The following is a 72089-nucleotide window of genomic DNA, read 5'->3' as shown; positions in this document are numbered from 1 at the left end:
TTTTTATTTGGGTGTTAGTGTGGTCCAAGAAGCTCCAAAGCTTCTACTTTAAAAGACTGATTGATTGATTTAAAAAAGAGCAATGAGAGAGAGAGGGAACATGAGGGGCAGAGGGAGAGGAAGTAGCAGATTCTCTGTTGAGCCAGCAGCCCGATGTAGGACTTGATACCAAGACCCTAGGATCATGACCTGAGCCAAGGCAGACACTTCACCGACTGAGCCACCCAGGCACCCCTAGGGACTGAAGTCTTAACCATGGGCTAATACTCTCCAAACAACATGAGCTGCTAATTATCAACTAGGTGTCCTTTGACCCACCAGTCATAATGCTGAGTGTTCCCAGCAGTACTCCATTATCAAAGAAAAGTGGTATATGTGAGATCAGCCTCATGCTTTCAGGGTTACCTTAAGAATAACACAGATTATTTCCATGGCCCTCACTCCTTTATTACTTTCCCTCTCCTAATCTGTATCTGTGAACTCATGGGGAGTCCCTTACAACTAGTTGATGAAGAAAGGGAAACCTCTGGCCCCTCTTGCCCATCTTATAAATGTTTCTGCACAACATATAGGCACCACCTGATATAATACAACTGGAGCACTATAGCTCCTCTCTGGGATAGCTCTGAAGGAAAGTGATAAAAACCTCTTACTAGGCAAAACTTCAAATGGTAAACCTGGATGTTCATTTACCCTGGAAAGATAAGTGGCTAGAGTAGTGGTCTGTATGGGCTGTAATTTGGCTGGATAGCCAGAGACTGGGAAGAAACATAAGTGAGAGATTGCTATCAAGTAGATCTGGGGAAGGTGTATTTGGATAGTTCTTTCTGAACGGAAAACAATGTGAATTGTCACCAAAGTGTGACCTTAGCAAGGGCAAGTTTTAGTGAGTGTTTAAGGTGATTCCTCCTGAGTAAGTCCAGTCATGCTCTAGCCACTGTTGAATGACTACCAGCAGCAAAGAACAACAAGTCTCCAATAGGACCATCATTTCCAGGGGTGGTCAGCCAGCTACCTGGTGGCTAGTTAATTACACTGGACTGTTTTTATCATAGAAAGGGTAGCTCTTTGTAGTTTTGAGAATAGATACTCTGGATATGTGTTTTCCTTCCCTGAATGTAAGACTTCTGCCAAAATGCATTTGTAGGTTTATACAATGCCTAATCTGCCTTCATGATATTCCACATAGCATTTCTCATGATCAAATAAGTCATTTTGAAACAAAGTATGACAGTTGGCTCATGCTAATGGATTTCACTGGTTTTATCATGTTTTCCATGTTTCTGAAGCACTTGTCTAGATAGAAGAGTGGAATGGCTCTTTGGTGACTCAGTCACAGCACCAACTGTGTGGCAATCCCTTGTGGGGCTGGGAAATGATTTCCAGGATGCTGTATATGCTCCCAGTCAGTCTCCCATTGCCCCACTGTTGTTATTCCCATTACCAAGAACTGCAGCTCCAGGAATCAGTGTGTGGAAATGGGATAGTCTTCACTTATTACTGACCCACTAGTAAAATTATTTACTTCATATTTCCACATTAGGCTCTGTATAGAAGTATGTCGGAGGGAGAGCTGTTTCCACCTTGAGGGACATCAATGATTCCATTGAAGTTGAAGTTCATTTGTCATTTGGCCATTTTATGTTCCTCATGTCTCCAAACCAATAGTCAAAAGAAGTTATTTTACTGAGTGGGGTGACTCCCCCCCATGATTATCAAAGGGAAATTGTGTTTTTACTATAAAATAGAAACAAGGAAAGGTATACCTGGATTAGAGAAGAGTCCTTAAGGATCACTTACATCCTGGGACTAAACTCAATGAAAAACTTCAGCAATCTAATTGCTAATGATCCATACTTTTTGGTTTTAAGGTTTAGTTCACCACCATCCCTCACTGCCACCAAGGCAATGATCCATAAGCAACTAAAATTCTTTTTTTTTTTTTAAGATCTTATTTATTTATTTGACAGAGAGAGATCACAAGTAGGCAGAGAGGCAGGCAGAGACAGAGAGGGGGAAGCAGGCTCTCTGCTGAACAGAGAGCCCGATGTGGGGCTCTATCCCAGGACCCCGGGATCATGACCTGAGCTGAAGGCAAAGGCTTTATTATTTTTTTTTAAGATTTTTTTTTTTTTTATTTATCTATTTGGCAGAGAGAAATCACAAGTAGATGGAGAGGCAGGCAGAGAGAAAGAGAGGGAAGCAGACTCCCTGCTGAGCAGAGAGCCCGATGCGGGACTCGATCCCAGGACCCCAAGATCACCACCTGAGCCGAAGGCAGCGGCTTAACCCACTGAGCCACCCAGGCACCCCCTAAAATTCTTGCTTAGGGAAAAGGAAATATGGAATGGTAATGAAAGAAGTTAGTTCTAAATACCAGCTATAACCATATGACCAGCTGCTGAAATGAGGACTGTAATAGTCATTTGTTCTTAATTTTGTTATGGTGTTTAATATTAATAAAATATTTTAATTTAATTTTACTTTATTGTGATCCAACATAAGATATATTTATGATTTAATTTTGTTGTAATATTTAAGTTACAGGATATCAAAAGAGGAGAGTAAACATCAGCCAAAGACTGCATCCTTTTCTGAGGAAAGTTCTGTGTAGGATAGTTTGTATCTTATTGAGTGCAGATATCATATTGTTGGTATCCTTATTTGGAGATTAAGTATGGATCAAGGAGATGATTATGGGTGCCAACTTGTGAAGTAGATTATGATAGTGAATTTTATGTGTCTGCTTGGCAAGGCTAAAGTCCCCAGTTCTTAAATCAAAAATTAACCTAGGTGGTGCTGTGAAGGTATTTCATAAAGGTGAATAAAGTCTAAGTGAATTAACTTTAAGTTATATTATTTTAGATAATCCACAGAGGTCTGACTTCATCATTGAAAGGCTTTAAGAATTGAACTAAGGCCTCCTTGAAAACGAAGGAATTGTGCCCATGGCCTGCAGCTATACCTGATCCATGAACATTCCCTACAAATTTCAGACATGCGTAGCCACTCCTAATGTTCACATTTGACAAACCTTTGCGATAAATCTCAATATAAATCTCCTAATGGTTATGTGCTCCTGGTTGATCCCTGTATGATCTGTATTTTGGTACCAGTATTGATATGGTATCGAAGTAATATGCAGAAGGAAGGTAATCAACTTTATTCTGTTTTAGCACATAGGCTGATTAGAAATGCAAACTGAGAATTTTAGATCATGATTTCCCTTCACACACTGAAATTTAAAACAACACATTAAACAGCTTCCTTAAAGACATTGCACAGAGCATGATCTAAGAAAAAGGAGTAGGAAATGAAATATATTTTATTCTTGTTAATATATTTACTGTCATTAAGTGAATGAAGCTAATATTTCTGTTTTCAAAGCAAGTTTTCCCTTTGGTGTTCAGGTATATAATAATCTATTAAACAAATTAGCAAGATCTTTGTAAATAAGTTTTGTCTATATTTTCTAATAGACTCCATTTTAAAGAAAGTTTTACCTATTTGTGCATTGAAATTTCAATGATATAAAATTCATGAAAGAAATTTAGAAGCAGGCTTTTATCATGTTAGATGTGTTGGAACTGTTGGGAAATATATTTATAATAGTTTAATAAATTGTTATGCATTCATTTCACTGTCTTTAGTTACATTTGGTTATAGAATTGATAATGACAATGAATAATAATAACCTCTGGTAGGAACATTTTTAAATGTTTAATTATATGCTGTGCTGTTTAATATATAATATTTATAAAATATTCTCCTTCCCCTAAGTAAAGAAGGAAATCTATCAATGTTCTTTTCTATAATAAATTCAGTGATTAAATATTTAATACAAATATACGTATATTCAGTATGGTTTTGCTTCTTAAATGAACTCTTTATCTTTCCTGCTAAAAAAATGTTGGGAGGCTCATTTCATTGATTACTAAGGAAACATTATAAAATGATATATATGGAAGATATTTAGTTTATAACCTGTTTATCACCATATTTAGATGACATTTTCTTTGTCCATCTTGTAGTTCATGGTAAGATTCATCTTTTTGCAGTATGATGTGAACGACACTTTGCTCTGATTCACACAATATTAAAGAAACAAAGGGTGAACATTCTCCTTTACAATGAATGATCTTTACTAAAGGTTTACAGATTGGTTTTGGTCTGCTGTTTTGTACTGTATTCTCACATAAATCTCACGTGCCAACTACATTTTGATTCCATTAGTTTGGTCCCAAATTTGCTTAGATAAACATTTTTTTTTTTTTTACAATGCATTTCATTAAAAGGTTGACACATTGACTTTCTAGAAATGAGGTTGCTCTTGACCAGGGAATTTAGAATCTTTAATATTTAATCCAGTGTCATCTTATCATACTCAAACTTCTAGATGTCTTTGCCCAGGGGCAAAGGTAAAACTTAAAAAAAAAAAAAAAAAAAAAAGATTTTATCTGTTGGTTGAAGCTATCAAATGAAACAAGTACCTGTTCTGTAATGTATTGCTGTGTTTCAATATACATATTAATTATAAAAACGTGTATTAAATACAATTAATTTTTTATGCAGATTGCTTTTTAAAACATTTTTATGTAAATCTAGGAATTTAATATTTTTACATTAGTATGGAGGAAAAATTATCTTAATTTTTGAATGATACAGCTTTAAAACAATTTCCAGTAAATATAAAAAGTAAAACTCTTCTTAGTTTTATGTGTCTAGTTCTCTGCCAGATCCTTTACAAAGGTGTATAAAGGTTATAACAGGTTAACATTAGAAATAGAACTTGGTAGATGTAGATTATGGAGTTGAGTTTTAGAGAAAATGTTTTACTTTCTTAAGGCCTCAGAGCTAATAAATGGTAGAAACAGAATTAATATATTTTTTCTTGACACCAGGAACACATTCTTATGTATATTATTGGATTTGTTTTCAATATGAATAAAAAAGTTTACAAACTGATTTCTCAAATATTAAACATTTAAACAATGTAACTGTTCATAGGGAATGATAAAGGGAAAGGAGAGGAAAGGGTCCAGCTGCTCCCATCTTCCCTGACTCAATGGCGTTGTGAAAAGTGAATATCCACATGAAAAATAATGAAGTTTGGGGCACCTGTGTGGCACAGTTGACCTGATCTTTGACTCTTGGTTTTGGCTCAGGTCTGATATCAGGGTCCTGAGATCCAGCCCTGCTTCGGGCTCTGCACTAGATGTGGAGTCTGCTTGAGTTTCTCTCTCTCCCTCTGCCCCTCCCCTCCTCTCTAAAATAAATAAATCTTAAAAAAAAAAAAAAAAGAATGAAGTTTTACTCTTATACCCATTCCCTTCCCACCAACACACACACATTTTCAAAATCAAAGATCTAAATGTAAGATCTGAAATCTTACAAAAAAATATAAGGGAAAATCCTGATGACATTGGACTTGATAGTGATTCCCTGAACGTGATACCAGAAGCATAGGTAAGAAAAGAAAAGTAGATATATTGGACTATAGCAAAATTAAAGACTTTAGTGCCTCAAAAGATACTATTAACAGAGTAAAAGGGAAAAAAGTTTGCAAGTCTTATATCTGATTGAGGGGTTAATATCTAGAACATGCATAAAACTCCAACAGCTTAACAGCAGCAAAAATAAAAACCTAATTAAAAAATGTGCAAAAGGCTTGAATAGACATTTCTCCAAGGGTGATATGCAAATGGACAGTAGCATATGAAAAGATACTTAGCATTACTTATTATAAATGCAAATTTCTCTAAATCATAATGACCTGCCACTTCACACTCATTAAGGAAGTTAAGGGGGGTGGAGTGAGAGAGGGGGAAGAATGAATAGTAAAATATAATTTTCTATCTCCATAGTTATTTTTCTAGAACATTATTTAGTTGGAATCAAACAGGATGCAGTCTTTTTAAACTGGGTTATTTTACTTAATAGTATGCATTTAAGTTTCCTTCATGTCTTTCCATGACTTGAATGTTTATTTCTTTTTAGCACTGAGTAATATTTCATAGTCTGGACGCAATACAGTTTATTTATCCATTAATCTACTAATGGACATCTTGGTTCTTCCAAATTCTGGCGGTTATGAATAAAGCTGTTGTAAATATTTGTGTTTAGGTTTTTGAAAGCCTAAGTTTTCAGCACATTTGGGCAAATACTAAGGAGCAAAACTGCTGGATAAATATAGTAAGAGTATGTCTGGTTTTTTAAGAAACTGTCTTTTAATGTGATTTTACCATTTTGAATTCTCATTAATGAATAAGAGTTCCAGTTGCTATGCATGAGCCATAACTAATTTGTAATCTTCTCATTGTTTTATAGCATTCCCCTGAAGAATTGAAGTTACATGTAGAAGCATCAAATTGGTGGCTAAGCATCGTTTTTATTTCCTTCTTTTCATTTTCTGGGGCAGTGAAAAGAAGTATCTTCTTCATATTCTGTATTAATCCATGAAACACCATGTTTCATTAAGAAATGCAAAAATAGGAAGAATTTTAGGGTATTATTCAGTGAAAAGTAAATGATAGAAGCATAAATAAATATAAATAAAGCACCCAAACATTATAATCTGATAGTATTAAATGACATGTTTATCTCTCTTTTCTTAACTTACAAATGGTGTCTCTGCAAAGGGCTATTATGCAACCAATGACGCACTGACCATTTTTGTGTTTTATAAATGTCACAATTATTATGTACTATTTCAAAAAATAAATTTAGACTAATTTTGCAAGATAGATATAATTCTGTTTAGAGATAAAGAATCTGAGGTTGAGGCAAGTCAGTGTTTTCCCAAGATTTCATTACTAGAAAATAACAGAAATTGATTTTTTTCCCCCTGGAGAAACCAGAGGTAGTACAGCATTCTGTGAGTTTTCAGAAATGTTAAAATTTAAAAAAGATGGTAGAGGTGGGTGCATGATATAAATTCAAATACATGCTCTATTCAGTCATAAATCTTTATAATACTATACTATAAAGCTGTGTTGTTAGATATTAATTATTAATGTACTTGTCCATCTTCCCTACTAAATTTTGAGCACCTACAGGTTTAAAACAAAGTATACTTCAGTTACTTGTTAAATCTTAAAGTCCTTAGCATGGAGCTCAATTTATAGTGTTCAATATATTTTTTTTATTAAGAGAGTCAGGGAAGGGACTTATAAATTCACAGTACTATAGAATAGTAACAAAAGGTAATATGTTAACTGAATATTGGGCATTTAACTTGTTCAGTTAGAGAAAAGTGTCTGCTTCAGTATATTCATTGTCATGATAAATTACAAATACAAATGAACACATGATATATAATGTGTATCTTATACCACATGTGTATGTGTGTGTGTGTGTGTGTGTCTGTGTATAATATATGTCTATACATTCTATATAAGTACTCCAGTCTAAAAATATAGAATGAAAATTGTTACATGGAGACAAGAAAGAAATGTTCGTAACAACAGAGTCTGTTCTGGAGCTTCTATCTCATGATCCTGCTGAGTCTGTAGTTTCTGTCCTGCTGAGAGCAGGCCTTGGCTCACGCATGACTGAGCTTTTTGAAAACGTGTAGCACCCTGGAGCAGTGAGTCATGGAGGTGCTGAGGGGCCTCGATCCTCACGGATTCAAGTGGCATATGTGGGAAAATCGCCTCAATTTATTACTTTACCATTATTTATCCAGTCCCAGATTGTCACTAAAAACAAGTAAATAAAAATTATTATTATGGCATTAAAATTAGGAGTATTTTAATGTATACTGTAGGCAATAGTTTCAGTGATTATTTTAGAAAAACAAAAGCTAAAAATAGTTTTTGTTTTTTAATCCCCATGGCCTTTGAAAAATGACCGTTTCCCTTATTTTTATCTTTTAAATCTCATAAAATATCTCTAATGGCCCACAATAATTTGGAACAATGAGAAAAAGGGAGTGTCAAGAAATGCAGTTCTGACTTAATTAGTTGATGCTATACAAAACTCTCCAGAACCAAATATCAATTTGGTATCCATGCATACTTCTTTAAATGAAATTATACATATAATGCACATAAATATATTCACAAAATCATGCTTCTCCCTAACAAAATAGCTATTTCTGGAGTTGAGAACACAGCAACCCTTCTCTCCAAATGAGATGAAGAGCACTTTTTTCCCATCTTTAGTGAGTTTTTTCCCTCTTCTGGTTGAGTGCAATTCCTCCTTTAATATCTTATAACTTAATAATGAAACATATGGTTAATAGCTCTTAAAAAGAATTAAGAATGTGATAACAAAGAAGGAGAGAAAAAGAATTAATATATAGACAAATTATTTACTTCAAAACAATTAGGAAAAACACATACCTGTTATAGTCCTTAATTCAAGATTGGGTTACGTAGTTGTTACTAGCTGTAAATCTGTATTGAGTGAGCTCATGTTAATAAGCTCCATGTGACCCAGTTTACCTTCTTCTCTGTCTAATGAACCCCAGTGTTAAAATACATCCCTGCAAGTTTCCTAGGTTTCTTTTGACGGCATTTGGCAAAATCATGAAATTACATCTTAGTGTATCATATATTCTGGTGATGTTACACTTTGTCGCTCATCCTCAAAGTTCTTTTTTGACTGGAGTCTGGGTTTTTTGATTGGATATACATGGGATCAGTGAGAAGTGAAGGAATGTAATAAGGCAAAGTGCAATAAGCCAAATTACTACCCTTTGTGCCCTAATGTTTGTGTCCTAATCCTAGAACCTGTGAATATGTTGTCTGATATGGCAAAAGGGCACTTATAAATATGATACAGTTAAGGGCATTGAGATAGAACTTTATCCTGTATTTTGTGGGGTGGGCCTCAGAAAAAAATAGCCTAAAATCAGATAAGGAGATATGATGATGAAAACAGAGTCAGAGACTGAAAGATACTGCACTGCTGTCTCTGTAAATAGAGAAAGGATCCTGGAATGTGAGCACCCTCTAGGGGTGGAAAAGATAAGGGACCAGATTCTCCCCTAGAGCTTCTAGAAGGAATGTAGACCTGTCAACGTTAGTTGTAATTTGTGTGCAGAAATAATAGGAAAGTAATGCAAGGGGATCCATCTTGTAGAGGATCATTTTACAAATTTTTCAAAGAAAGTTATAGTTTTTTTCAGGCAAGGGAAGATTGATCTCACTGAAGGTATAAAGAGATGCTTCTACTAGCAAAGGAGGATCAGAACAATGTAGAATTTAAGTCCCTTGGTTTTATTAGAATCTGTCTACAGACCCATTCTGATTTTCAGAGTTGTTCTCCTACAAAACTGATCCCCTAATATAACATAAAATACATCTAAAATTCTGGAATATCTTTTGTGTTATAACTCAGTCAAAGCAAGGCTTTGTTTTCAGAAATCTTAACCTTGGAACTGTGAGTTTTGGAGGAGTTATAGAAGTAAGATCTCAGCTTGGTAGTTAAAGTTCTGAGCTCCTCTTTTCACTCTAAATTCTCTAGTGTATTTGGAAGCAATTGCCTAACTCTATTATATCCTCTATTTCCACTATATTTTTTTATGGCAGGAAATAATTTGTCACCTAATTCTCTTCATAGACACTTGATTACAAGTGTCCTCAGGTGATACTTAAGTCATTGTTTTGTCCTTTTTTCCTGTCTATCCACATTTCATGAACTACTAGCACTGTCTTTACCACTGGAAATACTGTCATTAATGCCTTGAAATATAGTCATATAAGAGAAATCATTACAGATGAAGTATACCCAACTCAGATAATCCATTCTTTCGATTTTGTTCCACTAGAAACTCTCCCTATATAAAATTGTATTTTCAGAAAATTAGAGAAGAATTCACTCGAGAAATGGATGAAAAGCATTTATTATAGATAGCAGAGGGGATAGTTAAAAAGTCAAGGTGAGATGGGTATTTCTATATCTGCAACTAGATGGTTAAAGTCAGTAGAGCCATCAGCAGGAAAGATAACCAGGAAGTAAGGAAAGCAAGGAAAACCTTGAGCCGGTGTGGGTGTGCTAGTGCTTACTAGGAAAACTTCGGACCCTCCTCAGTCTCTGATTACCTGTGTCTTCACTTTCAGTGACAGTGTTCCACAGGAGAGAATGATGCAATTTATCATGAAACAAAACATACATTTGGTTCAGGCATTGGACAGTAGTGAGGGAGAAATCCGCTAGGAACTAGAGATGATTTGGGCCTACTTGCTGCCTTATATCAACAGCAGATGAGACAATTATGTGATAAACAATCTCTCACACCCTGCACTGACTTTTTGAGTATAAAAATGTTGTACCTGCTGCTTCATTTCCTTTTATTTCATTTAGGTCACAAACAAAATATCTGTATTTCATAATAACATTGGACTAAACAGGGAAGACAGTTATGGGAAATGTAGTTTCAATCTCGTTGAGTTGTCCCAACACAAATCCACAATACTATACAAAATCTTTAAAACCAGTGTGCTGGTGTTGGCTGTTCACTGTAGATAAAAATCATAGAGTTGAAGTAGTGTCCAGGATACTACCTGGTTTACCTGGATTTGAGCCTTTCATTGTGAGGAGTTTGGAGCCCTGGGGTGTTGGAGAACACTCATGGAAGCGTTGGGACAGTGGCTATTAACCTATAACTAAGTATTTCAAATTTTAATCATTTGCATGACTGTACTGTTAGCCCATGTAACCGTTCAACCAACATTTGAAGGATGAGTGAACATTCACATGGTCCTGGTGTTTAGTGTCCTTGTATTTTACAAGTTCCTTTCTCTTTAAACTCTTAGCTTAATGTACTATTTCTAATCTCATTTAACATTTATTTTAAATTAATTTATATCTGGTTATGGTGAATGTACATTTCAAAGATTGTTCAGGTCCCAAATTTAATAAGAACTTAATTATTTGATCGTATTATTTAGTTAGTATGTATTTTAAATATAGGCAACTGTCAGTAAGATGTAAAGTGTCTTAATTTGTATGTATATATATGAAATTAATATATTAAAGGGGTTTTCCATTTTCTGCTAATAACTATTGTGAAAGCTTAAAAAATCAGTATTCTTTATTATATGTTAGAATAAATTATTCCATTCTCAAGATTTATATTATGATTAAAAGTTAAATTTTCATCATTTATATATGAGTATTTTGCATTTATAATCTCATAAAATATTTACATAACTCAATATATTTTCCTTATTCAAAAATATTCTAATCCAGTCTTTATATAATTCAGTATTTTATAATAGTAGCTTACATATTGTTTTTTTCTAAATTCTGAGTTCAATATTTATACTATATAAAATTGAAAGATATAAAACTTTCTCGGGGGAAACTAAAGACTATTTGACCCTTAAATCTCATTTTCTTCCTAAAACTCTGGAGAACCAGTCCATTATTTCTTCAATTTTAATACTAATAGTATTTTTCTGCATGTATAAAATCTCCATTAAAAATAAACTTGATTTCCATTTTTATAATATATTTTGGCTTTAGCCAATCTGCTGTTAATATATGCAGTAAACCTAAATGACAGAAAAAAAATTAAGTGCCATCCATTATGTTATTTATAATTAGTATTCTTGATCACTTTAATAGGCTATATTTTAAATAATTCAGCATTTTATAAAAATAAAATTGATTTATTCATAAGTATTTTTTGGCAATACCAAAGATGTGTGTGTTGGGTGAGGACTATGTATGGAAACCCACCTAGGAACCCAATGACTATGATTTGAAGTGAGCAAAATTGGGGTTGATATGTTTGGTTTTTGTCCTGATATGTATCACTTTTCTATGTTCTCTGATAATGTTGATGTAACAGAAATAATAGAATGCTTCATATTTCCCAATTTCTATGGATTTTACGTACTTGCATATTTACTCATTTTTATTGTGGACCTTGGGTATTTTCATCCATTCAGTCACTGAACACTTGCTGCCTGATGGTGGATAATATCCCAGGCAAGGTAGCTCTTATTTGGAGTTATTTATTTTGGAAAAGGGAGAAATTCTGCAATCATGTACCATCAGTGTCTAATACTTGAAGTAGTTCTAAGATTGGTGTCCCAGCCCTGTGAAGGGATCTGGGCATGGCCATTTTAGCATTCATCCTTGGCATTGCTCATATTCATTTACTTTTACCATCAAGTTTACTCCATTTGAGCAGAGCTTTAATTGGGTTATTTTCAGTCATGACTTGTAGAAAAAAATTATGAAAGGTGGGTTAGTGAGACAGTCTGGTCTGCTCTGCCGCAACGGAACTTGAGGTCAAGATAGTAGTCATCATGTCACTTCTGTGTCATTCACCCAAGATCACCTCCCTCTCAGCTATAATTCTCTGGTTGAAGAAGCTTGCCTGGAGGGGTGATCCAGAATCATTTCCTGATGGTTCTATGCTTATTACTTTTAAAAATGTGAATAGAAGTAACAAGAGATACACAAGTTCATCCACCTGAATCTCAAATCTATTTATGACTATCTCTTTTAATTTACAACCAGTCTCCTTTTTCATGATAATCAGATTCACTTACTCTTGCTAATATGGGAACCCTTTTCTGTGCCTTTTGCTAGACTGGCATTGTAAATCAACCTGAGAAGGTAAAGCCACACCATTAAATTTAGTTATACTCTTAAAATGTACCTTAGTGGAAATGAGCCTACCTGGAACCCAGGCTCTTTGGAGAAGTTTACATTTGTAGAAATTGGGAATCAAAAATTTTCAAAAACGTCATTGGCAATAATGGAGAATAGGGCCTATTGCCACCCATCAGTTCCAAGAGTCATGCATTTAACCTACCAAGGCCAGAATACAGAAAAAAAATTAAGTGCCAAGTGGACTCTTGGTTAAAAGTATATTCTTGGGGTATCTGGGTAGCTCGGTTGGTTAAGCGTCTGACTTCTGATTTTGGCCCAGGTCATGGTCTTAGGGTCTTGGGATTGAGCCCCATGTCAGACTCCCTGTTTAGCTGTGAGTCTACTTGAGGATTCTTTCCTTCTCCCTCTGCCTCTCCCCACCCCACTTGGATTCTCTCTTTTTCTCTCCAAATAAAAATAATTTTTTTTAAAGTGTATTCTTCATTGTGAAGTATGTTGATTCACTGGTGTCAACATGAAAATGGCACCTAAACTATATCTCAGGGCTTTCCAGTGTTCTAATGGGTTGGCACTTTCTGCAGATGGAGAATTCTAAATGTGAAAATTCTTGCATCTCCTGGTCATATGTTTATTGCCATGCTATTGTAAGAGGTGGGTCTGTTAGAGGGTATGCTACCAGGGATTTCATATTAGTAGATCAGATACTCTATGATCCCTTCAGAAGTAGTGCTCACTGAAGTACTCTGTACAGAAAAGGCAATCCAAAACCTGTAATATGTGTCTATTCTAATAAAAATGAAGCATTGCCTGATGTTATCAACTTATAACTGAGTGGCTAACTTTCTTCTCAAAGGATGGCCATATTCTATTTCTGATATTATTTGATTTGCCATTTTGTTCTGAGAGGTGGTTGGATTTTTTGATGTATTACCTTGGTGGAGGGAAAACAATTTTCAGTACTTCTGTTTGGACTTTCCTACTATGATAAATATTTACAGATCCAAGAATCAGTATAATGTTTCTACTAATTGCTAAGCATGTTTATTTCATTTATATTTAGATATTTGGAGAATAATCAGTTGAGCTGAAGAGCATCACCCAGGCCAAGTAATTGTCTACTTCCCAGGGCACTCACATGTTATGACAGAACTATCATAGCTACCATAGGGCTATCATAGCTGTTACGGACAGAAATATGTACACTTGAAATTCATGTTAAAGCCCCAATACCCAATGTGACTCTTTGGGAGATGAAGCCTCTAAAGAGGTTATGAAGGTTAAATGAGATCATTGAGGTGGGAGGAGGTTACTAATCCAGTAGGTCTGGTGTTTTTATAAGAGTGCTATCAGGGATGTGAGTGCACAAAGGACAGTGTAAGGATACAGGAGGTAGCCTTCTGCAAGAAAGAGAGACCTCAACAAACCTTCCAACATCTTGATTTCAGACTGCTGCAAGTCTTCGGAAATTTGAGAAAATATATTTCCGTTATTGAACTATTCAGTGTGTGTTATTTTGTTATGGCAGCCCTAGAATAGCTCAAATAAAATAGCTCAGTACTTTTGCTACAACTTTGGATCACTTTTAATGGTTATCTGTGCTTCAGAGTACCTTACAGGTCAGTCGAGGCCTTGTTACTGCGTTACCACCTGAGTCCTTCTACTAGGTAAAAACCTAGTAGTGCAATTGCTGGATTTTAAAGTAGTTCTATTTTGGGGGGTACCTAGGTAGGTCAGTCTTGGTTAAGTACCAAACTCTTGGTTTCAGATCAGGTCTGATTTCAGTGTCTTGGGATCCAGCCTCACATCAGGCTCTGTACTCAGTGGATAATCTCCTTGGAATACTCTCTCTTTTTCTTCCTCTGTCTCCCCCGCCCCACTTGCACCCTCTCTCTTGTGCTCTCTCCCTTGTTCTCTAAAATAAACAAACAAATGAATAAATAAATAAGTATTTAAATGTAGTTCTGTTTTTAATGATAAAGGAACCTCAATAAGGAACAGAAATATATAAATTCTTTGTATACCTTGGATACTAACCCTTTATCAGCTATGTCATTTGCACATAACTTTTCCTACTTTGTAGGTTGCCTTTTAGTTTTGCTGATCATTTCCCTCACTGTGTGAAGCTTTTTATTTTGATAAAGTGCCTCTAATTTATAATTGGTTTTGCTTCCCTTACCTCAGGAGACATATCTAGTAGGAAGTAGCTATAGCTGAAGTCAAAGAGGTTCCTGCCTGTGTTCTCTAGGATTTTAATGGTTTCCTGTTTCACATGTAGGTCTTTCATCCATTTTGAATTTATTTTTGTGTGTGGTGTAAGAAGTGATCTTGTTTCATTCTTTTGCATGTTGCTGTCCAGTTTTACTAACACCATTTGTTGAAGAAACTGTCCTTTTTCCATTGGACATTCTTTCTTGTTCTGATTTTTTGATCTGTGTGTCTATTTTGTGCCAGTACCATATTGTCTTGATCACTATAGCTTTGTAATATAACTTGAAGTTCACAATGATGATATCTCCAGTTTTGTTTTTCTTTTTCAAGGTTTCTTGGTTATTTAGTCTTTTTTGGTTCTATAAAAATTTTAAATTGTTTGTTTTCGTTCTGTGAAAAATGCTGGTGATATTTTGGTAGGGATTGCATTATAAATGGGTAGATTGCTTTGGTAGTATAGACATTCTAACAACATTTGTTCCTCCAATCTCTAAGCATAGAATGTTTTTACATTTCTTTGTGTCCTCTTCAGTTTCTTTCACCAGCTTCTTATAGTTTTCAGAATACAGATCTTTTATCTCTTTGCTTAGTTATTCCTAGGTATCTTACAGGTTTTGTATAGTTATAAATGGGATCAGTTCCTTGATTTCTCTTTCTCCTGCTTAATTATTGATGTATAAAAATTCAACAGATTTCTGTGCATTGATTTTGTGTCCTGTGATTTTACTGAATTCACATAGCAGTTCTAGCAATTTTTTGGTGGAGTCTTCTGGGTTTTCTACATAGAGTATCATGTCATCAGTAAATAGTGGAAGTTTACCTTCTTCCTTGCTGATTTGGATGCCTTTTATTTCTTTTCATTTTCTGATTGCTTCCAAATACTATGTTAAATAACAGTGGTGAGAGTGGCATCCCTGTCTTGTTCTTGACCATAGAGGTAAAGCTGTCAGTTTTTCCCCATTGAGGATTGTATTAGTGGTGGGCCTTTCATATATGCCTTTATTATGTTGAAGTATGTTCCCTCTACCCCTACTTTGTTGAGTTTTTTTTTTTTTTATCATGAATGAAAGTTTTTTATCATGAACTCTGTCAAATGTTCTATCTGTATCTATTGAAATGATCCTATGATTCTTATCCTTTCTTTTATTAATATGGTGTATCATGTTGATTGATTTGCAAATATTGCACCACCCTTCCAGCCCAGAAATAAATCCCACTTGATCATGGTGAATGATTCTTTTAATGTACTGTGTACTGTTCGATTTGGTTTGCTAGTATTTTATTGAGAATTTTTGCATCCATGTTCATGAGGGATATTGGCCTGTAGTTCTCATCTGGTTTTGGTATCAGGGTAAGGCTGGCCTCATAGAATGAATTTGGAAGTTTTCCTTCCTTTTCTGTTTTTTTTTGTTTTGTTTTTTTGTTTTTGTTTGTTTTTTTTTGTAATAGTTTAAGTAAAGAGGTGTTAACTCTTCTTTAAATATTTGGTGGAATTCGCCTATGAAGCCATCCGGCCCTGGACTTTTGTTAGTTGGGAGATTTCTGATTACTGATTCAATTTCTTTGCTGGTTATTGGTCTGTTCAAGTTTTATGTTTCTTTCTGTTTCAGCTTTGGTAGTTTATATGTTTGTAGGAGTTTATCCATTTCTTCCAGGTTGTCTAATTTGTTGGCCTCTGGTTTTTTGTAATATTCTTTTATACTTGTTTTTATTTCTGCGAAGTTGGTTGTTATTTCTCCTCTCTCATTTTGTGATTTTATTTGAGTTCTTTCTACTTTCTTTTTGATAAGTCTGGCTAGATTTTATCAATTTTATTAATTTTTTCCTTGTTCATTGATCTATTTATTTAGTTAGTTAGTTTCGGTATCATTTATTTGTGCTCTAATCTTTTATTATTTTTTTCCTTCTGCTGGCTTTAGGCTTTGTTCTTTTTCTAGCTCCCTTACGTGTAAGGTTAGGTTGTTTATTTTGAAAGGTCCCCCAAATATGGGTCCATGATTAAAGGAGCGAGACTGATACAAAGTGAAGGTCAAGCAAAGTTTTATTTCACGCCAAGCATCGAGAATTAAACCGAACTTTCAGGGCTGTGCCTCTACAGAGAGGGCGACCCCTCTCTGTCTTACAGACTAGCTTTTAAGGGCAAAGGCCATGTGGTTGGGCCTGGCCACGCACAGGGGGCCAATGAGATTGTAACAGACAGAGAAAGCTGCACAGTCATGCTAGGTCACACATAAGTGACCAATTGAATTATAGTTTACCCTATAGTAGACATTTGAACTAGCCTATCACCTTGGTCAGAATTGGCGCCCAAAAGGCGCCCAAAGGGCGGGGCCCATACTCCTTGGTAGCTAGGGAGACAGTATGTGCCCCCTCCCACTGATTGGATGTCTCCACCTGGCCTGACCCTCCCCTGTATTTGGGCTTTGTTACCTGGGACTGGTTTCCGGGACTTGTTTTTAAGTAAGTCCCCTGAGGGAAAGGGGGGCAGGGACAGTTTAAGTTTTACTGCATAAACTACAAAATCACTGTTTTAATCCAAAATGGAATCGCTATGGCTAAATAGGCCCTTACAATTTGAAATTTTTCTTGCTTCTTGAGATAAGCCTGTATTGCTCTCTACTTTCCTTTTAGGACTGTTTTTGCTGCATTCTGAAGATTTGGGATCATTGTGTTATTATTTAATTTGTTTCCCTGTATTTTTTAATTTCCTCTTTGGTTTCGTGGTTGACTCGTTGCTTATTAGCATGTTGTTTAATCTCCATGTATTTTTGGTCTTTCCAAATTTTTTATCGTGGTTGACTTCAAATTTCATAGTGTTGGGGTCAGAAAATATGCATGGTGTGATCTCCGTCATTTTGTACTTATTGAGGCCTGATTTGTGACCTAGTATGTGGTCTATTCTGGAGGATGTCCCATGAGCACAGAAATAATTCTTAATTAAAAAAAAAAAAAGTTAAATGATTTTGTGCTATGATCTACATTATTCACTAGGTGTGTACACACACACACACACACACACACACATACACATACACATACTAAGAAATCTTCCTCTTTACAGAACTCAGTGTCACATGCCCATGTGACGACCCAATCTTTAATGGTACCTGTTTGACTGACAGCTTTTTTCCAGCGAGATCTTGACATCCTAACTTTTCTTCCATTTCTCCTGTTTTATGGCTAGGAGATCTTACTCTAAATATTTTCATTTTCTAACTGCATTAACGTTTGCTCATAAAATGTCTTCCTTGAGGTCATATCCTTGGCTCCCTTCTCTCAGATTCTCTGATTGTATGAAGAATAGATGACTATCATATCTGTGGCCTCATAGAATTCTAAACAGAATTGTATTGCAGTTTACTACTTTTCTCATAATAATTCCCATGTCTTTTCTCACACCTAGACATATCATTTAGTATATTACTACCTTAAGCTTCTGCCTATTGGCTCCTCTAATCCCAGTCCTTTATTTTCAGTATCACATCATAGAGAGTGTAAATGGAATCCTTGAAGGTTCTTGAGAAATGCAGGTGGAAATATAAATTAGGCAGGTATGAGGATGTAAGAGTCAAAATAAAGCTTGGTTGCAAGAGCTATCTATTCATATCCTAGAATCCATGGTGCTACAGAAACTATGATTTGGGGGCACAGTTCTATAATTCTCTAAAATAGACTGGTCCTATTTACCTTTAAATTATCTCCAGATTCTCACATCCAAAAGACCACTGTCACTGCACATTGTGTAGGGGCACAGGTTACAAAATACATCATGTTTTGTTTTTTTTTTTTCCCCTTCCAGAATTGGACAGCATGTCTTTTTTAAGTTATACCTATCTTTATTATTCAGGTTATATTGTGGTTAGAATGAACCATGTGAAGCTATTTAGAAATCTCAACATAAAGTAAAACTTCCTTGTCTGTAGTGTAACAAATGCTATAGTGTAACAAATGCTGTACCACATTCCAATTTTTTTTCAAATTGACATAAATATGTATTACTGGGTTTCTTAGTATAAAATATGTATGGTATTTGTCTCTCCTCTACATTGACTATTTCTAGTTGAGAGGACATATAATAGAAGTTTTTTTTTTTTTTTTATTTCTTAGCTACAAAGTAAAAGTATCCTTAATATAATTAAAATGATAATTTATTATTGTAAATCTTGACCCATACAATTTAATGACCTGCTATTTTATGCAGTTTCCAAATGAAATCAGTCGCTTTGACTAATCAAAAGTTAGCATATCAAAATCTTATTTGTTTAGACTATGTGTAAAACCAGTTATCTAAAATTATCAAGTAGGTGCTTTCAAGTATGTCCAAGTACATTATCTCCAGAAATTTATATATCTGACACTTTCATAAATGACAATACACAACACCTATACTGTATGCTAATTTTTAAAAATGCAGGTGAAAGGAAAAAGAGTTTCTATACTAACAAACTGTTCATTCTTTCATAGCCTTATTGTGACAGCCTCTTCTGTTATTTTATTAGATCCCTTATATTCTTCAAAAGAAATATTGATAACATCTACTCAATAGTAATTCATAGGAGACCATGAATCCATGGAAATTTTCTACATCTAATGACATAAAAATTGAGATCTTTTATGGATAAATATGCAGTTTTACCAAAAGAAAAGGTGAACTTTACAGATATGTACTAGATGCTATGGACATAGCAATTTGAGGAGTAATTACTTCTTTAGGATACAATTGTAAACTTGTTTTCTGTTAGAAATATTTAGAAGCAGATGTAGAATACTTAAATTTATAATAATTTGAAAGTCTCTTCAGGAATTAAATATTCACTTTTCCCCCCAATAACAATACTGTATTGTATTTAGATATTACTATAGCACAGCATTTTATTATGTATTATACCTTAGGGATGCACTAAAATATGACCCCAAAAAAATACTATTGAAAGCATCTTAAATCATTTAAAGCTGTGTTTTTAAAAGTTGGAGCTCTGCGACATTACCTAGTGGTGGGAACCTTGTCCGAATTAGTTTTTTTCACAAAATATTTGAGAACACTTAGCAGAATCGTTTACAGAATATAAAGCTTTTATCATTGATGTTTTGTTTTTTGTTTTTTTTTTAAAGGGGAATTTTTTCCAGTACACAAGTAAGGGTATTCACACAAGGACACTGTAATGATATAGCTTACCAAGACCAGAAATAGAGTGCTGTGTATATGTTATCATTATTTATGGGTCTATGGAAAACCCAGCAGTGGAGATGAGTCCAATGATGAGTAATGAAGATACGTATGGTAAGAAGGATGGTATCAGGCTGTTGATTTTATTCTTTTAAACATGGTTACTGTTCTAAAAACATTTTTGCCTTTATTTATCGGTTTCAGTTTTAGAAAATGATTTTATTTTTGCAAGTGCATATCCTGCTTGTATCTGTTTGACAAGCAGAAGTTATAACTTGGAGCCAAGTGCCTCAGCTAAACTCCCACAGAGAGTAGATTACAGGTTGCCATCCTCTTTGATATTCATATTCCAAGACCCTCAAGAAAGATAACCCCTGGAATGCAAAACTGGCAAGAGCCTCATTTATCATTTTTTAAAAAATACACACATCTCAAAGATACAGAAAAATGATTTACAAATACAAGTGTTCTTTCTTTCTTTCTTTCTTTTCTTCTGGAAAAGGCTAAAAGAAAAGAAGAGGTTATCTTTTTTCTTTTAGAACTACAGTAGCCTGAAATTTATTATTTTTAGGTTAGTATTTACCTTTCTTATGTCTCCATTTGTTCCTGTTTGATAATAACACTATAGTTGTCATTATCATCATTGCCAGTTCATTCTCTGGGCAATTAAAAAAGAATCTGGTTTTCTAAATATCTAGTAAGCCTCTAATAAGAGTGCAAAACAAAACAATGGTTGGAATTATAGTAGTATGAAATTTAAAAATTAAATATAACATTCACTTTGGGGGAATTACCTTTAAAATATTAATAATGAATGGATCACATTGATTAGCAATGTGACCAATTTTTCTTTATCATGCATTAGCTACACAAAATGTCATGACGTCTTTATTGCTTGACTATGGAGCTTGATAATCTAAATTTTTATCTAAGGGATTTTCTTATAAAGCCCAATTTTTGTTAATCATGTAAGTTATATTACATTTACACACCAATCTAGGTGCATCAATACTTATTCTGTCTTCCCAAATAATTTTTCCCGGATGTGAATCACAAAGGCGCTCATGGCATTATTCAGTTTCAAAGTCTTATGAGGCAGATTGAAATTCCAGTGTTCAATATACATAGCTTTAATGGTTTTAAGTCATTAGGACAAACACAACCTGTGGTCCGTTTTTAACATTGGTCAAAATCAATACCATGTTGATATCAGTTCTCCATAAATTACAGATATTTACCTTTATTTATCTACCTATACTCTTACTGGAGAGAACCTCTATCCCATTGCTAATCAAGTGATATTGGATATGTCCTTTGCAGCTTCGTTTTGTAAATGTTAAATTTGTTTGTCTTCTAATTAAAGTTTTTCTTTTCTACAACCCTTTTCTGTATTTCCTGGTGTAGTGCTGGCTTAATACCTAGGTGTTCCCTTTTATGTATAGGAATCATTACTGGGACTATAGAGAGAAAAAGTAGTGCAATGGGTTAAATGTTCATCTTCTAGTAAAAATACCCCTAAAGCAATTTAAGTAACCATCACTGTGAATAGTAAAGCAAAGTGAAATATGAGAATAGTAGTAAGTTCTCTAGAATACCTCCTTACAGTTGAATTCAATACCAGTGGCAGGTAGTCTGGAAAACTTAATTTTCAAGTGCTTTTGGAAGCTACAGTTCAGTCCTCCTAACATGCTCACTTCTCATGGGAAGCATTATTCCAGCTGGGTATTCATGTTACTTTATAGTTTTCTGAATGGTCAGCAGCACTTGAAAGGTTCCCTCTCAGCATGGGGACAGCCTGTCTTTCCTCTGGAATACTTTTATGTAGATGAAATCTAACAATAGATAAAGGTGACAGATTTCTTCAGGTGGGTCCATTCAGGTCCTTTTGACTTTGCTCTGGTTTCTTGGGAAGAGAGAGAACTCTTTTTAAATAAGAAAATGATTATGAGAAGTTTCAATTCAATTGGTTGCAGGATACAGTCTCAGACATACATTTATAGACCTGTCAAACAAGTCTAAAAGAAGGGGGTACCATTCTTGCATGCAGGATTACTTAGTTGCTAACTAAGTTATTACTGAGGTATTAACTATTAGCAAAGCTAATAGTAAACCTCTAGGCCATTTTGTTGAATCTTTTTTTTTTTTTTTTTTCAGTTGTAGTTGTCTTGAATTTGGTTCCTCCGTTGCATTTGTCCAAAGAACTGAAGATCAGGAAGTATAAAAATAACAGGACTCTACAAATATTTTTAAAATTTCTAGACTGTACTTGAAATAATTCCATTTGATTCTATATGCTTTGCTATCCCCAAAGTAGGAATTTTGTGTGTTAAGAGAACTAGTACCACTGTCTGATAATCAGCTTCTGAAGAGGGAAAGCCTTCAGATCATCTGAACATCATACATTTCATAATTAAAACAAATCTCTTATCTTCTATAAACATTGACTCCGTGAAACCCAACTGCCACCAGGTTGCTTGTAAGGTAGGTGGGGAACTTCTCCATATAACTTAAGAGTGGACTATAAAAAATTCTGCTGAGAAATAACATGTTTCTTTAATATGTTTTGAATAGTTTAAAAAAAAATTTTTTTTGTTATGTGTGATATTAGGTACTCACAGGTTTCATTGATGACACAGCAATTTTAACTGAGCAAATAAGACTGTGGTATAGGAATTACTTCATCAGATAATTCCCATTACTCATTGAATTATTCTTCTTTCTAAATCCATTTGTTTACTTCCTTTTGTGACATATTTTTTTTTTTTTTTTACATAAGGGAAAATTGATTATTTTGTTAAAAGTGGGTCTTCTAAGTTTGGAATCTGCCATATTCTCTTTTAATTTGTCAGTAATTTTTTTGCATTTAGATATATCATTCTGCCATATGTGAGCTCTACAATGGATGATACCTAAGCAGGCAATTAGTTGTTAAGCCTCTCAAAAACCAGCTGTGAATTTTCTCTGAAACATTTTAGTTCGTATAAAAGTAAAAAATCCCTAATTTTAACCCCCAAATGTTTCCTGTTTCATGACAGACTCCAAACACGCAAGCACACAAATTCACTGTGTGTGTATGTGTATAGTAATCTTTGAATTTTAAACCAACAGTTTTAGTTCCTATAACTGCCATAAATTCAGCTCTTTATACCTAGTTTTAATTTCAAACAAAACATAAGATTTCAAAATTTCAAGAGAAATAATCAGAGAATTGGAAAACTTAAGTTGGTCATTTTCATCCCAAGGATGTGACTCATAAGTAAATACTCTCATGTTTGTCATATCTGTATTTCAAACAGGAATGTCATATATGCCCAGTGAGGATCTGGTGCCTTATGTTAGCAGAAGGCACCATGATCATCTGTTTCAGCAGGATCTGGTTAAAGAAGAAAACAACAATAGCAAAAAATGCAGCAAAGTTTAGGGAACTCCATCTACTAAGTACATACCAGTATTAGAAAATAATACTCATTCATAGCTAGTCTGACAGTGGACTGACAAAGGCTGGGCCCTGTGCACTTGAAAGGTAGCTGTCCAGTAACCCAAGGTAGGGCTTGAGGTTTTTCAAAAGTGTGACTTGTTGGCCCGCTTGGAACATCCAGGCATTTCCAGTGTTAAACCACTTGCAAAACAATGAAGATACTATTAATCTCTGGTATACATCCAACTTTTGAGTTAAAATTTTCTAGTATCACCTTTATTTTCATGACTAAACAAATGGAAAGATTTTTCAGAATCTGGAATTTCTTTTTTTTTTTTTTATTTTTAAAGATTTTATTTATTTATTTGACAGAGAGAAATCACAAGTAGATGGAGAGGCAGGCAGAGAGAGAGAGAGAGGGAAGCAGGCTCCCTGCTGAGCAGAGAGCCCATGCGGGACTCGATCCCAGGACCCTGAGATCATGACCTGAGCCGAAGGCAGCGGCGTAACCCACTGAGCCACCCAGGCGCCCAGAATCCGGAATTTCTAAACTGAGAGAGAGACTACAGCCAATTTAAGTCATTCAAAACTCTTTAGTTCCTAGGAACTATCCCAGAGATCTAAAGAATTACCATGAATGTACTCCTTCAGTGGATTTGCTGCTTCTGCAAAAGCTGGGATCCACTGTCTACAATAACCTAGTAGTCCTCAAATTGTCTATTTGGGTTTTTATTTGTTCTCTTGCAATACCGCTTTTGTTTGTTTGTTTTTTTAGTAGGCCATCACATTTGCAGGCTTGTAGATTGTAACATTGACTGTGTTGATTAGCTGATTCCTTGATTGTAACACTTGCTGCCTTCAACAGATGCCTTAAATATTTTACTTCACTTTGGCAATATTGTAATGTGTCTAGGGAGGCCTTATGTCTCTGTGAAGCAAGGAATTATAGCCAAGTTGAAGTATCAGTTTTGCATTACTATTTTCTTTCTCAGGGTACCAGCAAATCATCTACGTGGTGAATAATTAATGGATCCCTCTAGTGGGACAAATTTCTCTAAGTTTTCCTATAAATGACTAAATAAAATAAGAAGGGTCCTGAAACCTTGTGGAATCCTTTGCGTGTAAATACTGAACTCTTTCCTAAACAAAAGGCAATAAGACTTTGAGTCATCTACTAGAGGAATAGGGGCAAATAGAAAACTGAGTATAAATCAACTACAAAAAAATTTTGCTGATGATGGTACCAAAATCAGAATAACTACAAGGTTAGGAACTATAGTAGTTATTAGAACAACACATTTATTTATTTTACTAAGATCTTGAATAAACCCATATAATGGTCAAGTGGTGCCCATCTTGGTCAAATTTACCTCCCTTTACTGGAATTACAGAATAACTTTCTTTTTTTACTTCTTATTTTCTAATTATTTTATAATGGTTTTACTCCTTCTAATTAAACACTTGGGAAAGGGTATTATTCTGTATATGGCCATGGAATTATTATTCTAATTGCTATTTTTAGTAGTTTAATATATAAAATTAAACCAGTATTGGTATTCTCCAGGCCCAAAGTAATACTGATTTCTTTTCATTCAGGACATTTTTCCCCAACATAGTGTGAGATTGACACTTTCTGTCACACCCCTTTTCTTTCAGAAAGGACAGAATAACCAATTTGGATGCCTTCCTCCCTGACCCCCCAGAGAACTCCATAAGCATTCATCTGGAGTAGAGAATATTGAGGGAGGTCTTCACTTTGCATAGAAGATGTTTACCCAATTGGTTTATAGATAAATCAGAAGAAAGAAAGCATGTTCCTCAATCAGTGGAAACAATTTCTATGAAAACCATAGAAAAAAAAGGGACAGTTAAAAAAAAAAAAGTAGAAGTCGACTCAGAATATCAACCAATATTGATTTATCATCATACCAAAGGCAAAAAATTTTTATGAAACAAATAGCACCAATACTTACCAGAAAAGGCAATGGTAGGGTAGCATAAAAAATTATTGGAGCACATTTCGCCCGTTCCTACCCCCGAGATTCCCTCAATCCATCAACCTAAGCCATTTGACAGTTATTTTCTAGCTGAGAGTTTTATCCTTCTGGGATTTCCTGAATTCCTTGTTCTTGCCATCTCTGCATTTTCTGGAGTGTCTATAATCCATCTTCCAGTGTCCTGGGCTCTTGCAATAATGATATACAGTGTTAGTTTCTTCTTTTTCTGCCTTCAGATGATGCCAGACTAAGGGTTATGTTGAGTAAATTGTTCTAACTCAACTGCTAACATGGTATTTTTATTTGTTTGTTTTTATTTTTTCTTTTCTTGTCTCTTTTGCCCTTAAACTGAGTAGCTGCTGCTAATATTTTGGTTATAATCTGTCTTTGCCATCTTATCATCTTTTCACTAACTTGAGTGTCAATAGCTGGCAAGAGAGTGCAATGGGAAGGAAAGAAAAAAAAAAAAACTTTAGTAATATCAGCAGGTGAGGAAGGCAGGTGAATTACCGAGGAGGCCTAGTGGGCCTCTTAATGGCATCCGCTCCACTGGCAATTAGAATAGGAAGTGCTGATTTCCTTCCTTTTGAGATGAGAACAATGTAGAATTTATGATACTTTGATTTTTTTTTTCTCCGTTAATATTTTTCCACCTAATAGTACTTTACCTTTTTCTAAGTATCTGGTGTAATTACTGTACGTGTCTTCATGGAGAGACAGTATTTTATTCAAGTTCTCAGTTATCCTCTGATCATATCTCCTACATTGCTGCTTCATCATGACATGATAGATTGATGACACAAAGGATTCTTGTAGGTGAAATTGAGTGTACTCAGAGCTAGGGCATGAGATACATAAACTCATAAACCAAGTGATTCATTACCAGCTAAAGATATCGTGGACCCATCCCCCTTTTTAGGGAAATCGATAGATGGAAAAAAATGCAGTCATCTAAAAGATCATTCATTCTTCTTCCTAGGAATTGATCTGAGGAATGGGCAGAGCTAACAGATGCAACAGAATGAAAGATGGTGGAGATAGTAGGGAAAGGAAGAGGCTCTGTAAAAGATCAATTAATTACAGTTCTCACATTTCTATTTTTCTCAAGATTTTTTCTGGCTTTCTAATTTTTAACTTTGCTCTTATGATGAGTACATCACACAAGTACCCACCTTCTGTTTACTTGAGGCAAAATCCTTCTAAGAATCCCATAAATAACCTTATTTCATCCAAATCAGAGGCATCAGTAGGTTACTGCAATAACTGGGTTTATGTATGTTTACCTATTCTAAATGTGACAGAGATATATGCCAATTTATGAGAAAGAACTGCAGGATATATTTCTGGCTTACCACATTTTTACACCATCAAAACTAATGGTGGTCTTGACTAGATTTAAGAATCTGTATTACCAATATCTACTTGACCATAAAATCTTGAATTTGGAGAGAGTGTTTTGTCTGGATACTATTCCAAAAGGCAAAGCACTGGAAGGGAGATTGATTTTTTTTTTTTTTTTAAATGTGAGGTCTCTTACCTGATTGCTATATTGCCCAAAGACCCTCAACTGGTGCACTCAAGTCAGGAACTGCCAGACCAATTCCATCCTCATTGTCAAATTTTTGAAGAAGTATAATTAAAGGTAAAAATCCTGCCAATCCAATAAACCTACCCACAAAATAAAAGAAAAAAGCAATTTTATCACTGAAAAAGCATTAAACCAGATTGTAATGTGCATTACAGGTACTCTCCTGAAGAGATTACAAAGACAGAAAGAAATCTCACCCTATTATGTAGCCAGACAGATACAGCTTATTACATACATGTTTTTTATTCAAAGGAGCTATAAAATTTCTTGTGTTTTTTCAACAAGCAGAAGATACCACTTGGAACAAAGTGCCTAGGCTAAACTCCCGTTGGAGTACCACCCTCATTGATGGTCAGATATCAAATGGATTTCTTCAAGATCCCCTAAGAAAGACACCCTTAGAATTCATGAGAAGACTCATTTAGCTTTTAAAAGTATTTAAACATATCTCAGAGAGACAAAAGTATAGTTTAAAAATACTATTTCTCAGGGCACCTGGATGGCTCAGTGGGTTAAAGCCTCTACCTTCGGCTCGGGTCATGATCCCAGGGTCCTGGGATCGAGCCCTGCATCGGGCTCTCTGTTCAGTGGGGAGCCTGCTTCCTCCTCTCTGTCTGCCTCCCTCTCTGCCTTCTTGTGATCTCTCTGTCAAATAAATAAATAAAAATCTTTAAAAAAAATACTATTTCTCTAAGGAAATGCTGAACGAAAAGTATATGGAGGATATACTTCTCTTTGGGTGCCAGGAAAAAATTCAAAACTTTTTTGTTGCATTTAACACTGTAATACACGTTTTTGAACATAGTCACAACTAACAAAACTTTTTTTTTGCATAAATAGGCACAATAGCTTAGTGATGTCAGTAGTGGAAAAAATAATTATTTCTGATTTCTGATGATTTTAGGGTTATGTTCTTATGAGTGAACTAAAATAAAATAGTACATCATCTTCCATTAAGTTTATTATTTATATAAAATTAAAATTAATATGGTTTAATAGTACGTGTGAAATTTTGATGTATATTTATTATTTCATTTACTCTTACAATAACCCTATCATCTTTTAAATTTTATAGATAAGGAAATTTGGATTATTAAAACTAAAGAATACATTAGAACATTCTTTCAGGGATAGGTAATTGATATAACAGGTATGAGTGACAAATATGCGATCTATTATAATTCCTTAATGTCCACATACATCCTTCACGAACTGGTCTTCACTATCATGATTTATTACTGAGAGTAGCTGGATTGTTTAAACAAAAGAACTGAGTCCCTACCATTTTGTGGCTAATCTTGAATAGATAGGTAGTGTATAATAAATCAAGTGTATCAGTTCCAGTTCTTTTCCTGGTTCTCCTATTACTTTAGAAGATTTATTTAAATTACCTTAGATTAATTTGTTTTGACTGCAAATAGGTTAAACCATGTCTACATCTCAGAATACCTTTGATATATAGTAAAATATGTTAAAGTTCCTGAAACATTTTAGGTGATCAATAAATGTCAGTTTCTTTCCACTTAGTATTTTATTGATCCATGTACCCCCTACCCAGCTAGTCACATTGCAAGGTAGTCATCACATTATACTTTGCAGTCAAGTACCATCCTATCCATAAGGCTATGTCTCTATATACGAAATACAGAAGTAATACTATCTATTTTGGGGCCTGAAGATGTTCTTTGTTTTCATGTAGAAGGCAGGTCCAAGGACACATTGTCTCAGTGATTCCTCCAGAAGTACAATATCTCTGATATTTTTGACAGGTACAACTAATATACATCTAAACTATTTTTCTTTACTCCTTCCAATGCAGAATTTTCTAAGTTATTTTCTGTGTTATTATAGTTGAACAATCCTATGCAAATGAACAAACTAGGGATTTCTTTAGTTGTCCAAGGAAGTAGCTGAGTTCACCAACCCCCTCTTTTTTCCTGCAATACCTTTTTGGTTATCTGTCCATAACCGACGTGATGCTTTGTGTTTCATGCTATTCTTATGGTCTTCATGGTAAAGGATTCAAACTTCAACTGAATGCTTCATTTTGAATGTATAAACCCTTAACTTTTTGATATAACATTACAGCTAAAATTTAACTTCAGCCATTTCCTCTGTGCTTTTTGGTTTAAAAACAAACAAACAAAAATGTTGGAAGGGACTAACACATGTCAAATAGCGCAGACTGGGTCATTTCTGAGGAGGTTTTTCTGGCGTCAACAACATGCCACTTCTGTTTATACATATTTGGCCCAGATTTAGACACATGTTCATGCCTCAGGGAAAGGAAATGGAATGTAAATTCTACTCAGAGAAGAAATATACCCTGTAAGGAGTTCTGTGGAGAAAGAACCGAGATCTGATGACAGCTTGGCATATCTGTTACAAAACGTGATGTTACCAATTTCTTCTTGAAATGTCCTCCCTTCCAGGACCTTTTATGATCACATCTTTATTAATCATATCTTAGTATATGTATTACTTTGTTAGGGAAAGAGCTCTCCCATATCAAACCAGTCTACCTTTATCATTGACCTCTTCTCATATTACCCTTTCAATTATTTGCAGAATATGAGTCACAGACTCATATTTTCCAGATGGGTATTTGATCATTCATTTTTTTTTTTGTCTTGTCTCAAAAGAATGCAGGCTTTCTAGGAAGAGAAAACTATCTGTCTTGTTCAGAGATGCATTTTGCATATAATAAGAACCAAATAAATAGAAGTAGGTTGGATACATGCACATAAAGTCAGCGATTTCTTAATATTTTTAAACAGTTTGAAAAGACTCCACATAAGCTAACACCTACGTGTTTTGTCCCTCTAACCACCTCAAGTATTTTGGGAATACATTCTAGTAGGAATTACATTTCCATTATATGAGGACAAATTTAATGGTTTTGCACACTCCCATGTTTGAAACGAGACTATAAGTGGAAATAATATAGACAAAAAACCCTTGAAAAATTATATAATTGCTATAAAGGGAGATTTACTGTCAGAGTATTAATTCATACACAAGAGAAAACGATACTTTGAGGATACTTAGTGCATTTTTCCATCAAGCTGAAAAATTATTCCATTTCTGCATAAGGCAACAGAGGCTTAAATTTAGTTATAGCTAATAGATCATTTTGCACAACATTAAGCCTGCAAATGCTTTTGAGAATTTTTATTTTGTAGTACTTTTAAACAACTAAGACACAGTTAATTTCTGTGCACAAGGACAGCTGAAAACCATTGAGGCACCATTCAGGCAGTTAGAAAATATAGAAATGGTTAACACAGTAAATTAGAATTGAAAGAAATTTGGGGTAAAGGGAAATCATTCCAGTTTGCATGATTCCACAATGCAGCTTCTCTTGATTCATTTACAAACTGATAAAAGTAGAGAGAAAAGCTTGTCTAAGACTTACAAAATCAGATTCTAGTGGTTATAACTAACCGAGTGTCATATCTATAGATATGCATGTCTTGAAATTTGGTGATTTCACAATTCTGTGGCCAACTTTGGAGATTATTGTACTATGTAAATTACCTCCTTGATGTAAAGTGTGTTCTTTCTTTAAGCCTGCATTTTTCTTGTTTCTGTTGTCATATGTCATTTTTTTTTTCTTATATTTGAGATGAAAGGGACAATGTTCCATCCATTTTCTTCAACTTTGGTAATTCCTTTATAGAATACTGATATAGTACCCAATTCCCATTGGTATCACACTTGTCTTTTATTTTTTAAAAAGATTTTACTTATTTCTTTGACAGAGAGACAGGAGAGAGGGAACATAAGAAGAGAGAGTTGGGAGGGGAAGGAGCTGGCTTCCCACTGAGCGGGGAGCCCAGTGCAGGGCTTGATCCCAGGATTTGAGCCATTTGAGCCAAAGGCAGATGCTTAACAGACTGAGCCACGCAGGTGCCCCTCATTTAAATAATGCTAGGTTGCCCGTGGTCCATTCAGCCTACTTTAACTTTTGAATCTTCATTTGAAATATGCCTTCCTGACTTGTTTGGTTTTTATTTTCCCTAATTAGTTTTGGATGTGTTGAAATGATCAAGGATGTATTTTCATATATTTTGGAATAAACTTTCAGGTTTTAAAGGGTTCAGAACTTGAGAAAAATTTGAATTCACTAGTTCAGTTGTCAGCACCTTTTCCCATTACATAATTTTAAAAAATGTGGTGTATAATAGTAACTCTGACCAAATTAGGGATTCTTTGTGCCATTTTAAAGCGGGTGGTTTCTTATAAATGACAAAGCCTAGCAGGAAACGTTTCAAACTATGGAAGGCAGCTCGCTGGTATGTTTTGTTACAGGGCACTTCGGATCATTTGCCTGGCTCTATCTCTTTGGTCACTTCCTCTAAACAAATTGGATTTCCTCGAGGAACTTGGCCTGTGTGCAGCTGATAAGTAGTGCGCCAGGCTACACTCATATTTGGTATTCCTCCTAGAACTTTGACTTCTTTCTTTTCATCCAATTTTCTGGTTGTTATAGTTTGTACCGATGTTTTCCCTCTTCTGACTCTCCTTTCCCTTTCACTCAAATACAATTTCTTGTCCCTTTCAGTGCTTAAATAATAAGTTGCTTTGTCAAGCAATCCTAATATGCTGTCTCTAGTCACAATACTTGGAGTGACTCACCCTGCACAAAGGCATTTTGTAAGCCTGCCTTCAAAAATATAGATGAATAACTATAAAATCTTCAGGAATGTGGATTAGAATTTAGCATTAAATACAATGAAAAAAAGCCACATTAACTCCATAAGATTTTTTTTTATTTCTACATAAAGTAACTTAAACTGTGTTTGAAGTTAAAAAAATCGTAAGAGATTTACAGACCAGTGAACTTGTGAATATTAATCAGGAGGAGCCACATGCAGCTGAAATAAACAACTCAAAACCCTCCAAATAAAAGTGTATAAAAGTAAGTGTGATAGCAAATCTAACTTATTTTTATATTAAAGAATATAATAAAGGAGTCCCTAGGATGAAAAAGATGAATGTTTGGAATTGGCAGTTCTGGTTATTATCAAACATACTTATTTGAATTAATGAGCATAGAAACTTATTTCCATCAAAGAATTTAAAATAGTAATTATAAGTACTGCATTATTCAGCATAATGCTGGGATTGATGAGGCTAAGTAAAGGTGACATGTAAACCTTTCACAATGTTCAGAATCAACTCTACAGGTCAGATAAATTTGCATGAAAATGTGTTATAAATAATTTAATACCAAAATATAATCAAAACAATAAAAAGGCCAAATGGATAGCTTCTCTTTTGTATGTGTGAATCAATCTACTGCAATAGCGGAAAAGTGATTGAGTCACTTCTATGTAAAATACTTTCAATCCAGAACAGAGTTAACTTAAAAGCCACAATAATGTGCATTTAAAATAATTAAAATATACACAGCACTGAGTCACAGGAGAAAATATATTTTCTGTTTGTTTTATGTGTTTATTTTAGATTATCTAATGACAAGCCACATATACTAGCAAAGATTGTTTAAATAGTTTAATCAACCATAACCAAAATATCTTACTTTTAAACTAGGCAATTTTCCAAAGACTATAATGCCAGTGAAATATTGCTATGTCAACTCTACTTTTTCCTACAGGGTAACATTTAGTAAGCCTGATAAATTGTATCATTAAAGAAATTGACCTAGATAATTATTTTCTGGCTCTTTTTTATGTTACTTTCTCTGCTATGGTACATAGATGGCAAAATTTAAAATTTAGTTAACCTCAGATAGTATTTAAAAAGCAAATACGAGTTTAATTCAATTTGTTCTTCCTAAGCTTTTTTCATTATGTACTCACTGTAATTCTTTGCACCAATATTAGAGACCAATGTAGAATAAAGCATACTGATGCTTGTTCAAATGCTTTTCAGGCTTTGAGAATTGAATTTTATCATTCTGAATGTTGAAATACCCGCTAAGAGAGTCTAAAAAACAAAAATACAAAAGGACCAAACAAACAAAAACATCAAATAAAACCCTGATTTTTAAAAATTGAGATATAATTGACACTTATATAACATTATATAAATTTAAGATATACAGCATGTTGATTTGATACATTTATATATCTCATGATTAAATACCTCTGTGGCATTCACTAACACCTTTATTACTGCACATAATTATTTCATTTTTGTAGTTGGAACAATTAAGATCTAGTCTCTTAGCAACTTTGAAGTGTATAGTGGAGTCGTGTTATCTATAACCGCTATTCTGTGCATTATATTCTCAGAATTTACTGATTGATTATTTATAAGTTTGTATCCTTAAACTACATCTCCCCAGTTCCCCCACTGCCAACCCCTGATAACTACCATTTTCCTCTCTGTGTCTGTGAGTTCCACTTTTTTTTAAGATTCTGCATGTAAGTGAGAATATGCAGTACTTGTCTCTCTCTGTCTCACTTACCTTGCTTAACAGAATGCCCTCAAGGTCCGTCCATGTTATCACAAGTGGCACGATTCCTTTTTTTCTCCTGGATGAAGAATACTCCATTGTATGCATATATATATGTGCATACCACATCTTTTTCCAGTAATCCATTGACGGATACTTAAGGTTGATTCCAAATCTTGGCTATTATGAATAATGCTTATTATACATGAGAGTACATGTATCTTTTGATATTGTGAGAGAACTCTAGTTCTTAAACGGGTTATTTTCAATGCTGGGGTAGTTGGAAAATACTGTGTTTTTAATGGAACGAATAACCTGAATATCTGGTTAAACTACATCAAAAATTAAACTATTTTTTGTATAATCTACCTATAAAAATATTTCATTAGCTTTTACTTTTTGAATCCACAAATTCAGATTTTCACCCAGAATGTATAACACAGTTAAACATAACAAAGCACCGAGACTACTTGAAATTTATTTTCAGTCACCAAAATATATTAAGTACCTACTTTTTGTCACATGTTAGACTAGACATGAGTGATAAAGCAGTATTTTTCCCTAACTCATTTAGTTTTCTACTTAAGGCTGGGGACAACACATATTTTTTTTCAAAAATGAAGTTAAAACTACAATAAAGAGAATGATAACTTATGGAGGCACAAAAAAGGGGAAGTAGGCTCATTTGACATAATAAGTGATTCTTAATCTGAGGCCTGTGAGGTGAAGGAAGGGGGAGTGATTATTCACAATAGAGAGGAAGGATGTGCAAAGTCCCTGCAGCAATAAAGGACATCAGAAAAAGAGATCGAAGGAGCTAGAGATTAATGAATGAGGCAGAGTTCCATGAAATTAAGTCGAGATGAAGCAAGAGACTGTCTGCTAGGCGTGTTGAAATTCATCCTAAATTTAATAGGAATAGAGTGGTAGGTATTAAGTGAGAGAGCAACAAGAATAAATTTGCCTTTTAAAAATGTCTCTTGCTCTCATTTGGAAAAGAGAGTAGATGTGACAAGTTTAATGGCAGTGAGGGGATCACTTAGGAGTTTCGTCAAATGGTCCAAATGAGAGGTGATGGTGTTGTGTTGGAAAGCAGAAAAAATCTGCCCAAAAGGGCAGATTCAATATTTTTATATTATATAATTTATACAGTCCACATAGTGCACATTAATCATGTCTTTTTAAAATAGTATGTTCTGGGGCTCCTGGGTGACTCAGTGGGTTAAAGCCTCTGCCTTTGGCTCAGGTCATGATCCCGGAGTCCTGGGATGGAGCCCTGTAATCGAGCCCCGCAATGGGCTCTCTGCTTAGTGGGGAGCCTGCTTCCTCCTCTCTCTCTGCCTGCCTCTCTGCCTACTTGTGATCTGTCAAAAAAAATAAATAAAATCTTTAAAAATAAATAAATAAAATAGTATGTTCTATTGTTTTCTGTTATAGTTAATGTGTAGTACACTTTGTACAAATAGACTGGTATGACCAGCTTTAGATTAAACATATTTTGAAAATTGAATATTTCATTTTTTGAAGATTTAATTATATTTTACATAAACCAGAAGATCTAATATTTGAAGGAAGTATACTTAAAATATTTTATTTACCAATTGTTTTTAGTCTACCAATTTAAGTCCTATGTATCAATATAAGTTAAATTATGCATCACACTTTATATATATTTTATATAATTTAATATAACCTGTGCATTTTAATAAGGTTTTTACAGAATGGATGTATCTATATGAAAAAGTTAGAGCCAGATTTTGGCCCAACTAACATTTATTGACCTAAGCATACAAAGATGCTAGGAATAGATTTCTCTATGAACTTTCAAATAAAATCTTGCTATTATTAGAAGGATATTACCTAGGTATGATTTCCAAACCTAAGTAACAGAGCCTTCCACTTACCATATCTAGAGATTTTTTTAAATTTCATAGAGAGGATTCTTGCATTCACTAATCAACAATGATCCATTAACCTATTTTTTAAAAACTAAAGTAAAAGCTAAAATACTATATATTTTATAACCTGTTATCACAATTAAAGAACAATGAATTCTCAGTTATTCAGTGTATTCTTTGGAATAAAATATTTGTGTGCACAGCGAAATCACTATTGGGTTTCTTTTTTTTTTTTTAATATTTTATTCATTTATTCGACAGAGAGAGAGATCACAAATAGGCAGAGAGAGAGGGAGAAGCAGGCTCTCCACTGAGCAGAGAGCCCGATGCAGGACTCAGTCCCAGGATCCCAAGATAATGACCCGAACTCAAGGCAGAGGCTTAACCAGCTGAGCCACCCAAGCATCCCACTATTGGGTTTGAATATAAATTCTTCAAACAAAGTAGTTTACAATTAAAAAAAGATTATCAATTGTGCCTAATAGAAGAGCTACATTTTTAGTTGTTGGAGGAGATAAATAGTATGCAATGAAATAGATTGCTTTGGCTGTGGGTTCTCAAAAATATTATCAAACAACTTCGATTCTTTTTTCCCCTTTTTAGAATGGAAAAATGATATTTGTTTTGAAAAACTGGCAAAAGGCTTTCAAATATACTTTATCATATTTATAAAGATATAATAGTCCTTATATAAAGCTAAATAAGTTATAGATATAATATGGTTTAAGTTCCAGATTTTAATTTGTCTTAATTTTATCTATCTTTTTCAATAAAGGATTATATATAAGGACTTAAAATATTATTTCACAAGATATTTTTATTATTTGATTGTTCATCTGTTCACTGTTTAAAACAAATTTGATTAGATTTTACCGTGCATCATCATTATAATATATTCATTATAAATTGATGACTACTTCTTTTTTTTTTTCTTTTTTATAAACATATATTTTTACCCCCAGGGGTACAGATCTGTGAATCACCAGGTTTACACACTTCACAGCACTCACCAAAGCACATACCCTCCCCAATGTCCATAAGCCCACCCGCTTCTCCCAAACCCCCTCCCCCCAGCAACCCTCAGTTTGTTTTGTGAGATTAAGAGTAACTTATGGTTTGTCTCCCTCCCAATCCCATCTTGTTTCATTTATTCTTCTCGTACCCACTTAAGCCCCCATGTTGCATCACCACTTCCTCATATCAGGGAGATCATATGATAGTTGTCTTTCTCTGCTTGACTTACTTCGCTAAGCATGATACACTCTAGTTCCATCCATGTTGTCGCAAATGGCAAGATTTCATTTCTTTTGATGGCTGCATAGTATTCCATTGTGTATATATACCACATCTTCTTGATCATTCATCTGTTGATGGACATCTAGGTTCTTTCCATAGTTTGGCTATTGTGGACATTGCTGCTATAAACATTTGGGTGCACGTGCCCCTTTGGATCACTATGTTTGTATCTTTAGGGTAAATACCCAATAGTGCAATTGCTGGGTCATAGGGCAGTTCTATTTTCAACATTCTGAGGAACCTCCATGCTGTTTTCCAGAGTGGCTGCACCAGCTTGCATTCCCACCAACAGTGTAGGAGGGTTCCCCAACGTTGGTGGCATCACAATTCCGGACCTCAAGCTCTATTACAAAGCTGTCATCAAGACAGCCTGGTACTGGCACAAAAACAGACACATAGATCAATGGAACAGAATAGAGAGCCCAGAAATAGACCCTCAACTCTATGGTCAACTAATCTTCGACAAAGCAGGAAAGAATGTCCAATGGAAAAAAGACAGCCTCTTCAATAAATGGTGCTGGGAAAATTGGACAGCCACATGCAGTAAATGAAATTGGACCATTTCCTTACACCACACACAAAAATAGACTCAAAATGGATGAAGGACCTCAATGTGCGAAAGGAATCCATCAAAATCCTTGAAGAGAACACAGGCAGCAACCTCTTCGACCTCAGCCGCAGCAACATCTTCCTAGGAACAACGCCAAAGGCAAGGGAAGCAAGGGAAAAAATGAACTATTGGGATTTCATCAAGATCAAAAGCTTTTGCACAGCAAAGGAAACAGTTAACAAAATCAAAAGACAACTGACAGAATGGGAGAAGATATTTGCAAACGACATATCAGATAAAGGACTAGTGTCCAAAATCTATAAAGAACTTAGCAAACTCAACACCCAAAGAACAAATAATCCAATCAAGAAATGGGCAGAGGACATGAACAGACATTTCTGCAAATTGATGACTACTTCTTACCTGAAGTTGGAATCTTATTTTTCAATGATACAGTTCAATTTTTTAAAATATATTTAATTAATTAATTAAATTATTTTTTAAAGATTTTATTTATTTATTTGACAGACAGAGATCACAAGTAGGCAAAGAGGCAGGCAGAGAGAGAGAGAGGAGGAAGCAGGCTCCCCGCTGAGCAGAGAGCCAGAGCTCGAGATAATGACATGAGTGGAAGGCAGAGGCTTTAACCCACTGAGCCACCCAGGTGCCCCACAGTTCAATTTTTAAACTGCAGATATTTTTGTTTTGAATCAAGTTTTGATTCTTTGTTTTCTCCAACAGTTTCTGTGGGTTCAGATTTTTTTGTGATAGGGAATATTAAATTCTCTTTTCACAGAAAGTTTGAATTCTTTTTTTTTTTTAAACATTTTTTTTTTAAAGATTTTATTTTTTTATTTGACAGAGAGAGATCACAAGTAGGCAGAGAGGCAGGCAGAGAGAGAGAGGAGGAAGCAGGCTCCCTGTGGAGCAGAGAGCCTGATGCGGGACTCGATCCCAGGACCCTGAGATCATGACCTGAGCCGAAGGCAGTGGCTTAACCCACTGAGCCACCCAGGCGCCCCAAAAGTTTGAATTCTTTATAGATGCTTAAGCTTAAAGAAAATTTTATGGTAGGCTAAAATATAAACATAGTTCAGGCTTAACAATTTCACAAGATACGTGAAATTCACAAGTGACCGGTTATATCTCTCCTTCCTCTCGCTTAACATGGGATCACTATAAAATGCTTGTGTATGTGCTCTCTCTCTTGGTCTCTCTCTCCCTCCCTCTCTGACAAGTAAATTAATAAAGTCTTTTAAAATATTTTTTAAAAAGGGTATTCTATTTTCTAAGTAGCTAACTCTCAAAAATTTTAGAATTTACTGTGGACTTGCCATGATTGGCCACTGCTTTACTGTCATCTGGCTTCATTTCCAATTAGCAATGGGAAATTTAAGGAGCAACTATTCCCTTTTGAGTATGAATTGGACCATTTTGAAGAATGCAAGCCAAATTTTATCCATAAGACATCTCTCTAAATATTTGAAGAAGGATACCAATTTTTTTTAACTTCCGTTTGCCTTCACTGAGTCACTGAATGTAATGATTTCTAATTATTTTAGTCTTTCTCTTCTAAGAAATATTTTATATTCCTTTATATTTAGTATTCATTTGCAACTTAAGCTTATCCTTTTTAAAATATGGTATGTAAAATGGTCTACAACACTCCAGAATTAATCATTAATCAACATATGACACAATATAGCATGTTCATTAATGTTTATCTTCTGAATTCTATCAAGCAGTCCAACAACTTGTTAATAATTTTATCACTTACATTTTAAAAATGGATTATATTTGACATGGAAAGATAAGTAAAATGTGTCTTCTTTAAATTATACTTAAATATTAATGTTTTTATGTAATCATACGTATGATCATTTAAGTCATTTGTTCTCAAAGCTCATTCTTTCTTTCCTTTGTCTTTCTTGCTCTCTCTCATTCTGTGTCAGTCTCCCTCTCTGTCCCTACACAAACACTCACATACAGGCATTTTTAGTTACCAAAAAGATTGCCTTGGAGTAACATTGGCAAATTACCAGTAACTGAGTCTTGACAATAATGTATCATCAATGAATATACCAGACATTTCTTGAAAATGAATTGGAATCCCTTCTATTTTAAGAAATGGTTTGAATTATATTTTGCATTGTTTAATGATGCAAATATAAGCTTGTTAACAGTTAAATTTCTCCTTGGTACATATAATCATGGGGTTTAAGTGAGTAGAACTATAAAGAATGTGAATATTAATTAATTAAAGCTGAAAAAAGGAATAAAACTGCCATTCTATATTTTCATAAACAGAATAAATATAATTCTTATATTAATAATGGAGTTGTTTATTTTCTCCCCCAGACTGTATGACTGATACAAATATTATCTATAACTTTTGTCTCATTTTCATTCTCTCTCTTCTTTTGGTTTACTGTAGTTTTTTTCTCAGTGTACCAATAAAATATTTTTACCAAGGCACCAGCACCTTGTAGCCTACAAAATATGAATCCCATGTTTTCATCTTAATTTTCCTCTGAGCATGATTTGACTTAAAAGCAGCCTCAATTTCCTGAAAAATCTCTGTTCCCAGCCATCAGTGACAATAGAATATCCTGATAATTTACTCTACTCCCCAGCCACAGCCGAGGTTTTGCTCCTAGACCTCAATGTACCAGCCTGCCGTAGGTCTTCAGCGTGGCATTTTTCTTCTTTTATTGCATAATGTCATCTGGCCTTGTGGCTTCGAAATAATCTGTAGATGATTGCCAGATTGATAGTAACAGTTTCGATATCTCCCGTGTGTTCCAGGCTCTCCTACGGACTACTCAGACTCTTCTTTTGGAAATGTGATAGGCCTCTGTATTTTACATGTGTGGAATAAGATATTTGAACTGCTCCATTTCCACTCCCTTTCATCAGTTTATAACGGATCCATTTTCATGTTATGGAATCAGCATTCTGGTACAGCATAAATTACCCTGGATAGATCTATTTATGTACTGCTGTCAGAAAATTCATTCTCTTGGTTCTCTTTCCAAAATATTTCCCAAATGAGCTTATTTCCCTCTGTCTCTACTAATTCTATTTATTATATATCCATTATCTCCTACTTAGATTGATACCAGAGCCTAAGAATTAGTTGGATTTGCATTGCTGTTTTAAATAGATTCAATCATGTCAACCACCTGATTAAAATCACCCAAAGGCTTTCTACTGGAACTTGAACAAATTCAACCTTTCTGTCACGTTTTAAAAAACATCCCTGATCCCTGCCTCTTCCTGCAGTGAGACCTCTGCAACCTTCCTCACTATGCTGTACATTAGCATTCTTCTTACTTCTCAGTTGTGTCTGTCTTTTTCCCATCTCTTGGTCTTTGTTTCTGCTGGCTCCTCTGCATGGGAATGTATTTCCATAGGATGTGTATGTGACAGGCTCTTCTTCATCAAAAAGCCCTTAGTTCAGAGGCTACCTCATTGCCCTGACCATTCTATTAAGGTAACTTCCCAGTCACTAGTTTTCTCATGCTAATTTATCACCATATTGCTCCCTGTCTGTAATATATCTGTTTACATGTAATTAATTTTCTTTATCCCTGCCCCTCAGATACATACTGGAAAAAAGAAGCCCCATGGTAGGCAAAGGCTTTTTGTCTTGACCAGTTACATCTCCAGTCTTACTCCAACGATTGACACATTAGAAAATTACTGATATTTTCTTGAATAAGTATTGGTAAAATTTCAGCTAATTAAGCAAAATAAGAGTAAGTTGCAACTTTATAAAATAACATTTCATCACTTGAGCTTTTTAAAAATTATGTGCTTATATTAGTTCAATGACTTATTTTTTTATTTTTTTAGTTTAATGACATTCTTGCGTTGAACATTAGTGATAAGGTTTACCTCAGTTGACTCTGGCATTGACTTTGTGAGGAAGATGATGCCATTTTTATTTAATGTCTCATGGAGTAGGTACAGAGAATTTAATTTGTGGATATACTACTCTTAAGTTATGGATCAGGTAATTTAGTGTTTCTACTGCACTTTAGTTGTCTTTAAATATAGAATGTTCACTAATCAAAAAACTCAATGTGGTTTTCAAAAATGCTATTTTATATCATCGTTACTGTTAAATATACTCACTGTTTAATTTCTGGGGAAGTCTTAAATGGTGGCAGTCTTAATAGATTTCCCACATCATAAAAATATGACACTTTAAAGGGAAAACAAAATACATTTTTAAAATGATAAAAGGTGAAATGGTCTTCAGTGTATGTGTATTTTTATAAGTCACCATTCTAGAAGCTATTATAGATGCTATCAAGCTCATACTTCATTTTGACATGTTAACATTATAAGTGTTGATATAGAAATGAATAGGTCATGAAAACAATAAGCAAAATTCTAAACTGTACATTTAACCTATTTTCCTAAAAACAGAAGAAACTCATAAAAATATAGCCAATTACTACTCAGGTCAGGAGGGGATCAAACCCCTCAACAAAATCATTATCATTAAACCTTGAAGAAATACATTAGTCAAGAACATAGGTATTTAGATTATTTAATTCTGTTAATTATTTAATTCTAAGTTAATTACTTAACAAATAATCCTAAAACAATTTACATTGGGAATTTAAAAATGCACATTTTTTTAGTTTAAAATTTTTGTCATTATCCATCACATTCTAGAAAAACAATACTACAATTACTATCACACTTTGCATTATGTGCATCTTACTAAGTCATACAGAGATTAAAATGATAAATAAATAATTATAGGAGAAATAAATGCAAAACCTAAGCAGGCGTGATGTTCTAAGGAAAGAAATTGTGTGCAATCTTGTGCTCATGAATGTAAGAATAAAAACACACATTTAAAATTTTTATTTAACTAGGGAATTCAAATACTGTTATAATACTGTGGTTCCCAGATGCATGCAGTTACTCCCTCACCCTCCGCCAAACCGCGGTGATCTTAAAAGATGCCCGGTTTTTTAAATTTTCAAGGGAAGCAGACATTTGTCAAACGTCATATATTAAGTGGTTTAGGTTTAACTAGTTATTAAATCGAGTAAATCAGGGGGCCTGGGTAGCTCAGTTAAGCATCTTCCTTCAGATCAGGTCATGCTCACAGGGTCATGGGATCGATCCCTGTGTTGGGTTCCCTGCTTAGTGGGGAGTCCGCTTGCTTGTCCCTCTCCCTCTCCCCAATGCTGGTGTGCTCTCTCTCTCTCTCAAATAAATAAATAAAATATTTATACATACATATATACATCCATAAATTGAATAAACCATATACTTAATACAAAACAGAACATTTAAGTTTTGTTTTGTTTTTTAATATTAGAGATGGCCTGAAAATCTTAGAGACAGTTTTCAAAATCTGTTATTGCATAAATTAAGTAAATAGTAATATAGTCTCATTTTCAAGAATTCAGATAATATCAAAATATAAAAGAAGGGAAGTGTGCCACCATGCTTTTCCCAGTGCATTGCTTTCTGCAAAGGTAAGCACTATGGATATAGTTAGCCCGTGACTCATTAATCAGTAATAACTATTTATCAGATGCATAAACTTAACAAGGCACTACTGCTAGAAAGAAAGCATACAAAACAGATTCAGCATCAGCTTTTATGGAGGTTGTATTTTGGCTCATCAGGTGGAAGTTTGATGTTATCCTACCATTCATTTTCTTTTTAAAGCATTTGAATAAGCTACAGGATTTTTTTCCTACATAAATAGGATTATTATTATTATTATTATTTCTCTTTAAATGTCTCTCTCTTTCTCTTTTTTTTTTTTTTTTTTCCTGGGACATACTCTCCTAATGTAAATAACACAGGCTGGAAACAGTCTTTGATTTGTTTTCAGGTTTCCCCATTCACTAGTCCTGTAATCTGAAGCAAGACCCAAAGAGGTCTCTAGGCGACTTAGTTTTCTCATCTATAGTAAGAGCGTTGTAATTTTATCTACACTGCATAGTCATTGTGAGAGTGCAAGTGTCAGACATTCGAGGTGTGTGTAACCACATTCCACATGGAGAAAGTACCCAATAAATATTAGCTGTGAGAATAATGTTACTGTGAACTTCACCTCTTAACCCTATGCCTTTTTGAGTCTTCCTTGTCAGGAATATTTCCACAGAAAGTTACTTCATATACAACTTTTTTAACAGCTTGGTAGTATTTCACAGAATAATGTCCCATCATATATTTTATTATTCTTCTGTTTGTATGCTTGCTTGTTTCAAGTTTGTATTTAAATTTTAGTTAGTTAACATATAGAGAAACATTAGTTTTCAGGGTAATATTACTCTTTCGTAAGGTTGTTTTTGACTACTGTGGAGCAAAATTTCCTGTCCCCTCAAAGGTCCTTCTAGCTGGACTAAAAAGCAAATTGGCAAAAGACAGATTAACAGGAGAAAATCAAATGTATAGTGTATATACCAGGGAATCCACACAGACATGGAAATTCTAAAGACAGGCAAAATGAGATACATATTTCCTAAACTAAGCTAAAGGGGATAGGGGTCTGGGACTTCAGAGGAAAGGAATGCACTTCATAGGGCAATAAGAAGAGTGGATGTTTGGTAGTTAGATGTTTGCCCTGCCATTACAGATGAGTCATTCAGATAATGTTTATCTCTGTTAATAACTGTTATGCTGGGAAGAACACCCCTCCCCAATTTAAATCCTTCTGTGTGATTAAGGGAGGGATAAAGGTTTCTCTTGAATACACAGGGTCTCAAGTGCCTACAGCTCGAAATAATCCACATGCCAAAGTGGCGTACTCTGGGGAGAAGGGCCTGTACTGAATTCCTTCATGACATTGGGTACAAAAAGCAATGTAGTGTTGAACATCTTCATACATTTTTCTACAAATGTGAAAGAGCTATTGGAACTAGTGCAATGTATAGTTTAAGAGGTTTGATAAGCAATGATGTAATTAATTCCAAACAATTAATTTAACAATTTATATTCTTAGTGGCAAAATGTTTGCCCTGTATCTTATTTTTTCTTTACATCTTATTAAACTTCTGAGGTTGTAGCATTTTTGTAGCTTTGTATTTCTTTTTCCTTAGGGAATAGTTACAAATTTTAATTTTTAAAGTCTGTTTTAGCGACTTTCCCTGTTGACCTATTTCTCTACCCTTTTACTCTCCATTTTCTGCTGCTTACCTGGCACAGTGTTTATCCATAAAGGTTTGGCTGATTAAATTAACACAAACATGTATTTCACGATTTCAGGAGCTCATATTGGCTTCATTTCTTACCTTTACTGGAGGCAATTATAATTTAATATTGGATAACATTTATAAATTTATTTGAAAATTTGTGAAATTTCAAATCAATAAAGTATAGATTAAGAGTGGAAGTGATTTATAATTTTTTTTGTAAATACAGAAAACTTAGTGTTATGGAGGTTAAGGAAGAACATTTTTGGGGAAACTGCTTTCAGTTCACTCTTTCAGGGAGCATCTTCAAAATCAGAACAGATAATTTCTCAAATTTCTGTCACAGGGATCTTGAGATAATCATCTGGAGTAATATGTGAAAGGGTTAATTTATACTATGAAATTCAGGTTAGTTAATTAAGCACTTACTCTTAGCCAAATCAGGATACAGACTTGGAAATGTAAAGTATAATTATGCATATTTGAAGCACTTCATTACTTTTCAAATCATTTTGCCTTTTAACATAGGAACATCTATATTATAAATTGTGTCATCTTTTTCATTTCCTGTTTTTACCTTTGTGGTGTACAAATTATTGCAATGACAGTTCTCACCAAATATTTTTCTTCCCCCACCATATTTTATTTTCCTCCTTCTACTTAGGCAAAGTCGTATTTCTTATTCTGGCCAAGCTCTGAATGATAATGATGTTGGTCACTTGAAGAAGACACAGGGAAAAGCAGGCCTTCAGTTCTCTTTTTGTCTTTCCCTGTTCCAGCAACTGCAGGAGCCACATGGTCCAAATGTTGTTATGACAAGGTGGTAGAATTGCTCCCAACCTGATCCGGAGGTGTCTTTAAGAACAACCCCCTGCTATAGAGATTTACATTGCTTGTCACTATAGCGTGTCCTTTTCTACCCTAATACATAGTCCACACTTTGAAAACATGAAATCTTAACTTTTTAGAGACAGGTTAAATTGTAAAGGTTCTTCTTTCTCAGAAAAGGTCAATTCCATTGTTAAATTATTCAGCATCCCAAGATGAGGGAACCTTGCTTTGGGTGCTACACACGGAATTCCAAATAATGTAATATAATAGCGGTATTTGGTTGGAGTTTCTTTTTAAGATTATTGCACATTATATTTATTTAATTATGTAATGAAACTCAAAAATACCAAGTTTGGCTCTAATCAACAACATTTATGGCTTTAAGGTCTAAGTACTAATGTCTGCTGATTAGTGTATGCAGAATTTTACACTTGCCAGATCTGTAAATTGTAGTTTTATGCAAATAAGATCTTGGACAGTATGCAAAATAAAGGTAATTTCCTTAAAAACTGACTACCCTCATCTTAAAGTATAATAAAATCTTAATCAGAATCTCTGGATATACTATTCTAATTGAACTAAATGTATGTTAGCTACAGTCTTTCCTCAGCATAGTATATACAATGACATTTGATCTCTCTTTGTGGTTTTTTTTTATCCATGGGAAAAGAAAGATTAGTTCAAGACTGATCTTCACTCTACAGGGTCTGTTTTGTTTGTTCAAACCACCCATAGTCATTTAGTCAGAAGGGTGCAAGGATAGGGTCAAAGAAAGGATTGGTAAAACAATCACAATAAAATTGAGGTTGTGATCTTTGTGAACATGGGTTGATGGAATTTAGCTGCATATGTTTAAATATAATTATAATCCATACTACTGCAACAGATTGAGGAATACTAAAGTTACATGTTAGACCTCTACAGAGAGATGATTCTATGAAACATAGTGGCAAACCTAAGATGTAAGGCTAAAAGACAGAATTTGTAGGGATATATTGAAAAATTGTCATAGGATTTAAGTTTATCATGAAATAATTTTGATTGTGGTCTTTTTTTTTAAACTTTTTTGATTTTTAATAAACCCCAAAGGGTAGGCCTTGAAGTAATGTTCCTTTTCATTTGCTAGTCTTAGAATATACACAGGAAATACTCCTGTGTGGTAGCTAATGTATTTTGATACCTGTATTTTATCATGGCTTTTCTGTTATCATATAAATTCATTTCCAAAGATATACTATCTGTTAGAACAACCCCATGTCTGTTATATTTGCTTACATTATTTTGTGGCAACTTGGATCATTTACACTTACATATAATTGTTATTATTGGTAAAAGACTTTTAGTCTAGTTCATTGAAAAGTTTTGTGAACTTATTTGGGTAAATATTTATAAGGCTTGTAAAATAAAAATAAATAGCCTGCTAAATTGACCGTTGTTATTAGTATGCCGGAACTAGATTCAGTCATCATAACCTTGTATAAAAGTAACTTCTCATAATCAAGCTGAAGAATATAGACATTTTTTAAGTTTATAAAGCTAGAAAACTTTAGATTTTTTTATACATAGAAATTTTAAAATACCTAAAAATTTTACTTTATTGATGGAAAAAGGAGAAAAAGCAAACTCTTTGATTAGTTGCTTGTGTAACAAGTCGAATTTTTCTTTTCTTATATACTAACTGACTCTTCAATTTATATACCTATTTGAGGAATATTGACTGGATCTTTGGTAAAATATAGAACAAAAGTAACAGAAAATAATCTATACCTCCTTTTTATATCATTTCCATAGAAAATATTTTAAGAGTCTTATGGTTGAGGGGGACCTGGATGGCACAGTCAGTTAAGTGTCTGACTCTTGTGTCATGGTTTCAGCTCAGGTCATGATCTCAGGGTCATCAGATTGAGCCCTCCAACCCCCCACCCCACTGCGTTCCATGTTCCATGGTGGGTATGAAGCCTGCTTAAGATTGAGTCTCTCTCTGCCTCTCCTCCCCATATCCTTTTATCTCACTCTAAAATAAGTAAATCTTAAAAATTATTATGGTTGATAGACTTTTTTTGGATTATGTTAATCTTAATTCCAGATCATAAAATCTACATAAAGGTCACCTCCTAGGTGAGTCTTATATATTATCAATGGAAAATGTCATCAGCTCTAATTAAAATATAGGTTTCCTTTATGAGTGGATATGGAAGCATATTTGTTTGTATTGAGATACATAAAGCAAAAGTAGTATAAGATGCTCCCAGATGGAGATAGAACTTTCTTAGCCCACTGCATTTCCTTGAATGCACAATCACCATTGATATCATCTGTGTGGAGTGGGGAGAAATTTACATCTTCCCATTATAAAGTGTCTCTATAGCCTCCTAACTCCCCCTGGCTGTTGGGGGTATTCTGGCTTTGGGTCAACTTGCTCACCATGTCAAAGTAACTTGAACAAAATAATCCAACATTTTTCTCGTGAGATTGAATGATTTACAGGTCAATTTCTTTCTGCATAATTCTCTCAGAGATGAAACTTTAGTCCTCATTGAAATAGTTTACAAGTTCAAAATAAAATGAAATACCAAATATATACTTTATTTTAACAATATGATTACAAGGTAGTTCAACTAGAAGTTGTTAATTGTGAGATTTGGCATGTCCCTACCCTTTTATCTATATCTGCGTTTGTACACACATGAGCATGAATTCTGTCAGAGAATTCTGAACATACATGCATGTTAATTACACCTCAAAATTTTGTTTCATCTAAGTAGGATACTATCCACATACAGAATCATTTATTTTTAGAATATCTCATGTGTAGTTCAAGGACTATGCATTATTTAATATTTTACAGTTATAATGTTGAGAAGTGAAAACAATTATGTCCTATTTGAAATTGAAGAAAAATCACCATTCACTTTCCTTTTTATAGTTACTTTAACAATATCAAGTCCAAAATTATGAAATAGTTTGCAAATGAATTAGAAAATGATACAGAAATCAAAAAGAGTAAGATAATAAAAATCTAGAATAGTCTTTCTATTCTTAAAGAAATTGTCCATTTTCCCCCATCACATCATATATTTTGAGTGTATTTGTATTGAAAAACCCTTATTTTTTGATGTTAAAAATTTAACCAAAGGAAAATTTTTGTTAAATATTGAAATAACATAGAGCACCTGTGCAAAGCTTTTTTTCAGTCATGTAATAAACTTATCAATAGATTATCATAAAATCATTAACTATGTAGAAACTGAACTAAAATTAGGTTATTAAAATTTAATTTTTTTTGAAGAATAATTCAGTACTAGATAAGCATTTTAGGAGGCACAAAAGCTTTATTTTCTTTTCCTAATTTCAAGGTAGATGTTATCCTAATAGTTTTTCACTGATAATGGAATTGATAGGCTTTGGGTACAGTGCTACCAATACATGTTCAAAGAAATAAGGATAAAAGCATTATTATCGTAGTCTTTCAAAAATAACAAAATTTACTGAGCATTACAAAGCTTCCTTAAACAAACATATGATACAACTGTAACTACCTCTCCATGGGAACCATGACCTACTGCCATTTATCCAATTAGATACATTCCAGAGGTAGTGGCATTCTTGAATCATTTTATTAGCTTTCAAGCAGTACTCATGAGAAGAATAATATGGAATCAAGAAGAACGGAAAAATGCCTCTTTTCTTCTTCAACCATTCATCCCTGTGGGCAGGCATCAATATCTATTACATTATCAGTGTGAATGCTTGCTACAGATACAGTAGGATGCCTGATTTCCATTTTTTCCTCAACTTACCTCAGTTCCAAAGTTCATCATCTCCAGGGCAGTACAGTTACTTCCCACTGAGTACTCTTTCAGTCCCTCATCTCACTTGAATTTCTGCCATAAAAGCATAGTCATTATTCAGTGAATTAAGGCATTCCTGTGAGCAACCCATTCTCATTCTGACTAGTAGATTTTCATTTTAAGGGGAAGACAAGCAATGCCTTTTGATTCTCACTCCATGAAATTTCTTCTCACCATGGGTGATTATTTTCGAGTGGCCATTACACATCTCTGATCACATTTGTATTCATCTTACGTTATTTTGTCTTCTATAAAAATAATCCAAATATAAGAGTATCTTTAAAATTTGCACTTACAAATCAGTGTGAATTATGTTCATTAAAGAGCCGTAACATTATTGAAGCAAACCAGATATGGTGGATATAGCAATTGACTATGCTTCTTTCAATATACTGAAAAACTCTAAACAAAATAATTTTGGAGATGAAAGTTATCCTTGATATTGAACTGTAAGCATAGTATATTACAGTTTTTAATGAAAATAGCTGCAATTGAACAGCTTTCTAATATTTGATAATATTCTTTTTTGATTGTGATAATAAACTACTTAATATAATCATAATTATCTCCTGCTAAGTTATAAAAATTAAGGATAAGACTAATGACCTTGATTATTTTATTTTCTCCTTCTTTCTGTGGTTATAATTGAAGAGATCTTATTTTCAAAGAATTCTAATCCATCATCTAATGCTCAACTGAAAATTTAAAGTCGCTCTTAAACTATTTGAACGTATCTATTTCATGATTACCCCAATACTTACAAAGCAACATATGTTAGACTCATTCTTTTTTAAATTTGTACTTGTTCTATAAATGTTTCACTTATCTTCTAGGTAAACAAAAGAACAAGCTAAATGTGCATAAGTAAAACTAATAATGTCAAATAATCAGCACTTGATAAGTGAAATTCAGTCTGTACTGAAAGCAGGAAGGTAGTTCAGGCACATAGTATGTGCTTACTACATAATTGGTACATTTGTATTACTCATTTTATTTATTTTACAAAAATGGCAATCATTAGATAATAACAGTATTGTAAAGCCATGGCTGTTTTTTTTTTTTTTTTTTTACACAGAAACAGACTTTGCATCCATATTTTTACTCAATGAATTTATATATTCCCGACTTGAATCCTTTCTTTAGTTAATATCCCTGCTGAAAGCTGATTATTTTCTCTCTCTCTCTCTCTCTCTCTCTCTAAAGCAACACTGGCTTTCTACCAGAGTAACATCAGAGAACTTGTTAGAGAGTGAATACTGGGTTGAGAGATAGAGAAAAAAAGGTAAGAGATCAAAAAAAAAGAATCCACTTGCTATTTATAAGTAACTTATGGGACAGGTGCATATTACAATTTCCTATAAACTACATACAACACTGCATATGTAACATGTTGGAAGTGTGCAAACATACGTGAAGATGTTGGAGAGTTTGAGTGATTGTATTTCATGCTCTCTACATTTTGGGGGAGGGGGATCTCTTCGGTCTTTTCTCCCAGTGGTTTAGACTCTCTTATTAGCACTGTTCAATTCCAGTTTATGGTTTTCCATTCATAGGTTTATGAATCTTCTGTGTCCAGATGAATCCCTGTTGAATTCTAAGTCTGTTGTGGTGACTTAATCCACAGCCCATTCAGTGCACCTTACTACTACCTCTGAAATCTGACTACACGTTCTATCTGTGGATCTAGGAATCTTGCAGAACTCAAGTTGAGTCTCACCAGGAAGCTGAAGTAACATCTATTATGCAGAGAAAGTATTCCTCTGAATATAGAATACTGTCCAGAATATAATCTCCAATGAACAAACAGGTGTTTATATGGTCGGTAAAAATCCCAGTTCTGGGGTGCCTGTGTGGCTCAGTGGGTTAAAGCCTCTGCCTTCAGCTTGAGTCATGATCCCAGGGTCCTAGGATCAAGCCCCACATCAGGCTGTCAGCTCAGCAGGGAGCCTGCTTCCTACTAGCTCTCTGCCTGCCTGTCTGCTACTTAAGATCTCTGTCTGTCAAATAAATAAATAAAATCTTTAAAAAAAATATCCCAGTTTTTTTTAGGTTTTCTTAGGCCTTTCTTCATTAAACTTTTATTTATTCATTCATTTGTTTATTAAAAAAATAGTTACTAAGCCTTCCATTATATCATGAAAACATCTGTAATCTTATGCCCACATGAATATAGTTACAGTGCCAGTCTCCATTATTTTATAATTTAGAGCGACACACAGATAACAGATACTATGCATTTGTACACTGGCTTTTAAAAAATGTATACTCTCATTTTCAAGTGTCCTTTACTATTTGGGTTATAAAGAAAATGATTTAACATTTGCAGGGGAAATAAACCTAAACTCACAGTTTGGATTTCTGACAACTGGAATTTCCTAGCTAGTATAATAAGATAATTCTGCCTCCGATTTTAGATCAATAAATAATCTAAAATACTACTATCTACTCCTTATCTATTAGTACACTGATATATTAATACTTAATTCAACATATATCACATTTCTGCTTCAGTCCAGGCACTATTTTAGGTGTTGGTGATAAAATGTGAATAAAAAGATCTCATAACCTTACTCTTTGTGGAGTTTAAAACCCTTAAAAAGCCATGTGAAACTTATTGTAAACCACATTTTATTAAATAGACTCTATTAATTAGGTAAATTTCTCTGCAAATCTAAATGAGAGAATAAGTGTTAGGGCTTCTGAGATTCTCTTGGAAGTCAGACGAAAATTGAACATTTATCATCCCAGTGAAACACTTTTCTAGATACTGATTCTTTTTCTATGTAAAGTGGTAATTTTCTCAATAAACATATTTCTAAACAGACTTGCTGAATGTTAGGTACCTGAGTTGATGGTTTCAAAATATTTATTCATGGGAATCTTTCTGAAAAATGACAACACAAAGGAGACCAACAATTCTGCCTATTTAAGTAGCTGAAACAGTTCTTCAGAGTCATATAATAAGAATGAATCTTTGCTGGAGAGGAAGTCTTGCATTCAAACAGACTTTTGGGATAATGAGTTGGATGCTGGAATACACTGAGTAGCTTTAAAAGTCACCTATAATCATTTCACAGACTTTTATGCCTTTTAGATTTGCCTCAATTTTATTTTTTTTATATTTTAGACTTATTTCTTCAACTAAAATAACAAAAGTGCAGTTAACTGATTATAAAGAAGGCTTTGAGATACTTTTAGTTGACATTTTTGTGATGCCTGAAACATTCCTATATGGCAAATTCAGTGCTTTAGAGAAAAAATGAAGTCCCCTTTTTCTTTCTTCCCTAATTTTCATTCTGCCATTGTTCTCCATTTAAAGCTCCTTGTTAAAATTTACTAGGTGTATGACCACTGAAAATTAAAAAGCAAAACAAAACTTGATTTCCCACCATCCTTTGCCACAGTTTGTCCTTATGGTGATCTCAACCCAAAGGTGATTTAAACTATTGAGATTTAAGGTGATTTAAAGATTAAGGTGATTTAAACTATTGAGAAGTGTCTTTAAATGGGAGGGAATTCTTTTTGCTTCCTCATGCATCTTCTGAAAGTTTGTAAAGCAGACTCAACAGTATTTGATTGAAATGTCTTAGAATAAGATAGAAAATAGAAGAAGGATTTATCCATGATGGTTAAAAAAAAAAAAATCATGCACCCCAAGTTGCCCATATATATATATATACATATATATATATAAAAAGACAAAAGTTTCTCTCTCATATATATATACATATCAGAGAGAAACTTTCATCTTTTTGAATATATGTTGGGTTTGCTGTCACCCTCAGCCTGACCTAATTACCACTAATACCTCTCCAAACTAGAAATTATAGCACATATTTATCACTCAATCCATATTGAATTAATGTGCTTGGGCTTTGGGAGAAATAAAATAAAAATGTAATTATCATTGTTGTACTTAACTTGGGTTCCCCAGAAAAACCTTAGATGAGGGTTCTTATGCAAGAGTTTATAGAATTTCCTGTCAGAAAAGAACATGTAAGGGAGTAAGAGAAGCAGGTCAAGAGAGAAGGGCACCAAGAACACATGTGATGTTCGACAGAGTCCCAGCTTCAGTGTGACCATGCACCAGAACACCGCAGTGTGATTTATACCTCAGAATTTGGTCCAACTCCAGACAAGGGAGGTGGGCTTTCCTGTTCTGGCAGCAGTCAGTTGTTGGGGACTAAGTGTAGACTAAACTCTCAGGTGCTTTGGAACTTTTGTCCTTGTGAGCAAATGATTCTAGTAGTCCAAGGGCATTTGTAGAAAAGAGTCTAGGTGTCATACTTTAGAAGTGGGTACATCAGAGCTTGAAAGATGGTTGCTCGAAAGTACCCAGAGACCTAGAGAAACATAGTGCTCTAGTTGACATAAGAGAAACATAGTCCAGAAATCATTTCATTAAACATAGTTGCCATGCTTTTTGGTTTGTCTATGATCTAATGAAGAAAAAAAAATAACAAAATCCATTCATAGGGAACAATACAAATGCAAAATCAAGACCTAAATAAAAATTTAAATTACAAAGGTATACCTCAACTCTTTGTATTTTGAAGGGCTACATTTGGTATTGTATTTAGATCAAATAGCGAACTACTTTCATGGATTTGTTGTAAGAATGGCAAGGTAAGTCAAACGTTTAAGTTATAACTTATTGTTGTTTCTGCATTTTGACTTAAGTTTGCCATTTGCCATTCCAACATTACCTATTTCTTTCAGAAAAATCAAAGGCAGCTTTACAAATACAAGGTTTCCTTTTTTTTTTTTTTAAGATTTATTTATTTATTTATTTGATAGAGATCATAAGTAGGGAGAGAGGCAGGCAGAGAGAGGGGAGGAAACAAGACCCCACTGAACAGAGAGCCTGATGCGGGACTTGATCCCAGAACCTTGGGATCATGACCAGAGCTGAAGGCAGAGGTCCAACCCCCTGAGCCACCCAGGCACCCCGGAGTTTGTTTGTTTGTTTCTTCTTCTTCTTTTTTTTTTAATGTAAGCTATTCAACTGAATTTATTGACTTAGCAAAATCTAATGCATCCCTTTAGCTAATGAATTGCCACAAATGTACCAAGCAAATAGGCAAACACATGAGGATTTGTGAAAAATCTTGAAGTTTTGTAGGATACAGGTAGTGACTTAAAAATTCTGAAATAAGCGGTGCCTGGGTGGCTCAGCCAGTTAAGTGTCTGCCTTTGGCTCAGGTCGTGATGCTGAAGTCCTGGGATTGAGCCCCACATGGGGTTCCCTGCTCAGAAGAGAACCTGCTTCTCCTTCCCTCTGCCTGCCATCCCCCCTGCTTGTGTTCTTTTTCTCTCTGTCAAATAAATGAGTAAAATCTTTAAAAAAATTTAAAAATTCTGAAATCATCTTGATGCATCTGGAATTGCATTATGAAGGTAAATCTAGAAAAATCAGTCTCGAATGGTAACATGGTGAAAAGATATGCAAATATATCTTATATATTTATAAGATATATATTAAAATATATATATTTATTTATATATCTTATATAATATACAAAATATATGCAAATTCAATTTTTTTATATCTGAATCCTATACAAATCAATGTATAAAATTTTGCAGGAAGAAATAAAACTCTTTTACTCCTATTCTGCATTGTTTTTTTCTTTCAAGAAGGAAAAAAATATTCTAGAACAGGAACTCTCAGAACTTAGAGTACAGTTGTCATCTTGTTAGTAACACAAATTTATTATCTATTTTATCTACTCTTTTATGAATTGATATTAAAATTAGCTGCAGGGCTCCTGGGTGGCTCAGTGGGTTAAAGCCTCTGCCTTCGGCTCAGGTCATGATCCCAGGGTCCTGGGTTCGAGCCCTGCATCGGGCTCTCTGCTCAGCAGGGAACCTGCTTCCCTTCCTCTCTCTCTGCCTGCCTTTCTGCCTACTTGTGATCTCTGTCTTTCAAATAAATAAATAAAATCTTAAAAAAAATTCTAAAATTAGCTGCAACTGGATGACTTTCTTTGAATTTTTTTCTTTGAATTTATTGACATTAAATTCTAGAAAATATTAGAGTATCAGGGGATATACCAAAAGTGTGACACACAATTCAGAATTATTTTCTACTTTATCTAGAGCTAGTACTATAGCAAGTATTTGTGTGTGTGTGTGTGTGTGTGTGTGTTCTGAGCTTTGTTTCTATAGATATTTGAATTCAGCTTCACAAAAAAGTTAAGACATAACAGATCTTCTGGAATGATTCACATATTTGTCTACATTTTAAATGATAGAATTTCCTTAAATCTGATGGATGATTATTGATAGATCTTCATTAAATCAGAGGGATGATTATTGATTTAAGCCCTATTTCTCCATGAATCATAAATCTGAAGTAATGGTGTCCATTGTACTTCAGAAGAGAAGCCTCAAAGCATAAGGAATCCACTTAATGTTTTAAAGATCTATAAAGAAAATTGAGATCATTTTCATCTTTATTAACTTTTTAATGTTCCAAGTTATCTTTCACTTTGAAGTGTCAAGTGAAGTCAATATAAGAGTCAAATTCAGAACTATCCACCTGGGACAAGGGCTTTAGTCCTCTGAGCATTAGTTACCTTGCTTGTATGAAAAAAATAAATCAAGTATTTCTGAAGGTTATATGAGAGAATGAATATAATGACCTGTAAAAAAGGTGGTAGAAGGTGGTAGAAGTCTTTAAAAGGTGTGTAGCAGATTCTAATATTTGGACATTTGCCTACTCTTGCTATTTATGGCTGGCTTAGGGTTTAAAATGTTTTATTCAAATAGGGGAAAAGCCAACAGTTCTCAAATAAATGGCTTCTTTGTCTTTATTTGGAATATTGCCAAATACTAGCACTTCAAAGCCTTTACTTCTTGTTAATTAACATTTAAAGTTTTATAAGAAATGAATTAGTTGGTGGCAAGATTAGGTCATCAGAGTCACAGAATTATCTCCCATCACCCTTTTTTTTTTTTTAAACTTTGTATCTGGATGAGATTTTGATTTAATTCATCGTTATAATGTAAAATACCCAGATTTAAAAGAAATATATCTTTAATTCATTTTAAATTCTGTTGATCTCTGTTCTTTTATCAACGAAGAGATTTGAATTATCAAATTAAAGGTAAAATTATAAAAACTGGAAATAAAATAGTATAGGGACAATAGTTCCAAGTTTTTCTTGAGCCTATTTTTCCTTTCAATTGAACCATATTCTATGAGAGGAAAAAAATTGAGAGAAAGAAAGGGAAAGTATTCATAAGAAATCCAAAGTGTCTATGCTCTCTTTGAGGTCTTTTTGTTGGAAAAGGCCCATTTTAAGCACCCACATTAGAGAGGATCTGTGTTTATAAAAATAGTTTATAACAAGCATTCTGCTTTACGAATTTTTTTAATGTGGAACATACTCAATTTTCATTTATAAATTTTTTATATTTTTTTTCTTTAGTGATATTCCTTTTGTTCTAAGAATATTACAAAAGCTATGTTTTGTATTTTTTTTTAATATGATGAAGTCTTCTTTGGTGTTTTATCTCCTTGAATAAAACTCTTCAGGTATTTATTGTAAGGTATGTTTGAAGGAAGTTTATTATGTCCATTTAGGTGTTTCTTACCTGTGAAAAGTGTAGACATATATTTGCATCATCCAGATATGCTTGCATGACTCATCTGTTCACCATATGATTATTTGCCATTTCAAATGCCTCCAGCCTTGCACTCAGTGTGGTTTTATATCACATAATACTTATGATATCATGAGACAGACAATATATAATCAACTTCCTTTTTTTTTTTTAAAGAATTTATTTATTTACTTGACAGAAAGAAGATAGTGAGCGTGGGCAGGGGGAGGGGCAAAGGGAGAGGGAGAAGCAGACTCCCTGCTGAGCAAGAAGCCCTATGTGGGACCAGATCCCAGGATCTTGGGATCATGACCTGAGCCAAAGGCAGACGCTTAATGACTGAGCCATCCAGGGGCTCCTATAGTGAACTTTTTAAATAAACTTGATTCTTTTGTATTTTCAAAGCACCTTTTAATTCATCTTGTATTTACATACGGCAAAGCTGAATTCATCAGACTTCATGCAAATACTTTTAAATTATCTTATTAAAAATTTTATTTAATAATTTAAATATCTAGCTGCTGTTTCACAGTATGCTTTTCTAATTCATATTTTTTTAACCCACCCATTTCATATAAATAAGCCAAGTTTTTCCTGCTCAAACCTCATTATTCTCATATTTTACTTGCCACACTACCTCAGGGAATTTTCTCTATTTCAAATATATTCTTTATCCCAACTATTTTTCACCTGAATGAGAATTTTCTGTGTTAACAGAAATAGTGACTTCCTGATTCTAACTTTTCTATAAAGCTAAGCAAATCCCTGATTTTGTTGTAACTGGACTTAACAGCTTCTGTTGTCTGATGACTTGATCATTGTATCTCTGTGAGCATACAAATGATTCTGAATGGAATGTTGCAGAAAGTGTGGCTTATTACCATGAAAACAGTGCCTTTGTTTTAAGGACTAATGGCTAGTTTAAGGATATTGCAGTCCAGATAGACCCATTCATGAGTGTTACATGTCACTGGTACAATAGCATTAGTTCAGGGACATTTACCCCTAGTTGACTTGCCAGTTCTCACAAATTCTAAATTTTCAAATAAAGGGAGAAAAATGGGCCTGTTTCCAGAAGGCTTAACTCAAACGTGAATAATTTTTAAACAGTCTAGACTACTTAAACTTGTAATGAATGCTGGGTTTATGTGAGTAGAGGGAACAAAGAGAGAGATTTTAAAGCAGTCTCTCTCCAGCAGTATTTGCCAACATCCACACTTCAAATTCTGTGCCTAGTATCATGGCAGACGAAGTTTTAAAAAAAAAAAAGAAGAAGAAAAAAATTAGTTTTCCCTCATGGAGCTTGTATAGAAATAGGCAAGCAGTTATAAGATAGTGAAAATAAAGGGCTTAGATTGAAGAAGCACTGTACTAACTCATAAATGTTATGGTTCCTAATCCAGATTTAGTAGAGTGGGCTATTAAAAAAATTAAGTTGATATCTGGGATATGTACCTAAGTAACACACTGTGTTGTATGTTGCTGTTCGATCCATCATCATTTAATGGACCATGGGAAGGGTGTATTCTATCACTTGCATTTTTCTCTAATGGAGGAGCCAACTACTACTTACAGATATTTAAAAAAAAAAAAAAAAAAAAAGCTGGTTTAAGTATGTTTGGTGGTTGCCCCAAAGTAGCTAGCTCACTGTCTAGCCACAAAAGTTGAACATTGTCTCTCACATGTGTCAGCGGGTCACATAACTGAAAGGGTTGTCATGGCTAAGATGTGCACTTAAAAAAGATAGCTAGGAAATCCCTGTTAGATTCACACATTAACTGGAAGAAGGACTGATCAGCTGTCTAATAGCCATTAATACATGACCATGAATTTGTTTCCACAGGAGTCTAATGAATAAACGTGCCATTAAAAGGAAAGTATAGGCACACTGAATACTCTGTCAGCTAAAGCAGTATTTTGTGAGAAAATAATGGGACAAGGGAAGTGGAGAAAAGGGTTGAGAGGTGGAAAGAGGGCCCGAACCCCTCAAATGGGAAGTCAAAGAGGGGGAACTGAAGAATCAACATTTGGCGGAGTAACTGCTAGAAACAAACTTTGTCTGGTCCTTGTTAAAACTAGTTAGTGTGTGATTTATTTGAAATGTAGATGAGGTACAAAGAAATTAATAGATCAGATATTTTAGTTCTGTATTTATCTAAAATCACATTGACAGCTTGTGGAATGACAGAAACGGCTTTAATATATTCTTTGCAGTAAATGAAAAAGAATTTCTCTTACTAGAAATCTTGAGGGGTATTGTGACATTCCAGAGTAATGCTATCAACAAACTTAAGATCTCTCCTGAAGTGTAAGTCTGAATCATAAATGGCAAAAACTATCACCTTACCTTAAAATAGAAAAGCTACAAAAGAAATAAATACATTCATTTAAAATCCAGATTTTTCTTTGTCACTACAGTGTTTGTGCTGATGTGTATAGCCTTTATCATCCTGCATATATTTCTTAAAATGTGAAATTTATGAAGCACAAATATATGTGTGTGTGTGTATATGTCACAGAATGTGCTGCCAGAGCTCATGAATTTTCTCTAAAGAATTGATCTGAGACGATCCATCCATATTATTTGAACTTAGCATGTTTTTTGTCAGTATTGCAATTTGGGGGCTTTTTCACGACAGTGAGAGCTAATCCTAATTCATGTCAGCCGGAACCTGAAAGTGCAGGAAGCCCAGGGGGCCTCGTGACCATTCTCTGTGTTCCTCCAGCATCAAGACAGATGACTTGATTTTATCACGTTGGCTTCCTTACTCCAAAATCAGCTTCAGAGAATAAAGTGTGTTTTGCTTTTAGTTCTTGATGACTGATGTAAAATGAGTTTTTTAAATCTGCATTTAAATATGTTCTTAAAGACGCTCCCAGTTATATTTGCCATGTGTAACCTTGTGACTCAGCTTCATCATTTGGAAAAATAAAACTCGTAATAATGACTTTATAGGAATTAAGTGAGTTATAGCATAGGAAGGCCTTAGACAAAGAATATGTTAAGCACTTGGTATACTTTAGCCATTATTTAATGATTGTGATATATGTTTTCCTGATTATTTTAAATGTGTCTTTTGTTACATGATAATTCCTTATCTGTGTTCAGTGGGTAATATGAATAGGTTTTATTCTTTTAAGTATTAAGCATATTCAAATTTAGTTCCTTTAAGATTTCCCTATAATCTTTAATACATTGGATATGAATTCTCACATTCTTGGAAGTGACTTTTTTGTATGATTTTTCAACTTTCTCACTGTGTGTGTGTGTATTTCTTTTCTGAGTTTGTCTTCCTTCTTATTTTTCCCAGGGGTGACTGGCTTTATTTTTAGTCTCTCTGTGTTTGTGGATGTGTGCATGTGGGAGGAAGGGTGGGTGGGTGGATGCATGCGTGCATGCGTGTGCGTGTGTGTGTGTGTGTGTGTGTGTGTGTGTAAATTAGTCCTGATCTTAAAGTATTCTTCTGCCTGAATCAATTATTCTATTGGATCAGCATGGTGAGGAATGGATGATTTCTTTTTCTGCAAACATGGCTAATGTTGAAAGACAGCTTGGTTCCCATTTGTGCTTAATCCTTCTTTGATTTGCAGCAGGAAGCCCAGGGTGGGCTCTCTGTAGAACTCTGGGGCATTGGCCCTAGCTCCTATCTAACAATGACTTTCAAACCACAACTCCTAGTGTCTGCTTTGAGGTCTGCACAGCATCTGTTTTTGCAATTTTATTTCCCCTACATTCAGTGTTACACATTTTCTCTTTATTCTAGTTCTGAAGATTTCTCTTTGTTACCTTTGTAATTGAGAATATGTTTTGAAGAATTTTTTTTTTTTAAATTTCAGTAACACCAATCATGTTAAAGTGTTTTGACCAATAAGCAGGTATGTTCATAATTGCTCAATTTTCTACCATGACCTTGAACTTTAGAGCTATAGTACTTTTTAAAAACAAAACAAAAACAGGCATATCAAGGATCATCATGGCCAATGACTGGCAAATTAGCACAATTAGGATGGTGATTTAAAGAATTGTAAAATGTACCTTAAATTTATTGGCTGCTTTGAGTCTTAGTTTAATATTAAGAAAAGGACAAAGCTGAACTTAAAAGAACTAAGCAATGTAATTGTTTTCTAATGTTTTGTGGCTAATCAATTTATTACATACTATATCCTGGTAAGTGGGTAATAATAACACAAATATTGGTAATAAAAACACCTAACTCTGAAGAGCACTGATGTGATTAGGTGATAAATACTCTTCTGATTGCTTCAGATTTATCTCCTTGAATTCTCATGGCCATTATTGGAGGGGTTACTTCTATTATCTCCATTCCACAGATGCAGCAACTGAGTGGAAAAGTTAAGCAATTTGCCTGAGGTCACATAGTCAAATGTTGAGAATCTGGGTTTTAAACCAAGACAGCTTGGCTTCAAAATGGATGATTTTATCCTCTATGCTATAACTTATTAATATTAAGTCATGTTGATAGTAATGCTGATTTATTGCCTACGCTAACAGAAGTAAGCCAGACTCCTGCTTCTGAGACTCAAAAGACATGGTTGTGTTTTTCATAACTTTGAGTTTCATTGTCATGTGTCGAAAACTGTAAAAATGAAACTGGTACTATTTTTAAATTAAGAGTGTTGATAGGCTACATGGATTATTTCTATATAATCACTACATGAATTATATTTTAATTTTTGTAGAACTTTCTAAATACAAATAACATACCAATAGCATTGATCTCTTAGAAAAGAATATTTTCATTGAACCATTAACCAGATAATGGAAATATTAGTGGGAAGAGTTACTATTTATCAGAGGCTGTTTGGGGCAATTTTTAGCCTTTTCTGTAGATAAGTGACATTAAACACACCCAGTTGTCAGATTGCCATTCTGTGGTGAATATTCTGACTGTGAGAGTTTTCAAAGCATAAGACCAACCACAGTAGCATTTAGATGGGGGCGTTACTGTCCACCAGAGGAGGTTAGCATCCTTTTTGTTTGCTTGACATAAATCTTCGTACAACAACAAATGAGCTTCTATTCCTGCTGTTTTTCAAATTCAAGCTTTGTTCCTTTTTGCTATTTCTGAGGCAGATGTATCACAAGAGGGGGTGGGAAGACGAGGGTAAGAACTTAGAAAACATTCTTAGAGTGAATATTGTTCACCCAGAGACAGACAACACAACCATATTGCATCAGTAACTCAAATATTCTTGACTTTTTAATTAGATTCATAAGTCAAGAAAATGGGGCATAGTGCTAAAATACAGCTTAAAACATCACTCTAATTAAATATCATTTTAATGGAATTCTTTTTGAATATTAATAGTGAAGTGGAACTTTTCTTGTATTATATATTTTACCTGACGCATATATACTAACATATATACATATGACTATAAATAAGTAGAACCCTTTATCTGACAGACACAGAAAACAGGAGTTGTTTTCTATACATTAATTTTACACTTGACTGCTTGACTGTATTCTCTTATTTACAGTAATATCAGTTGATTCTGAAAATCATTCCATTAAATAATGTATCAGTGATGAATAGCAACAGTTACACCTGTTCTTCCCAATTGTTACATTTGTAATTTCTTCCTTTGTCTAGTGTAAGCATATGTACTTCCAATAGGATGATAAATAACAGGCACGATCATTAGCTCCTATTGTTGTTTTGGTCCTGGATTTAGAGGATGTGTCTCCGGTGGTTTTTTTTGTTTGTTTCCCCATTGTGTATGATGTTGGCTTTTGGACTGAGATGTGTGTCAGTTCATTAAGGTAGTTCCTGTTGATTAGTGAATCTTTATTTAGCACATGTATTGGATTTTGTTAGATGCTTTTTCATCATTTGCAGAGAGGGTATGTTTTTCATTAGGTTTATTAATGTGATGAGTGATTGTTGTTTATTTTCCATCCTCTATCTTCAAATTGGTGACTTTGTTTTCTTTTGGAAAATGCCTAGTAGGAAATTACTGCATTGTATTGTATTTCTGTTTTTAATTTTTTGAGGAAATTCCATACTGTTTTCAACTGTAGTTGCACAAATTTACATTCCCATAAGCAATGTATAAGGGTTCCATTTTCTTCACATCCTCACCATTTGTTTCGTATTTAGTTGTAGCCATTCTAACAGGTGTAAGTTGATACAGTGGTTTTGAGTTGCATTTCCCTCATGATTACTGATGAAGAGCATCTTTTCATATGTCTGTTGGCCATTTGTATGTCTTCATTAAAAATGGCTATTTAGGTCCTTTGCCCATTTTTAATCAGATTATTTGCTTTTTGTGTGTACTAAGTTGTATTTAAATTCTTAATATGTTTTGGCTATTAACTCTTTATTGGATATCATTTACAAATATCTTCTTCTGTTCACTAGGTTACCTTTTTCTTTTGTCAGTGGTTTCCTCCACTGGGCAAAAACTTTTTATTATGGCAGAGTTCCAATAGTTAAGTTTTGCTTTTGTTTTCGTTGCCTCAGGAGACATATCTAAAAAAGTGTTACTTAGGCCAATGTCAAAAAGATTATTGCCTATGTTATAAGAACAAGTTATGTTAGGGTCGCCTGGGTGGCTCAGTGGGTTAAAGCCTCTGCCTTCGGCTCAGGTCATGATCCCAGGGTCCTGGGATTGAGCCCCATATCAGGCTCTCTGCTCAGCAGGGAGCCTGCTTCCTCCTCCCTGTCTCTGCCTGCCTCTCTGCCTACTTGTGATCTTTGTCTGTCAAATAGATAAATAAAATCTTAAAAAAAAAAAAAGAACAAGTTATGCTAGTGGATATGTAATTCAATGATTTAAGAAATCATTTTGACATGGATACATAAGAATTTTATTTCCTATTTAGAGTGAATCCTAGTATCATTCAAGTTGAAGCCACATTATGTGGTACATTACACAGATGTCCACAGGGTCATCCTACCCTTCTATGTATGCCCTTTGAAATATGACTTTGGTGTTCTTACTATTTAGAAATAAGATTTATTTCTCTACTGCCTTGAATTGTAGCTTACCTTATGACTGCTTTTTATTAGCAGAATGCCATAGGATTGTTGTTGTAGGACTCTTGATAATTGTCCTTAAGAGATATTGCTTCTCTGGCTCTAATTCACTTGTTCCATAGCCACTGAGAGGGCTCTAAAAATGAGCCCCACGTAGTCTCTGTGAGGATGAAGACTACGTGCAGCCAGAGGCTCAGTAATAACGTGCATATATTTATAATGGACTTACTCAGTTATGATGAATAAGGTAATTCTTCCATTAGTGACAACATAGATGCACTTAAACGCATTATATTAAGTGAAATGTCACAGAGAGAACTACAAATATATGATATCACTTATATGTGGAATTGAAAAAAGCCAAACTCGTAGAAATAAAGAATAGAATGATGGTTGCCAGGAACTGGGACAGGGCGGGATGGGAAGATGTTGATCAAAGAGTACAAACTTCTAGTTGGAAGATGAGTAAGGTCTGAGACAGCATTGTGATTATAACTGAGCGTAATGTATTATATACTTGAAAGTTGTTAAGAGGGGTGCCTGGGTGGCTCAGTCATTAAGCATCTGCCTTCCACTCAGGTCATGATCCTAGGGTCCTGGGATCAAGCCCTGCATCTGGCTCCCTGCTCAGTGGGAGGCCTGCTTCTTCCTCTCCCACTCCCCCTGCTTGTGTTCTCTTCCTCGCTGTGTCTCCTCTGTCAAATAAATAAATAAAATCTAAAAAAAAAAAAAGAAAAAGAAAAAGAAATGGTAATTATGTGATGTGATGGGAGTGTTGCTAACTTAGTGTGTGTTAATCATCTTGTAATATGCAAGTGTATCACATCAATATGTTGTAGACTTTAAACTTACATAATGTTTTCTATTGATTATATGGCAGTAGAGCTAGAAAAAAAAAGTCACTACTAAACACTAGACATATGAATGAGGCCATCTTATATGATATACCACAAGAAGTATCAGGCCAATGCAAGAAGTAGTATCTGAGTTGAGCACAGAGTAGCCAACTTACCTGACTTGTAGGACTGTGAGCAAATTAAGTACTGTTTTCAGTTTGGGGGCAATGAGATACACAATACATAACTCACTTTGTTTTAGAGTAGAGTGAGATTTTGGTCAAAATTACAATTTTAAAAAGTTATTTTGTAGAGTGCCTGGGTAGCTCAATGGGTTAAGCCTTTGCCTTTGGCTTGGGCCCTGGGATCCAGCCCCGTGTTGGGCTCTCGGCTCAGTGTAGAGCCTGCTTCCCCTCTCTCTCTGCCTGCTTCTCTACCTACTTGTGATCTCTCTCTGTCAGATAAATAAAATCTTTTTAAAAAAAGTTATTTTGTAATAAACATGAATAAATAATGAAAGGTGTAAAGGATTTGAGATACAAAGTTTCTTTTTGAAGTTTATAATTAGACATGAGGTTTTATAAAGCTACTTGTAGATTGCTATGATTTGCAGACAACTGCTTATATATTTGGTGTGTTAGGCTAAACTGATACACTATTTTTATGCCTTATCATCAGTTTAATATACTACAATAAAATATTTAAATAGATTTTCCTCTCATCCATTCTTTCTTTCATACATAATTATCAGTATATTTTCAATGATCCAGAATACAAGTTTACAGAGTAATGACTGGCAGGGCCTAAAATAAAACATTGAAAGAAAAAGAATGACAGCTTTAAATGGTAGAGAAGAAGTGTGCAAATTAATTCCACAGACTGGTGAACTTCATTAACATGTAGTTTCCTTTAAGTATGCAAAAAGAAAGTTTATTGACAGGGTGAAGAATGCATGTATAAGCAAATGCCTAAAATCCATTTGGCTCCAAGAGTTAATTTGTGGTTAAAAATATCTAACTAATAAAAGTGATAGTATCTAAGTTCTCACCAGATCAAACTATTTTTAAAAAGTATGGTCTGACACTGAAAAGAAATAAAAAATTAAAAAATTAAATAAAAAGGTCATTTAATATTTTAAAAAAAAGTATGGTCTGAGGTACAAATATTGGTATTAAGTAGAAAAATTTTAGTTGGCAATGCAGCTTTACACTAGGAGTCAATATATCTTTGTAATGTTCTATGAACATAGTAAAATTTTTTTTCTTCATATAAGCAAATATTTACAGATTTCAAACAATACTTCTCAAACCATGGATCAGGAAGTCACACTAATGTTACAACGAGATGTTAAAAAAATAAAATAGAACAAAATAGAATAAGCAGATTTTCATCAAACTCTTGCTCCATATTTACTGCACATGCCTGTATTTGTGTGTGTGTGTGTGTGTGTGTGTGCGCGCTTTTGCGGAAGATTTTAATATAAAATCTCTTTCCCAGTGATTTAGGTGTGTGGTTTCTCATGCCATGAAACCAACACAAAAATGATTTTTATGTAAGGGCAAATAGAAAATTACAATGAATTTTATAGTAGAACTTGTACAAGCTATGTTTTCTGAAAATGAGATTGGAAAGTAATAATACAAATATAATTCCAACCTGTACTTACTCACAAAAAATTGCTTTTACAAACTAAACCAATGATTTCTAAATTTGAAAACTAATCTCTTAAAAGTGGATAAGAGAAAAATAATTGTTAAGTTCACAAAATTAAAATTCCAACCTATTAAAATATGTAGGATATTGCTAAAGCGTAAATCAGACAAAATAAATACCATACAGTATTTGTCATAAAACATAAAAAATTAAAAATTAAAAAGTGATGTATTTAACTCAAGTAGCTAAAAAGTAGCAACTCAAGGAAAATGTGTTAAGTAGTTAATGAAACTAAAAATGGATATTTAAGTACAAAAAATGGAAGAACTGATTCATTATGGAGAAAAGAAACTTTAAAAACTTTCTAATATTAGTCAACTAATGGGTATGTCAAGAAATCACTAGGCATCCCAAATAGTACTTCTGATCGTTTAAAATAAGAATAATGAAAATAAGGATACAAAGATTAAAAACTATCTGATTTCATTCTCAAAGTGGTATTTTAGGAAGGCTAATCAAGCATTCCCATCCCCAAGTTAGAAAAAAGAAAGCAAGAAGGTAGTCTTCAGAGATGTTAGATGATATCAAGAAGTCTGTTAAACTTCTTATAATCACAAGCAACATGAAGAAAAATCATATTTAGTTTTAAATATTTTCCCTCTAAAATTTCCATACAGTGAATAATCATCACAATCATAATAATCTTGTCTGCCACTTTTAAATTTTCTTTTTAAGATTTGTTTATTTATTTGACAGACAGAGATAACAAGTAGGCAGAGAGGGAGTGGGAGGAGCAGGCTCTCTGCAAAGAGAGCCCGATGTGGGGCTCAATCCCAGGACCCTGGATCATGACCTGAGCCAAAGGCCGAGGCTTTAACTCACTGAGCCACAGGCACCCCCACTTTTAAATTCTTAGTCCATCCTTTTATCTATAGTAAAAGGATTATTTGGAACAGCTTCAAGATGTTATGCTTATAAAACAAATACAAAATCTAGCATGTAACATGATGATTTTGAGTCTTTCAGCTATAATTTTAGTGTGTCATTTTTTATTGTAATTTAAAAGCTTTTATGAGTAAACATACTTACTAAAATATCATTGAAAGCACTTCATTGGGCACCTGGTGTCCCTTCCCCCTGCTTTTGCTGTCTCATGCTCTCTTTCAATCAAATAAATAAATAAACAAATAAACAAAAGCTTAAAAAATAAAATAAAATAAAATGAAGATCTCTTTTTATTAATTTTATCAGAAAAGTCAGAATTGAATTGTGCTATGTATTATGGTATTTTATTTGTTAATATACATATATTTTCTAATTTAGAGTAGATTAATATCTGATAAATAAGGGCAGTATATATTCAGTCAAAATCAAATTTATTTAACATCTCTTTTTCTTGTAGAACATTATTTTAGGTAAAAGTATGATTTTCATAAAATTTTATCTTCCCTTCTCCAGTATAACTTTCTAAGACAAATCTTGTCAACTTTCAAAATTAAGTAGCTCTATGATAGGACTACTATGAGTATATAATAAATTCCCAGATCCAGGGAAGACTTCGTGTAGCTAGGTTCCAAGTATCAACTGTTGAACACCAAAACAAAACAAAAAAACCAAAACAAACACAAGCACAAAAACTATTGTTAAACAGTTTCCTCTCTAAGCTACTTTGCTAATAGTTGGAAAACATTGGAACAGAGTTTTATGCATTTGAAGTATACTAATGGACACAATTATATGACCATTTCAATGAAAAACCTGTGAAGATATGGTAGAGAGATTTCTCTTACAGATCAGGTTCTTAATTGTCTTAATTGTCAGTTAGAATGGACACATATAAGAAGTCAAGTAAGTGCAAAATATTCAACAAGAATCTCAAAAGTCAAAAAATTTTAAGAAAAACTCAAATACAACTAATCTAAAATGTGTTGAACCACCAGATATTTTCTTTCAGATAAAGAAAAATGTATTTTACATTGAAGAATATTATTATAAACCTTGTGAAATCTATCCTTCTTTGTTGAAAATCACATTAAATGCATTACTTTTCTTTGGAGCACAGTTGCATAGTCAGTGTTCCTTGCCGTAGAGTTTTCAAGAATCAATTACATTCTATGTTCTATAGCTTTTATTTTTCAGAGGAAAACATATGAGGGTGTATGTATATATTTGTGTTTGTATGTGTGCATATATATGTAATGTGGAATAACGGTTATACTCCTCATATATTTCTCATTTTCTTTTCTTTTCTTTTTTTGTGTGTTTATTTGGCAGACAGCACAAGCAGGGAGAGGGGCAAAGGGAGAGGGAGAAGCGGGCCCCTTGCTCAGCAGGGAGCCTGATGTGGCGCTAGATCCCAGGACCATGAGATCATGACCTGAGCCAAAAGCAGACACCTAATGGACTGAGCCACCAGGTGCCTCTCTGATTTTGTTGTTGTTGTTGTTGTTGTATTAACATATAATGTATTATTTGTTTCAGGAGTACAGGTCTGTGATTCATCTGTCTCTGCCTTACACACTTCACAGCACTCAGCATAGCACATACCCTCCCCAATGTCCATCACCCAGCCACCCTGTCTCTTGCCCCCATCCCCAGCAGCATTCTGATTTGCTTTTTTTAACCAAAAAATTCAGTGTTCACCAGACACCCTGAACATTGTCAGTTATCTAGGAATAGACATGCAGTAATGTTGTATGTATACTCTTCAACTGTAAGTCCAGATTAATTTAAGAATAACATTTAATTTCTATGAAATATTTTTTTTTAATTTATTTTTTATTTTCAGCATAACAGTATTCATTATTTTTCACCACACCCAGTGCTCCATGCAATTCGTGCCCTTTATAATACCCACCACCTAGTACCCCAACCTCCCACCCCCCACCCTTTCAAAACCCTCAGATTGTTTTTCAGAGTCCATAGTCTCTCATGGTTCACCTCCCCTTCCAATTTCCCCCAACTCCCTTCTCCTCTCTAACTCCCCATGTCCTCCATGCTATTTGTTATGCTCCAACATGGAGGCTTAAGTGGGTAGGAGAAGAATAAATGAAACAAGATGGGATTGGGAGGGAGACAAACCATAAGTGACTCTATGAAATATTTTTGACGAGAAAAAGTGTAATACAGCATGAGTTAATAGACTTCCATAGGAGAGAAAATTATGCTTCTTACAAATAAAATGCTTTTTAACTTTAAACATTTTAATAAAATATTGGGGTTAATTCATTATATTTACAAAAGAATCCTTTTATCTTTAATGAACAACGTGAGATAGTAGTAGTGTTCATATGTCAACTAATCTATGGAACCTCAAATACTGTAGTGGCAAAGTTATGGATATCCAAATAATAAAGCATTTACAACTAAAGTATCCACTAATTGCCTTAAAATATCCTCATATTTTATATAATATAATCTTCAAATAAAAACGCAAATGGGGGGTGCCTGGGTGGCTCAGTGTGTTAGGCCGATGCCTTCGGCTCAGGTCATGATCTCAGGGTCCTGGGATCAAGTCCCTCATCGGGCTCTCTGCTCAGCAGGGAGCCTGCTTCCTCCTCTCTCTCTGCCTGCCTCTCTGCCAGCTTGTGATCTCTCTCTGTCAAATAAATAAATAAAATCTTTAAAAAATAAATAAATAAAATAAAAACGCAAATGGATTTAATACCAGATGGTTAAATTATTAACACAGAATTACAGAAATGTTTTTGTTCACACCATTGATTTAATCATAGTAAGTTCCTCTCAATATTTGAGCAACAGGATGGCTTGGCAGAGCAGAGGCAAACACCTCTGACCCCCCCCCCCTTCATTCTTTTCATGGTTATTATTATAGCTAGACATTCTGAGCTTCTTGTTGTTTAGCTTTTTACAAAAGTTAGTGGGTAAAATGTGCCACTGCATGAAAGTCCTGTAAACTAACAAATAACGTTCCTGGAATATAGCCTCTAAAAGAGAAAGAAATCAGCATCCTGTGTTTCTCCTCTCAGTGTGTACTAAAGCTAATGGAGGGTGAAATTTGTTTCTTTAGATAATTTTCAGTGAGCTGATTACCATCATCAATTTTATCTTCTTGATTCTAATTTTTATTTCCTGTTCTTTCTTTATACCCTTCCATTTGTCACTGCAGTGTCTCAGTCACATAATACTCCATATCAAAGGGAATTAGAGATGGAAATGAAATTATGGATATCTTAAGGTAATGCAAAACTACTGAGTTTTTTCCATTTTTTATGTGGTTCAAAGATAAACTACTCCTCATTTTGAAAGCCACAATTATTTCTGGCTTACTTTTACAGATTTAATATAGAAAAAAAAAAGGTGACAATTAACTAAAACCTAAATGAATCATATTTTGTTTAATATTGTTTTTTTAAAAAAACTTGAAGCAAGTTGTAGCAAATTCCTTGAAGTTATCCTTCTTACAGAATATTCATCATTATTAATTATAATAGTAGGAAATCTCTTTGGGAGTATTGACTTATAAACCTATTCGAAGGGAGACAGAGAAGAGAGTGCCAGTCTGTGGCTGGGTAAGTGCTTCAAAATGGAAATAAATTATTCAGCAGATAGAAAACATGAAGAATTTAAAGGTACAAAGTACTAACAATAACATGTTTGAATGCAATTTTCCTGCTTAATAATGCTCAGCTGGATTTCTCTCTTGCTTTTAACAATGAAAATACTTCTAAGTCTTTATTAAATTTTTCCCCATCAATACCAATTTCCATGACATCAGTTATCACATAGCTGTCACTTTAGCATATGTCTTGAATTTAGAATGAGTAAGTGAAAGTAAATGAGAAATAGGAAGAAAAAAATTAAAATCTTATTTAGTGCCCACTCATTAATGTGTCAGATAGTGTTCTAAATATCTTAAATGTAATCTTATTTATATTTTCTCATTTAATCTTCATGAAGTTTTCTAATGAGTTTTGTGCTATGGTTATTCTCATGTTACTTTTGAGGATAGTGTATATGGATAACTGAACTCCCTTGGAATCACAGAGGAAGTAAGGAGCAGAGTCTAAGTTCACACTTTTAACAGTCATTCAATAATGCATTACTTCAATTTTTAAAATTCCAGTATAGTTAACATACAGTGTGTTATATTAGTTTCAGGTATACAATATAGAGATTCAACACTTCCGTACTCAATAATGCATTATTAAAATTAAGGTCTTTGGAAACTCAGATTGGTATTGGGATGCATATAATGTATTATTTGGAACTGGAAATATGTCAATCTTTTATTTCTGACAGACAAATCTAAAAAAGACATTTTATCAAAACATTTAAGAAGTATATTTCACATATTCACACAACTGAGAATATAAATAGTTTCTTCTTTACATTAGATTAGGATGGCATACAATTTGTTCTCATAGTCCAAGAATAGGGTTATCAAGTATAGCTACTAGATGCTAAAGAATATTTTACTACCCTAAAAGAAGATTACTGACTTTGGTTCTGACCACAGTACAAAATAATACAATTGAGATCCTTTAGTAATGTTTGCCTATGGTAGTATTCCAAAAATTATCTAATATATTAATATTGAAAGCATTAAAATGTGTCTAGGCAGTTTTGTTTTCTCAGGAGGAAAAAAAAGAACCTCTGTATTTCAAAAAAAAGTCATAAAATACAGTGAGTGCATAGATTTTATGTCAAATTTTAAAACACACCCAGTAAATAATAAAAATTGTGCTGGGGATATTTTGTTGTTAACCTAGAGTTGCACTTTCTGTGAAGTGCATTTCTGAGATGCAAAATGAGCATTCCACAAGGTAGAATGGATTTCCAAACATAGAAAATTCATTTTAGTTTTAGTAATACTAAAGAATAAATGGCTTATATCACTTATTCATGATGCTTATGGAATTGTGATACACCAAGTTATACAGAAATGTGAAATTTAAAATAGTTACCATTTACAATTCATGAAATGTATTGGTCACCTCAAGTTAATTCCAAAACCATCTGTATTTTTATGGATTCTATTAAAGTCCAAAGACTTTA

The 72089-nt window shown here is 34.0% G+C and overlaps 1 long non-coding RNA gene across 1 annotated transcript; it reads left to right on the top strand.

Annotated features, from left to right (window-relative positions):
• The first annotated feature begins 22124 nt into the window (after positions 1–22124).
• Positions 22125–50955, top strand: LOC309861277. The gene is made up of 3 exons (XR_014309840.1): positions 22125–22429; positions 50177–50255; positions 50527–50955. It is a non-coding gene; the product is annotated as an uncharacterized lncRNA (long non-coding RNA).
• The last annotated feature ends 21134 nt before the right edge of the window (positions 50956–72089 follow it).

The sequence above is a fragment of the Mustela nivalis genome, assembly GCF_964662115.1.
Source record: "Mustela nivalis genome assembly, chromosome: 3".
NCBI classification, from domain to species: Eukaryota; Metazoa; Chordata; class Mammalia; order Carnivora; family Mustelidae; genus Mustela; species Mustela nivalis.
Note: the sequence above shows the minus strand (reverse complement) of the source record. Positions and strands in the feature narration are given on the sequence as shown.